The sequence below is a fragment of the Rhineura floridana genome, chromosome 5 (genome assembly GCF_030035675.1).
Source record: "Rhineura floridana isolate rRhiFlo1 chromosome 5, rRhiFlo1.hap2, whole genome shotgun sequence".
NCBI lineage: Eukaryota > Metazoa > Chordata > Lepidosauria > Squamata > Rhineuridae > Rhineura > Rhineura floridana.
In genome coordinates, this window is record NC_084484.1 from 153,773,540 (window position 1) to 153,845,628 (window position 72,089).

At 43.2% G+C, this 72,089-nt stretch overlaps 1 protein-coding gene across 1 annotated transcript; it reads right to left on the reverse strand.

The window, feature by feature from the left end:
- Window positions 1–1,638: 1,638 nt before the first annotated feature.
- PDX1 (pancreatic and duodenal homeobox 1) lies at window positions 1,639–21,258 on the reverse strand. The gene is made up of 2 exons (XM_061629573.1): window positions 20,829–21,258; window positions 1,639–2,781 (listed from the first exon to the last, which is right to left on the reverse strand). The coding sequence occupies exons 1-2, from the start codon at window positions 21,256–21,258 to the stop codon at window positions 2,381–2,383; spliced, it is 831 nt and encodes a 276-aa protein (XP_061485557.1). The 3' UTR covers window positions 1,639–2,380.
- Window positions 21,259–72,089: the final 50,831 nt, after the last annotated feature.

Consider the following 72,089-nt stretch of genomic DNA (forward strand, 5'->3'; position numbering starts at 1 on the left):
CCTCCCCTCTTAAGTAAAATACACAGATCTTTCAGTACAATCTTATGCTTATCTACTCAGAAGTAAGCCACTCAGCTAAGTGGGGCTTACTCCCAGGTACGAGGGCACAGGATTGCAGCCTGAACATAGTGCAGGGAACTAAACCTAGTGGGACTTCCTTTTGTGTAGGCATGTTTAGGATCCTGTACTACTTGGGACATCTGGTTTACTGCTGAATTAGAAATCCAGCCCATTCAATAAACAAAGCAGGAAGGGTCAAGCATCTGCATTAGATGTAGAAGATCCCAGGTTCAATTCCAGATATATCCAGAAAGGGCTGGGAATGGGAAAGATTCCTATTTGAAATCCTGGAAAGCTGCTGCCAACCAGTGTGGATGATACGGAGCTACATGGCCCAATGCTTTGACTTAGTATGCAGCTGCCTATGTTCAGACACCATTCACGCTGCAGTCTTAAACACAGCCTTGCAATCCCATAATAGTTACTCTAGAGCAGCCTTTCCCAACCAGTGTGCCCCCAGATGTTGCTGGACTACAGCTCCCATCATCCCTGACCATTAGCAATGCTGGCTGAGGCTGATGGGAGTTGTGGTCCAACAACATCTGGAGGCACACTGGTTGGGAAAAGCTGCTCTAGAGTCTAGCCCAGGGGTGGCAACTCCGTGGCTCTCCAGATGCTGCTGAACTACAGCTCCCATCAGTCTCAGCCAACACAGCTCATGGTCAGGGATGATGGGAGCTGTAGTCCAGCAGCATCTGGAGAGCCACAGAGTGGCCTCCCCTGGCCTGTAGAATGGGGAAAAAATCCCTTGGGTATATACTGTCCATTCAGGATATTTACCAGCCTCTTTCCTGCAACACCCCCTAGATCTTCCATGCTTTTAGGTCAAAACCTAAAAGCTGCAATCCAATACGCACTTACCTAGGAGTAAGTCCCACTTGTTGGAAGTGGGGCAAGAGCAACTCCTGTTTTGTTCTTTTGTTTAAGCTCCAGAGGGAAGATAGAGCTAGGATCCTCCAGATGGATAGGCTTGTTTACCTTTACCTGTGATGCTCTGACTGACTTCCTTCTGTCGCTAGACTGTTACGTCTTTAGGGAAGCTTACCTGCCCCTCCTCCTTCCGCCCTTTCCACTTCTTTGTCCTCCGACTGTCTGGGAGAGAGGAGACATCCCTTTGTCTCTGCTGTCTCCAAGCATGGGGCTAATTCTTGCACCTGGGTGTTATGCCTCCAACTTAGCTAGTTAGAACTAGGTATGTCTTTTCTATCTACTATGTATTTCTGTAAATAAAGTAGCTTTTCTTATTTTACTAAGTCTCAAGTCTCAGTGATGCTGATGCAGGGTAAAAGCCTGCTTTCTTAGGCAAACGCACGCACACGCTGGCACACTCACATTTCAACATCTGCTGTTACTCTGCTTCTGTTGTGTTGCTTTAAACAAAATTAAGCACACAAATTACACACAGCGCAACCCACTGAACCCAATAAAGCTTACTTCTGAGTACACATGTATTGGATTGCAGATTTCCTTAATTACCAAAGAGTGGTATTCCCAAGTCCATCCTACAACAAGTGGTCAAAAGGGGGTCCTTATAGTATGGTTTACACCCAACAAATATTTCCCCCCACTACGGCTCAATTTTCTCAGTGTCTGAATATTTATTACACAGAACAATCATTTAAATATGCATTCTTGAAAAACATTTAAAATAAACACATTTCTTTAAAAGGCTTCTTAACAGGGACTGCATCTTTTTTAAAAATGTACAAGAAACACGGAACAGAAAGATTTGGAAAGGGAAATACTTTTGTTTTCTCTCCTCCCTCCCCCCCCCCGTTTCCTGAGGTCTGGGGTGGGATGAGTAGAGGCTTTTGGTTCCGATGTCAGCGGGGCAGTGAATCTGCTTCAGATTTCAGCCTGAGCTTTCAAGGAACTATCCACCTTGGACAGCTCCTTGAAAGCTCAGACTAAAACCTGGAGCGGATTCACTGCCCCACTGACATCAGAGCCACCAGCCGCCACTGGGTGACACCGCTCAGGAGCTGTTGGACTCCACCTTAGCTCAACCCCAGGCAGCTATGGGCAGTGGTCATTAGGTGATTATGGGAGCTGTCCCATTGGTGGGACCATTAGCGAAAGTGGCTGGGGCTGATGGGGGTTGTAGCCCGCAACATCTCGAGGGCGTCAGGTCAGCTGGGGCTGATGGCAGTTGTAAACCTCTGGAGGGCGCCAGGTTGGCTGCCCCCGCTTTCGTCCATTTTCGGAGGAGATGGGACTAGAGACACTCGAGGACTTTTTCAGCCGAATCGCCGTTGCGACGGCGGTGCCAAACATCCCGGCGAGGGGCCAGACCAGCTCCTGAGTTTTTCACCGGCTCCTTTCACCGCGCGTCTTGCTGCCTCCTGGGGGAGGCGTTGGGGCTGGCGGGGAGCAGGTCCACGGAGGCCAGGCTCGCCGCCGGGCGCTCCTCTTCAGTCTCCTCCTTCGCCGGCACTTCTCCCGAAGACACCGCGCAGTCTTGCTCCGGCTCCTGGCCGCCGCCGCCGCCGCCGCCGGGGCCTCGCTTCTTATCCTCTTCCTTCTTCCACTTCATCCGCCGGTTCTGGAACCAGATCTTGATGTGCCTCTCGGTCAAGTTCAGCATGACGGCCAGCTCCACCCGGCGGGGCCGGGAGATGTACTTGTTGAAGAGAAACTCCTTTTCCAGCTCCAGGAGCTGCGCCCGCGTGTAGGCTGTCCTCGTCCGCTTGTTCTCCTCTCGCTCCACCGCGAAGGAGCCGCCTAAAGAAAAAGGAACGTTAGAGAAACGCCCCAGAAGCGAGGAGGGCATTGATGGCTCTTAAGGACTAGAACCTTGAGGAGACGAGGACCGCTTTTTTAGTGCTTACAAAACACCTGCGCTCTTTCGGAGCACCGGGCAGAGATTCAAAGCGGAGGTACCGAAGCTCTTCCGGTCCTCTGCCTCGGGAAAGGCCATTTTATTTTGTTGTATGAATTCAAGGTGGCTGTCCCTATGGTCGCAAGAAAATGTCTAGCCACCTGATCTATGTCACCCAGTTAAGCACAACCGTGTGGATTTGAATACAAGGGCAGGTTTGAACACATTTACATAAACACTTATTCAACAGAGACACGTCTAATCGCGCTCCCAGACTCTTTGTTGGAAGGGGGGCAAGAGCAACTCCTGTTTTGTTCTTTTGTTTATGTTCCAGAAGAGAGATAGAGTTAGGGTCCTCTAGATGGCTAGGCTTGATTACCTTTACCTGTGATGCTCTGACTGACTTCCTTCCATTGAAGCTTATCTGCCCCTCTTCCTTCCGCCCTCTTTTCTCTTCTCCGCCTGTCCGGGAGAGGGGAGAGAGGAGATACCTTTTGTCTCTGCTCTCTCTCTCCTAGCTGTATGGGCAATTCCCACGCCTGGGCGTTGCGCCTCCAACGTAGTTAGTTAGAACTAGGTATGCCTTTCTATCTACTATGTATTTCTATAAATAAAGTAGCTTTTCTTATTTTACTAAGTCTTAAGTCTCAGTGATCCTGATGCAGGGTAAAAGCCTGCTTCCTGAGGTAAACACACACACTCGCTGGCACACTGGCATTTCAGACCGCTGTTACTCTGCTTAACTAATTTAGCACCACAACACTATTTTGATGCAGAGCTGTCAGCAGATTCAAGTTCCCAGTGGATTTGGTTATTTACCTGCCTTTTAACCGACGAATCGCCCCAAATAATTACTACTGCTAACAGCGGCAACAACAACTGCATTTATACCCTGCCTGTCCTCCGAGGAGCCTGAGGCATACGATGAACGGGCGGGTTTCACGTGGAAGCTGCAACACGGGAACCTGCCTTACGCTGGGTCAGACCATCGAGCTCGGTATTCTCTACCCTAACTGGCAGCAGCTCGCCAGGGCTTCAGGAAGGCGCTCCTTCAAGCCTTACCTGGAGACGCCCTCAGGGACTGAACCTGGGGCTTACTCCCGTCCTATCCAAGCTGATCGCTAAAATGTCAGCGTATCTACACGCGCCTTTTTTGCCTTTAAAAAAACAAGATAGTAAGAAAGTATGAAATAATGTACAACAGTCCAATAAACAAGGGATAGTCATTCTCCCATATGCACCTGCTCAGGCCTTGGTGGGGACCCCCTTTTGAAGGTACCTTATTTACCTGGCATCCTGGATTCGGGCCCCCTGAGGACCGAGCCCCCGTCCGTTTCAGATACGATCGGCAGGACTCTGGGAGGGGGGGTTTGCCACTAGTTAAAAACTTGTTTTTTCACCCAGCCTTTGTATCTTTGTACACCAGTGTGGTGTAGTGGTTAAGGTGCTGGACTACGACCTGAGAGACCAGGGTTGGAATCCCCACACAGCCAGGAAGCTCATCTTGGGCCAGTCACTGCCTCTCAGCCTCAGAGGAAGGCAATAGTAAACCCCGTCTGAATACCGCTTACCATGAAAACCCTATTCATAGGGTCGCCATAAGTCGGAATCCACGTGAAGGCAGTCCATTTCCCTTTTTTGTATCTTGCACACTACAGATTTTAATTCTGAAGTATTTTGACCTGTTTGGGAATCTTTTAATTGCCACTTTAAGCCACTTTATTTATTCATTTGCCGCTTATTACAAAACCTTTTGTCTCAAAGTTTGCTGTGGCATATTGCCTGAGGTATATGAACCAAAGAAATAAACAAACAGCTAGAAAGCCGTTATTGTTCCTTTTCTGTTACACCAATGCCGTTTATAGGTGTTGTGTGTGTGTGTGTTACTTTTTTTAAAAAAGGAAGCCTTTGAGTTTCACCTTTAAAATTCGCCCTTGCGACAGATTAAAAAGGTCACTGAAAGTGGTGGGTTAAAGGGTGCCGAAATCAAACGGAGCAAAACTAGCAAGAGGGCAGGCGGCCGACGAGAATCCGGCATCTGAAAGACCAGAATGTCGGAGACTCGCGATGCTGGGAACGGAGAGTATTGAGTGAGCTTATGTGTGTGTGTTTGAATCTTTGCTAAGATTCTACCTTCCCTGCAAATTAGTCAGACAGAGACTTTAAGGTTTAAAATAAGAAAGAACTATTTTATTCTGGAAGTACATGCTTGATAGGAAAGAGTCCTATATCTAGCTAACTAGCTAAGTTGGAGCTGCAAACACTGAGCCCAGTGCTTGCCCTCATGCTTGGAGGAGAGGGAGAGACAAAAGGAATATGTCTGCTCCCCTCTCAAGAGAAAGAAAAAGACTAGGAAGGAGGAAAGGAACTGTGATCAACATCCTCTGCATATCATATTCCAACACAGAAAGGGTCAAACGACCTGAGATACATAAGAAAGAAACCATGAACCTGTTGGAAGAGACCTGTTAGCCCCTGGGGAAGGGCAATAGCTCAGTGACAGAACATCTGCTTTGCAGGCAGAAAGTGATCAACATGTAATAAAGAAAAATAAAGCTTCTGTTCCTCTAAACCGGGATGATGCAGTCAAAAGTGGTCATGGTGGTCCCTGGAAGACACACCTGTTTAGGCAAGCATTCCTGATCTCCTGACTTAATTGTTTTAATTGCTGTTCCAACTCTTTTAATTGTGATGTTTTAATGGGATTGTTTTCACTTTAAATATGTTTATTTTAATGTTTTGATGAAATTGTTTTAGTATGCATTTTAATTATATAAGTTTATATATATATATTGTAAAGGGTTCTATGATTGTAAACTGCTTAGAAGCCACCTTGGCAATTAAACAGTATATAAATTAATATAATACTAATTAGGGAACTTGGAGTAATTGACACTTCCCCATCAATGAAATCCATGAGACATAAAAATTAAGCATGTGCTCATTGAAATCAATGAACCTTAACAGTGATTAGCTTTTCCGGATGTTGCCATAGTTTACTTAGGTAGGGTAATTCCAAGTGCAGTCAGTTGCCATTTTTAGGCCTATTGGAAAATAACTTCTCAAAAGTCAATTGTTATGGAAATATCTACAAAGAATCTGCAGTTTCTTCCCCAACAGCATATTACAGCTTTTGCGTTACCTAAGCAAACCAACCATAGCTTATTCATAACATTGGAACCAGGACACTAAAGCTTCGATCTTAGATTGACTTACCTAGAAGTAGGTCCCATTGAACTCAGTAAGACTTACTTCTGAGGATTGCACTGTGTCCAAATTAGAGTAGACCCACTGGAATAATGAACCTAAGCTAGTAATGCCCATTAATTTAATGGGTCTGCACTGAGTAGGACTAGCGTTAGATGCAACCCTAATAGGGCATACTTAACCATGTCTTCTCAGTAGTAAGTCCTATAGAATTCAATGGGTTGTACTCCCAAGTAAATTGGATTAAGACTGTAGCTGATGTAAGTAAGTAACATTGATTCCATCCTTATCCTGACAATTAATTTTCCCTCCAGCATTTCTCAAATTCTTTAGTTTCACAGTTTGGGAATGAGATTTCATTTATTAATTTTAACAGATACGTTGTTTTATATGGGCATTAAAACAATCCATTTTCTCAAAACGAGTTTTGGGGGGAGGGTGGGATTGCATGCTCTTTTACTATAGTTAAACTCGATGTCGCATATAGATTTGGCTGTCAACATAATTAGCTTTACCCTGGCAAAGCGTCGTATAGATCCTGAGGGTTTTGCTTTTGCAAGAAACATTTTTAGTTACCTGTTCTTGGACTTTAAAAAAAAACCGTTGAACCTTGTGCCGAAGCACATATATGCAAAGCAAACAGGGTTAGATGGGATGCTAATCTATTGAATTTGAATATATAATAACCCTGACGGTTTTGAACTTTTTACAGTGCAAGCCTAACCGTGGCTACTCATAAGTAAGTAATATTGAATACAGTGTGGCTTACTTCCAGGTAAGTGGGGTTAGGATTGCAGCCTAGGAGAATTTCATATCAAACAAATGAGCATAGGATAGGGCTCCGTAATTCTGAGGTTCTGTACACACACTTACTTGGGAGTAAGCTCCACTAACTTCACTCTCTAAACTTAAAAGTAGGGGATTATACATATAGTGGAACTCATTTTCAAGTAAATAGACACCATTCAGGCAAACTTCTGCACTTATAAGGGTGTATTCCAATGGTGCACTTTAGTAACGTTAGATAGCATGCCCCCCGCCTGAATTTAGGCCTTACTTCCGAGTAAACATGCAAAGGCTCTGCCTACAGGAGCCAGGATCAGGCTGCACTTCTCAACAGGCATTGCGTGTACATGCCTAAGGCTGTACAGTTTTACACTTGCTTGAGAGTAAAATCCATTTAATTCACTGGTATTTATTTCCTGTTTAACTTGCATAGGATTAGACTTCTCATCTCCACCCTCAAGGCATGAGCGTACCTGTTTTTTAATAATAATAATTTACTAAACTTATATACCACCCTTCGTCCCAGAAGGAGCTGAGGACGGCAAACAACGTGATAACACAATTTAAACCATCTTAAAAACAAAAGATTTTGAAAATAATCCCAGTACCGATGTAGACTGCGATAAAAGCATCTACTGAAAAGGCTTGTTGAAAGGTGCTTCAGTGTGCCTGGATCTTGTCCTGGGTACTTGATAACACCGGACTGCTAAATTGGGCCTCCTAGAAATTAAGTAGGAATATTCTCCTTGGCTTCGAAGTCTACAAGAACCCAGTTATTAACCCTGGAGAAAATTGCAGTGCAATCCTAGACATGTCTGTTCAGACGTAAGCCACGTTGAATTTAAGGTCTCAGAATTACAGGACCCTCTCCTAACCTCATTTGTTTGATATTCAAGTCTCTTTAAAATCAGTGGGTTTTTAAACATCCAGATTCCGTATAGCACCCCATTTGTTTATCTGGGTGTAGTTGAACTGTTTGAAGGTACAAGAACAGGAAAATCAAGATGCTTCTCTTGCCGAATTTCCCCTCTCATATGGGGTTTTCTGCCGGGGTAAGGAGGCCGGGACTGGAGTGACAGTCAATTTATATGCAAGAAGTGCAGTTTAACCTGATCATGAAAGAGCATGCAAATTCATACGGGCTCGTTCACGTCCTCTCAGAACAACCCAAAACCATCGCAGAAGGAATCTCCAGTTGCGAGGTCCTCCCAATCATCAGACACAAACATTCACGGGTTATTTTAAGGTGCTAGGGTTCCCCCCCTTTTCTTTAGGCAAGATTTAGAATTCAGAGAAAAGTAACTCATGACTAAATGTCCCATACCATTAATTAAGTGTATCATTCCATTAATTGCAATGGAACGTCGATATTCACTTTTGCTGATGTTGCAATTTGCAATGGTGCAAAATTATTTTGTTCAGACAGTTGGTACTTCAGTAGTCCCTCCTACTTCTGAGTGGACTTTAAAAGGCTTGAACATGCTCCGACTATCGCTGAAAGTAGAAATTGAAAGTAAAACTCTCAAAAAGGTGAAAACTGAATTTCAAAAAGGCACGTTTCTGTGCAATTCAATGGACATATACTCAGAAGAAAATCCCAGTGTGTTCCATGAGGCTTACTCCGAAGTAAGTGAGTTTAGGATTACATAAATGTGCTTTACACAGCAGGGTCAATCAACAGCAAATTTTAATTTCAGATATTTATGGAGAACACTTCATTGGGACCTAAATGTAAATATACTGCCTTCAAGTCGATTCCGACTTATGGCGGCTCTGTGAATAGGATTTTCATGAGGCTGAGAGGCAGTGACTGGCCCAAGGTCACCCAGTGAGCTTCATGGCTACTTGGGGATTCGAATCCTGGTCTTCCAGGTCGTAGTCCAACACCTTAACAACTACACCACAAACGTATTGCTCGCAATTATGAGGCTTTGCTATCTTTTCCACCTACCTCTGCATTAAGCATGGGGAAGTCTAGCCTTCAACTTGTACCAACTTGTAAAATAATTTTTGGCTTAGCCTTTAATTGCTTTATTTTATTGAACCACCTGAAGTCTTTAGAAACAAAGTTTGCAATGTGTTAATTCAAAGTCACCCACCTATTTAGGTAAGGGTTAGCAGTACATCATTCAGCTGATTTAGGTCAAATGATTTCACCCTATTCATTCATTCAATTTGTATCCTGCCCTTCCACCTAAAGGAGCTCAGGGCTACAAACAAAAATGTTAGAACATAATTTTAAATAAAATAGTATGTATTTAAAACAATTAGAACCATATTCTAACACATTTAAAAACAATTTTAAAAGATAATTAAAAAAAACAGTCACATACCCTTACAGTTTCTAATTTCAAGGTTGCCATGGCCATCAAATGCCTGGGTAAACAGGGGTGTCTTTAAATTTCTCCTGTAAGTCAGTAGCGAGGGCAACAGACACACCTTACCAGGGAGAGCATTCTACAAACAGGGAACCACCAGTGAGGCCATTTTATCCATCAATACCAACCAGGCTGTAGCCAGAAGTGGCACCAAAACAGTAGTCTAAGTGCGAGTTCACCAGAACATGGACAACTGCAGCCAGATTTCTTAGATTCAAACTAATTCTTTTAGACAGCAGATTCTCTTGTCTCTAACAGTGCAATCCTATGTATGCCTAGTTCAAGGGGCTAATTGCCAGGTAAGCATTCATAGGATTTCATCCTTAATAACTGTCTCTTCCTTTTTGTCACTGGTGAAATTGAGAATTTATCTCTTTAATGTCCTGTAACTGTAGGTGCTCTGGATAAGTTGGCTCCCTGCTCATGTTAAAAGTCTGTAACTGTTGGTCCACATTAAAACAAAACTGTAAATTCTACAGACAGTGACTGTTAATTTCCAGGTACTTGACTGCTACCTGGATCGATGTGAAATAAGCTGATGGCGCTTAATGTGCTCTGTGATTATGCTAGATGTTTTCTTTTTTAAAGTTATGAGTCCTTTTTATTAATGATGTGTGAGAGCATGTGTCTGGGAATTTCATTTAATTTTATTTAAGGAATCTATATCCACCCCTCAAAAAAATATAAAACTTAAAAGCACAATAAAAATTTAAAAACAAACACGCAAACTAAAAATATACAACTATTAGAAACAGCAAAAATGGTTTGTATTGTTCATACTGGTTCTTTCACCAAAGTTTGCTATGGTTAATGGCTGAAACAAGGAGATCAAACTGATCTAAAATACTTTACATGTGTATGGCTGCATACATATATAATATGTACATTAGAATGTATATTGAGACAGTGTCTGTGTGTGTGAGAGAGACTTGTTTGGAAATAAGGAGTCCCCACTTTCTATGACATTCATATTTACTGTGAGTAAACCAGTACTGCAAACTTGTTTCTTGCAGCAAACATGTGAAATGTGAACAACAGATGTGGGTCTTTATACAATCATCTAAGTAATGTACCAGAAAGCTCAGAGTTGATTCTGATGATATACCAGCAGCCAATTTGTAGTAAACAATGAGACTTATGCATATGAACAGTATCAACGTTATGCTGCTCATGTGAACTGGCCACTTGTGAGAGCAGTTTTTACTACAAGTCAGCCACTGCAAATCATTGGAACAGGCTATTCAGTTTTGCCATGTATACATGGGAGTTTAAAGATCTGTCATCTATAATTTTTGTTTACTGTGATGAACACAGATGTAACACTGCTGTATCTCTGATTAACATGACTGCCATATAATGTGCAGCCACTCTGTATTCTTCTGCAGTTTCTTATAATCCTATTCCAAATATTTTCCTAGGCATATGAACCATTATTTTTGGTGGGTGGGTGGGTGGGTGGGGTGGATTTCAGATCTGCTTCACACATTACATGGCAGCTGGGCTACACCAGTGCATCTAGCCATGCATTTCACAGGAAACTGATGCATCACAATGCTTAGCCAGACTTCACTGAACTGGCTGGATGCGTCATTTCAGTTGTTGTCAATTGGAGAGTGTGCATCTTCATTAGTGCCCCTAGTTATTGTGCATGACCAGAGTTGGAAACGGGCCAGCAGTCTGACAGTGTTCCAAAACCACACTGGCTAACAGTGTGCTTCAGCACATCTTTCCAGATTTGCATGTATTCTCTGAACAGTTGCATTCCAATTTGAGACCTATTTTTCCTCTTCTTCCCAGAGACACACACATGAAGAGTAGCCATTGTGAACACAGGTAAAGCTTTATGAAGATAAATGCTGGAAAAGCGCAGCCTACTTAGTCATCTCATCCACCTACCCTTCCCTTGGACATTTCTTCCTCAGCTCTCAGCTCCTTTCTGTCAATCACTATGTCATCCCTGTTCTACTTTCTTCCTTCGGAGACTTCTGTGTCTACCTCCTAAGACTGCCAGACATTTTGCTTTGGAAAGCTTTGCCTCGTCACTTACTGATATGTTCCTGAACTTTCACTGACATTCATATCCACAGAATTATAAAATTGAAAAGGATATTGGAGGTCATCTAGTCCAGCCTTCACCAATCTAGTGCCCTCCAGATGTTTTGGACTACAACTCTCAGTGGTCTCAACCCATGGCTGATGAGAGTTGTACTCTAAAACATCTGGAAAGCACCAGGTTGGTGAAGGACAGTCACATCTACACAGTGCATTTAAAGTACATGGCTTCCTGCAAGAATCCTGGGAACTGTAGTTTACCCCTCAATACAGCTACAGTTTCCATCATCCTTGACAAACTATAGTTCCCAGGATTCTTTTGGAGAAGCCATGTGTTTTAAGTGTGCTTTAAATGTATGGTCTAGATGTAACCCTAGTTCTATGTTCTGCTCAGTGCAGGACCTGCAACATCGCATCAGTATCTGAGACTTCACCACAACATATGCATATATTTTTAAATTAACATTGCAACCCTAAGCACACTAATTTGGTGGTAAATTCTAGTCACTATAATCCATGTTATACTGCACATGTTGTATTGCAGTCCCTGGTACTTTATCTGATCTGGTATCAGTTAAACACCTGATCTTAAATACTGTAGGAAGACATCACTCCCATTGTTTTTCTTAAGCAAGGATCAGGTTCACAACCTGAAAGTAAAAAGACAAACTAAAATAGTGTTATATTTTTAGGAAAACTAATTAAAATGGTTGGAAAGCACCTAAACAGCCCTGCAGTCAAGTAGGATCCTAGAAGGATACTGTGTCAAACACTGAATTATAATAAAGGTAAATAAGAAAGTAACCAAACAGAAGTATTTAACTAAACTTTCTTAAAAGAATCTGTTTTATCATTCACTTATTTACATATAATACTTATTTTAAAGTATGAAATAAATCTTAGTTGATGGATGGAATGTTTTAATCAATTAACTGTTCAATCCTACATATGTCTATTCAGAAGTAAGCACAGCTGAGTTGTTTACTGTGAGCAAGTCTCATTGAATTTGATGGGGCTTATTTTTGAGTAGAGATGCATAGATTTGCACTGTAAATATGAGAAGTGCATTAATTTTGAAGGGGGAGGAAGGCATACTTTATTTTTAGATGTGCAATATGCCAACTATTTCATCTATTGATTTCAATGGGTCTACTCTGAGTATGACTAATGTTGGATATCATCTTACACATCCCAGTGGATGCCATCTTAGAAGAAGGTTTCAGTCCTGTGTGTGAGTAAAAGTAGAAGACTTCTTTCAAGATGGCACTTGCCACCTGTGTTTTTTTATGAATAAAATAATTAACTTTTCTAAACAAGAAAAATGTGTTACTCATTTAATATAGGATACTTTTTCATTTGGTTTAAAAGGTTGTGTGGATTAATCTTATTTTAAAAGGTAATCCTAAGCAAATTTACCTGGAAGTAGCTCCCACTGAACTCAGTGGGGCTTCCTTAACAGGACTGCACTACTAAGGTTGTAGGTAGCCCTATCTGTTTCCTAGGGAAGTATGCTTAAGATTGCTGTTGTATGTTGTCTGAATACTTTAATGCACATAGCTGAATGATCAGTATTTTTGGTTCTTTGGGACATTAAGAAATTGCTCATACTGTTTAATAGATTGACTTCCATCCTTAATAAATGTGCTACATTCTAATTTTTTAATAGATCTGGATTGCACCACACAACTTGCTGCTTTTATTAATGTAGTGTGCCTGCATCCTGATATAAATTGAAGCAAATCTTCAAGCCAGCAAAAGGTAGTTTGGGCTAGATCACTATGAATACCCAAAAATGTTCAAAAAATAGCTTCCATATAGACCAGGTTTGTCACTCATATTTTGAATGGAAATGTTTAGCTTTAAAATTCAAATTTCTGTTTGAAATGTGAGGTTTTGGGCTTTGAATTAATGTGCTTTTAGACTTGTTGGCATTGTTTTGATACGTCTTGAATAGGAAATACTTCATCAGCCATCAGATAGGAACTATGACTGCATGCCAAACTATCAAACACTGTTAAAGATGAAATGCCGACTGCATTTCAAATAAGGACAATTTTTTTAAGCAAATCCACATTCACAATATCCAGAGAATATTCTATGTTAACAATCCCAGGTAATTCATTTCAGCTATACCGGGACTATTGAAAAGGACAGATATTGTAGACAAAATATACTGTAAAATACCTCCTACTATGTAGGTTGATTGGTATATCAAGGGTAACATACAACAAATGGATTATACATTCCAACTTAATTTTCAGCTACCTTGAAGACCTTTAACTGGATCCAAAGACCCATATGGCTTGTTTCCCTTCCCCAAGGGAGATTTGAGCTTGGGTTCCTCCTCCAAAAGGCAATCCCATTTGACATATCTCTTTTGAAAATGAGGAAAGTTTGAAAAGCAGCTTATGATATGGCATAATGTGATGTGCCACACAGGAGAATTGTCCACAGTCTTCCAGAGCCTGCACCTTTAGATCCTGGCCCTTAGGTAGAAAGGTGAGATATAATAGTTTTTATATTATTTTATTGCATTTATATTCCACCTTCACTCCAAGGAGCACAAAATGGCATAATGGTTCTTTGCCTCCTCCCAATAATCCCCACAACAACCCTGTGAGGTAGGTTAGGCTGAGAGGCTGTGACTGACCCAAGGTCAGCAAGTCAGCTTTGTGGCTGAGTGGGCATTGGAACCTTGGCCTCCCACGCTGTAGTCTGACACTCTAACCAGTGCACCAAATTGGCTCTTTTTAAAATAACAAGTATATTATGAGAGACAGGGATATAGCAGCACACACTAGTGTGTGTATCTATTATATCCATGTTAAATGCATTGGGCACATCTAGCGGATTACCCAAATCCCATTGCAATAAATGGGAAGTGAGCTAGAACACTCAGTTTGTTATTTTACATATTATCCTAGACAGTAATGCACAGTGGTTAGAATAAGTACCGATGTACTCCCAGCTGAATCCAGCTTAGGCTGCAATCCTGATCCTACTTGCCTGGGAGTAAGTCCCATAGAATTCAGTAGGACTTACTTCTGAGTAGACATAGTTAGGGCTGCCGCCTCATGAAGGTTTTATATGCTGCTCTGAGTGCCGTTTCGGCAGAAAGCTCAGTCTGCAGACACTTGAAATTGATATGGAAGTCTCTCTTTGGAAATAAGGTCCATAGTTTGCGAGGGAAAATACTGCCCGAAAATGCCCCTTGGATTCAGCCCAATGCAGCGACAACTCCGTACTAGGTTCCCTCACACACCGCCAGGACTTTTAGTTGGAAAAAGTTTGACCAAAACCAAATGGTACTTTCGCATAGGAAACCTCTCGAGGATGAGGTTGTGTTAAGTATATGTTGTTGTTATGTGCCTTCAAGTCGATTACGACTTATGGCGACCCTATAAATCAGTGACCTCCAAGAGCATCTGTCGTGAACAGGATATGAGACACCATCTAAAGAGAACCGGTACAATTACGCACTGTGTGGGGCACACAGGAAGATCTACCAAAAGGTTAAGGTAGGAGGCAGAGCTAAAGGGGCCTTTCGCTTGCGCCCGAGTCTGTGTTATTGTTTGGATAAAAAAAAACACAGAGAGAGAGGATTTCCCCCTGAGCCCTTTGGGCTTTTTGCTCCCAGTGAGCGCTTACTCCGAAGTAAGTGAAGAGAGGCTTGCAGTTGACATTCAGAGGCTTCCTTGAAAAGTCTGCAAAGAGAAGCCTTCTGCTTCTTATTTCAATGCATTTTAAATTCATGCCGGCTAAACAGGAGAAGCGGTGGACTTGGGTTCTCTGAAAACTGTAGACGCAAATGTTATTTATCGATTTTAGAAGGGTGGCCGTCACAGAGGACGCCGCCGCTGTATGTACGCTCGGTGGTAAGTCCTTCTGAATTCAGTGAGACTTACTTCCAAGTACATGCTGGATGGCAGCCTCAGTCAGCAAGTCAATTCATACTTACCTGGGAATGAGCCACCCTCAACTCACTGGCGCTTATTTCTGAGTAAATACGCATAGGACTGCGCTCTTGCCCCGTTGAATTCACGGGGATTTTCTTTGGAGTAAAGGTGTATAGGCTTGGGCTTTTCATCCAGGAGAAGTTCCTTGGTGCAGACTCCGAATGATTTTATCAGCTTCATGCTAAGCTGAGCTCCCATTGCAGCCTCTAAGCAATTCCTCCAGAGGGAATGAAAGAGGGCCGATCAAGGAGGAGGGCCGTTTTCTTCCCGGTAGCGATCGAGCCACGCTCCAGGAAGGGCCGTCGGGGGAACTAGCTGTCTGGCTGCACAATGTTATCGAGCCCTGCGCCTTGCGCGCTCCAGGTCACGCCTTTCTGCAAATATTGCATTAAGGGCTTTGTTAGAAGAGATAGCAGAAACGAGGGATGGGGGGGTCCCTACAAAGTTCTTAGGAGGGGCAACAAATAGGCTTTCTCTTATGACCAGTGACTGGAAAACAGAAAAAAGATGGGGGGATGGGGGAAAAGACTCACGGCTAACAAAATGGATAAACATTGCTGTCTAATTCGTATATCGCTGTGAAATAGTATATGACACGTGGCATGAAAACAGTTTTAACTAAAATACAATAAAAGAGACGGTGACACCTTCAAGACCAAAAGAATTCTTGAGGCAGACTGTGGACTAGCGCTTATTTTATCAGATGGATGAAATGTTTTCTATTCAGAGAGGAAGGCCGAGAACTGTTACACGGAGAAAAAGTCCAGAAATCATGAACGCTACACTCAGTCTATTTGCGTCACAATTAAAGCACCATCCTCTGCATGTCTGCTCGGAAGGAGGCACCATGGAGCTCTATGGGGCCGACTCCGAGGCAAGTGTGTATAGGCCTGCTGTCCAAGGCGGCTTTAAAAACTGGGTTGAAAAACGATGCAAGGTCTGGAAATTGGCACCAGCAAGGGCGAACAATGAGAAATCTGTTAAGAGGAAAGGAGAGGCCCGTCTGGTCCTGACTCTGTTCGCACAGCGGCCAACCAAATGCCCGTGGGAAGCCCGCAAGCAGAACCAGGGGCGTCCTGCCTCAGACGAGGGAGGTGGGAGAAGCCTTTAAAGTATCGCAAGACAATGCGGTTGTTTTGAGGCTGCAAACACGCTAGTCGCCAGATCAAAGCGTTTCCATGAGCCACACCTGGAGGGGGAACGGGTTGATCTGCCCGTCAGTTGCAAAACCTCTTTGAGGCTGAATTTTAAAAAACACCCACTCAAGCTGCTCCAGAGAGCCAGTGTGGTGTAGTGGTTAAGGAGTTGGACTACGACCTGGGAGACCAGGGTTCGAATCGCCACACAGCCATGAAGCTCACTGGGTGACCTTGGGCCAGTCGCTGCCTCTCAGCCTCATGAAAACCCAGGGTCGCCATAAGTCGGAATCGACTTGAGGGCAGAACACAACAACAACAAAACAAGCTGCTCCCAGACGGTTTTACAGTAAAAGGGGGCGGGGCCTGACTGGTGTGGTGTGGCCCCGTTTTCAGAAGAGAGAGGTGGAGACGCACTGGAACGGGCAGAACAGTGAGCGAGTTTCTACCCCGAGTTATCCTCTGGGAGCTGTTAGCATCGAATTTGCTGCTAAACTGGGAAGCAAATCCCACTCAGTTCAACGGGCATTCACATTAAATTGCACAGGACTGCAATTTTCCTGGGGTTTGCATGGATCCTGACGCCACTGAAATGGGAGGGAGAAATCCCATGGATTGCAATGGAATTTATTTCAAATAAGGGGGTTCTTAGGGCATTATCTCTTAACGGATGTAGGTTGCAAATGTTAATGGCAACGGTTCATGGCACCATTCAAGGATCTCTTCTAAGGCGGAAAGCCAAAAACACCTGGGTCCTTTCCCAAATAAACTTGTTTAAGATCGAGGTGCCAGCTGTCTGTATGCTTACAATGTCTATATGGCTTTTGACATAATCCTGCTGTCGTCCGAGGCAACTAGACATAAGAAGAAACTCCAGATGGGAACGCGCATATCCATCCCTATCAAAAGCAGTCGGCTCACCTCTGACTCAAGACGTAGGATGGTCCCGTCTTTCCAGGTCGGCATCAGCTTAGGCTGCTAATGGAAGCCTGTTCCCTTTGGCTGATATCTCCTTCCAGATTCCTACTAATGTGTACCCTTTAAATATGTACACATTGTATTTTCTGTACCACGCTAAAATACAGGCAGGCTTAAAAACGCAGACATTTTAAACCATACTTTATGCACAACTGGGACTTACTTCCCAGTAAATAAGTTTAGGCTCAGAGTGTAAATTCTGCCATCCTTCTAAATGCTTTTGGAAGTGAATTCCATATGAAGACGGATCCTGTACATTTTGACTTGGAAATAAGCCCCGCTGAAATCAGTGGGATTCAGTGGAAGTCACTGAATATAGGACTGCAGTTTTAAATTATGCTGAATTTGCTCCAAAACATGTATTCCTGTGACTGTAATTTGTTTTCACTGTTTTTAATACTGTATTTTAAATGGTTGTAACCCACCCTGGGAATTACTGGTGAAGGGTGAGTGATAAATTATTATTATTATTATTATTATTATTATTATTATTATTATTATTATTATTATTATTATTATTATTATTATTATTAACTTAGAATCACTGTCCATAAAGTGTGAAGTGTCATTTCATAGTGCAGGCTAGTACTACAGCCTTCAAGGAGACCTATATGTGATAAGAGTCCTATCTTCAGGAATTCTGGACCAACGTGAACCGGATTTGACTCTGCAGTACGGTCTTGAAGCCAACTGAAGACTGACTGACCACTAAGATTAACAGCGCAAAAGTATGCCCGATTGCTAGAAAGTAAGTCCCGCTGCGTTCATTGGAGCTTCCTCCCTAGTAAATGTGTTGATACTAATCCAAGCAAAACAATCAATGAGATTTAGTTCCGTATCGATATGCATAAACTGCATGCAGCTCCTCTAATTAGTTTCAATAAGGCCAAGGGCCCTATCCACAACACTGTTTAAATCCATTTCGGTCCTATCGGCGTCACTGCGAATAAATCGGCTTAAACTGCAAATGCAATCTTATATACACACTCTCCTGGGAGTAAGCTCCATTGAACCCAGTCAGGGTTTTTTCCTGTTTGACCACACTCAGAGGATTGCACCGTAAAGGAAGCGAATTCTCTCAAGTAGCAGTCTAATCCTCAGCACATTCATGAAAAGGTAAGTCCCACCGAGTTCAACAGGCCTTTTGCATGCTGCTAGCATGGACTAGGGCAACATATAGCGCAGTCCTGCTGCTTAGCTGGAGCGCAGAATCAGCTTCCGCTTGGTTTAAGTCAAAACGCAACAGTGAACTTCTAGTGTGGCCTACACTGCCAGGTTCCCGCTTGTGTTTCTGCTTGGAAATGGCTTTTGACAAATGACCAATAAAGGCAGCTAAGTAAGTGGAGGAAATTAGCTTGCACGCTCTGGTTTCGATCCTGTTGCAACTGGAAAGAGAAATCGGGCGAGAAAGTCCCCCTCCCCTCCAAATATAGGGTTTCTGGCCTCCCCAACGCCAGTGAAACCAAGGCATTTGGATTCAAAATTATTTAAATGGTAAACTACTGAATTTACAGATGAAAATAATTCCCCCCTTTTCCCCACTTCTTTCTTGTATTTCCGTTTTGGAAAACACTCAGGGAAGTTTATAAAAGCAAGTTTACTAAAACTGCTAGATTATTTGAAGTCCATGTATAGTGATGTGGATATATTTGTTCATGAAGTATCCCGTTCACATCAGACAGGGATTAAAGTGGAATAATTTTCCCACCCACTACAACAGTATCTAAAAAAAAAAAAATTGAATCCTTTTAAATGTTTGCTAAATACTGTAATCAATTTCCAAGTAACAGTAAGGACTTGATTAAGGGAGGGGAGAATAACTCCAAATTATGCCTTAATAATATGGGATATTTTTACCACCTTTTCTGACGCTTGCTTTTTAACCACAGGGGTTATGTGAGCAAAAGCGTGAAGCAGCCTCAGGAAAGGTGAATACTTTTGAAAACCTATTCTGGAGTGACACCTTTGTGGACTACAATTGAAGGGAACTGAACTAGATACAGTAGTCATAGTGTACACTGGTACGCTGGTCATAGTAGGAGTTGGTCACCTTTTCTGGATCCACTTTTTTGGCCTCTGAACAGGTGGACTTTGAAGACAGCAGCAAACCAAATGTGGGTTTAGAATAAGGTCAAGTTCAGATTCCTACTGCCCGCTGATCAGTTGATTAAGAGTCTGCCTTCTTTGCCCCGTGGGGGCGAGGGCGCTACAGAAATCAATTCTTGCCCAGCGCATTAACTAGGGTTGATAAACTGCCCGGCAGCTCTAAGGCACAGCATGCTAAAGTCAGATTTATATCGTAGCAGTAGGAGGTAATGGGGCACTTTTGTTTTTTGTATTTTTTTTACAAGAGACCTTCATCTTAATGATACTCTTTTTGAGTCTGGAATTCGTTTAGCTCCTACACGTGTCTGCTCAAAACGAAGCCACACTAAGTCCAATGAAGTTTATTCCCCGGTAAGCGTATAATATAGGAGTACAATTTGCAGTCTTAGGCTGCAATCCAATACACACTTACCTAGGAATAAATCCCATTGAACCCAATAGAGCTTACTTCTGAGTAGACATGTATTGGATTGCAGCCTTAGTTCTCTCCCTTTCCTGGTCGCTTCCTAATTACATCAGAAAAGTGCACCAAGGGCGCCAACCTAATGACTTCCTATAGGCTGGCCGGCCCTCTAATTGAAAGAGGCAAAAGATCATTAGTATTAGTAGTTAGTATTATTATTACAATTCTCGGGTTTCCCATTAATAATAATAATAATAATAATATAGTTCAGTGCTGTACAAAGATCACTCTGTCCCCAGCCTCCCGAGACTGCGTCAGTTGTCATTAAAGTGACCCCAGCTCCAGTCAGGAAATGGAAGGGCTTCAACATCCAGAAGCCTTTCTCTTGTCTGTTAAGTCTGTTGTAGCAGTAACAACTAAGATTCTTGGGGCGCCTTCAAGACTAACAGAGCTATTGTAACGGAAGTGTGTTGTTAGTCCCGAGACTCTTTGAAGCTTTCACATCTGGACAAGGAAATCTCTCACGCCTGCCTTGAGCCTTACATTCCTCCCCAGCTGGTTTGGAGGAAGTACATTTCAGGAGCCCTTGGCTGCTTATACCTGCACACCGTTCATTCCATTTCAGTGGGGCCGCCTGATCGAGATTGGCTGCCATCAAATGAGTTTCCTTCCGTGTGAACACGCCTAGGGTTGTGCTGGGAATGCATTTAGAGGACTGAGATTTTTTTTAAAAGACTGTGGTGGTCCTTCCTTATCGGCATCCTTCGCCCCCTCCCTCCCTCCCTCCCTCCCTCACCCGTCCCCAAGAAAGACTGGAAATTCATTCCCCCAGACTTGGCGACCAGGCGCAAAGCGGTGGCCACGTCAAAGGCATCAGCCCGACAGAGAAACCGCGTTCTTCTTCAGCCGGAACCAAGACAGAAGGAGAGGAAGGCGTCTTACCCGTGCCAGCCCACTGTCCCTTCCAGGCGTGGGATTTGGTGGATTTCATCCAGGGGAACGGCAAGTGAACTCTCGGCTCCTCTAACACCCCAGCGTCCGTCCCATCTCCAAAGGGGAGCGCTTCCTGGTGCGGGTGAGGCAGCTGAGAGGGGTGGTGGTGGTGGTGGGGATGGTGATGGAGATGGGAAATACCTGGATCTTCGGTGATGGGGGGCACCTCGTAAGGGGAAATGTCTGCCGGGCTGCCTTGGTCCAAGGCCCCTAGCACATTCGGGTAAGGGGGCTGCTGCGGCGGCGGCTGCTGCTGCTGCGCTTGCCTGCCCATGTACAGGCAGGCTGGAGGGCTCTGGTTGTAATCCTGAGGTTGAGACCTCTGATAGGCGCAGGGCTCCTTGTAGAGCTGGCTGGAGACGTAATACTGGTCCTCGGTGTCCATGGCGAAAGGGCCCACCTGGGCCAGCCGCACATTCGTCGCGGGTTGGGCGAAGCCTTTGACAGGTTCGAGTCACCTGCGCCAGCGGCTGATGAACCCCGAGGACCGGGACGTCTCGGGAAGCTTTCCGATTGGCTCTGCGGCAGCCCGCGTGAGTCGACGGGCACCCCCATTGGGCGGCGCTTTCCCAATAAGAATGAGCGCTTCCTTCGGCTTGGAACCTCGCGGCCTCTTTCGCTTTCTTCGCAATAGGAGAGGGGGGTCTATAGGGTGGTAGCAGTCGGAACGAGCCAGCATCCCCTCCCCTCGAGCGTAACTTCGCTACATTTGCAAGGCGTCCGACGTCACGTGGTTATAGTCTAATCGCCGCGGAGCTGGAGCAACAGCAGAGGGGTTTGGAACGTGGGAAATAAAAATTGAACCGAGAGGCTCCCTGAGCATGTGCAAAATGAGAGCGCTGTCGTCTAAATAGCTAAAGTCCCTAGTTTGGATTAGAAAGAGGGGGTTTTCAGTTCGGAGGGGTGGTTTTCCTCAGTGACGCAGTTGGGTAATTTTAGAACCTGGACTTCGTAGCCTTAAGGGAGCAGAGAGCTCTTTAGATGGGGTGCGTTACTTCATTTAGTTCAAAACGTGCGGCACGCTAGCCTCGCTGCGCTTGGGCTCTTCTGCTAAGTAGGGCGCTGGCCCTGGCGCTAAAGGCCAGCCCTGGCACCAGTCGCTCTCCTCTACTCTTTCAGCTCCCTCTTTTTCGAGAAGAAACAAGAGGCTCGTTCCGCGAGGAAGGGCGGGATATAAATGTAATAAATAAATAAGCAAGCAAACAAACAAACCCTGAATATATGTGTGTGCGCGCGCGCGCCAGTGTCGGCTATGCAGCCAATCCTTTTCTTTAATGCCCGCATCACGGGCTCTTTATGCGGAACAAGTTGTCACGATTATTGTTGCATCCTGTTTTAAAACGAGCTTTCTGCGTGAGTTGTCAAGGCGCAGCGTGTAGCTGTAGTTGTTTTGACTCGACTGGAGCGCGGAAATCCAAGGTCTAGGTTTTCATGGCTTATTTCTTTATTCTTAATTATATTTCAAACATTTCTTCTTCTTCTTCTTCTTCTTCTTCTTCATTACAAATGCAATTCCACTGCGGGTTACCAATGAAAACAAATCCGGATCCAAAATCCTGGCTTGTGTGGTTGCGACTGAAAAAAAAGGGCTGATGTCTTTGCAAATGGCCACGTCGCCGATTGCGCAAACCACATCGCGCTGAAGGTCACATCTGCACCAGACAGCTTCTAGGAATCTTTGGGGGAAGCCGTGTGCTTTCAATGTGCTTTACATGGATGGGGTGGATGTGACCGAAGTCCATTGCAAAAGGTGCTCTGGGTGCTTCCTGAACGCATTTCGCATGGTAGGCTAACGAGGCCGCTGCTTGGCAGAGTCCAATGGGCCCATTTGGAAGGGCTCGCGTTTCAAAGCTCGCCTTCTGTATGTTCAGGAAAGCACCTGGGGCGGGGGGCGGGGCGGGGAGACGGCTTCAACGTGTGAGGGACCGTCTCCACGTTGTGGAACAGGGCAGGTGGCCAGGCCTCGCTTTCCCTCAGGTTTGTTTAAGCTCAATCAACAAGTGTCCAGGATTGTTGAATTTTAAACCTCTAGCCTGGGAAACCTGTCGACCTAAGTGAATTCTATCAGCCAGAGATTAGAAAAGGCCACTAGTCCCCTTATCACCTTTCTCAGTTCCTGCAGCAAGGAGGTTCAGCATGCAAACAGAAAAGAACCACTTCCTAACATACTTCATGCTCTAAGTCCTCCTCCAGTTCTTTGTTGGCATGCACACCAAATATCTGGGTTGTTGATGTTGTTATATACAGGACCTTGCTGCCATCTTGGACAGCATTAAAGGCTAGCAAATGATCAGATGATTGTAAAATTATCCTAAGTTGATTTCATTTATTATATTATTAAGGGATCATTTGGATTTTCCAGCCTCCAGCTTAAAAATGTCTCATCCTTGGGTTAACCTCTCTTATTTATTGTTACTTGTTACTTTTAGGACTGGTGTAATAGTGGATCGATTTGTTTTAGCAGAGAAGTGCTCTCTTGGCTCAATCTCCTTTCTGCAGTCCTATGCACAGTTACCTGGAACTGCAGTTTGATGCACAGTTTCCTGGGCATAGGCTCTGTAACATGCATAGGATTGAGTATTGCATTGTCTCAAAAGAAGTGTTCTCTCTGAGCCTCAATGCTCCCTTCCTTGCATCTGCAAAATGGGTATAACAAAACTGACCTAGCTTATAGGCTGCTTACAGATTCACTGGGGTATTACACGGTGGCATTCTGAATACTTTTTAAAAAAACAACCTGATACTTAAGTTACAAGGTTTAGCTTTTTAAAAGCCTATGGATTTCAATGGCAGAGTTGAGCATATGCTTAATTCTTTCATAAAGAAATTAATGAGACTTCAATGTGCTTAATTTTGGCTGGATTGTGCCCTGAGTATTATTGCCTTATAATGCTACGCAAAATCAAAGCTGATGTGAGCCCTGCGTGCAGGCTTATAATATTTATTTATTTATTTATTTATTTATTTATTTTATTTATATACCGCCCTAAGCCCGAAGGCACTCTGGGCGGTGTACAAAAAGATAAAAAACAAGCAATATATAAATACAATAAATACAATAAATCAAGAAAACAAAACAAACAAACAATAAAAGAACCAAACAACATCCAAAAATACAAATAATGATGAAAATACCATTAAAATACACATTAAAATGCCTGGGAGTATAAAAAGGTTTTCACCTGGCGCCGAAAAGATAGTAGCGTCGGCGCCAGGTGCACCTCATCGGGGAGGCTGTTCCACAGTTCGGAGGCCACCACAGAAAAGGCCCGAGCTTCTCGATGGGATGGCACTCGGAGGAGGGCCTTAGATGTTGAGCGCAGTGTCCGGGTAGGTTCATATTGGGAGAGGCGGTCCACCAGGTATTGCGGTCCCATGCCGTGTAGGGCTTTATAGGTCAAAACCAGCACTTTGAATCTAGCCCGGAAACAAACAGGAAGCCAGTGCAGACGGGCCAGAACAGGTGTTATATGAGCGGACCTTCTGGTCTGCGTCAGCAATCTGGCCGCTGCATTCTGGACTAGTTGTAGTTTCCGAACAGTCTTCAAGGGCAGCCCCACGTAGAGCGCATTGCAGTAGTCCAGTCTAGAAGTTACCAGAGCATGAACAACTGAGGCGAGGTCGTCACTGTCCAGATAGGGACGTAGCTGGGCTACCAGGCGAAGATGGTATAAAATATAAAATTGCAGTACAAGAGATGTTAAAGCAAGAGCATAGGTCAACAGGAGCATCACCCTACCTGGAACACTGATTTATCTCACCTAAGAATGTTTTGAAAATCATCCTTTTTCATATGTGAGATTATTGCTTCCATATAAATAATGGGAGAGTGTTTTTAGAATAACAAACTTTTGGAGAGAGGGAAAGCAGTGGTGACTGGTGCTGCCCTTCCACTGAGAGTGCTCCAAACTCCATCCAGCTGTCCCACCCAGCTCTACCTACCTACAATTCCCCTTGGCTCAGGGTGGGAATTTTCAAGTTCACAATCACCCTTAGCTTGCTTCACTCACCCTAAATCTCCCTTTAAAAAGGTAAAGGTGTCCCCGCGCTTGTAGAGCGAGTCGTTTACGACTCTTAGGGTGATGTCTTGCAACGTTTTACTAGGCAGACCGTATATATGGGGTGGGATTGCCAGTTCCTTCCTTTCTTTACCCCCCAGCATGTGCCAGGTACTCATTTTACCGACCACGGATGGATGGAAGGCTGAGTGGACCTCGACCCCTTTTACCGGAGATTCGACTTCCTCCTTCTGTTGGAATCAGACTCCGGCCATGAGCAGAGCTGGCTGCGTTACCACCGCTTACCACTCTGCACCACGGAGGATCTTAAATCTCCCTTTAGTGACTCTGAATACAAACATGGATGGCATGTTACTTAAAGGGTTAACTTAAGGAAATTACTGTGGGTGACATCCCATAGCCAGTGTGGTGTGGTGGTTAGAGTGTCAGACTGGGACCTGGGAGACCAGGGTTCAAATCCCCGCTCAGCCATGAAGCTCACTGGATTACCTTGGGCCAGTCATTGTCTTTCAGTCTAACCTATCTCACCGGGTTGTTGTGAGGATAAAATTGGGAGGGGGAGAACCATGTTTGTATGCCACCTTGAGCTCCATGGAGGAAAGATGGGGTATAAATGTAATAATAAATAAATAGTCTTATTCAGAGTAGATCCACTGAAATCAATGCACCTAAGTAACTTTAGTCCTTTTATTTCAGTGGATCTATGAGTATGACTTAGTACATATGTTATGTATTTAAGGAAGGTGTCCATTATAAAGTTGCTGGAATTAAAAAAGCCCTCTTCTTATTTGATATAAGTGTTTGACGCTAACATGTCTTAGAGGAAAAACCCACACTTTATTCAAAATGCACTTAAAATACACCACACTAAATTTCCATGTTGGCTGCTGCTAGTACAAATGGCAGATGGACAGCTCTAAGTACTGCCAACCCGCCCCTCTTACATGTACACTCCAAGCATGCTTCATTCTTGCATTGCCACTCATATCCCTCTTCCAGTTCACACTATACCTGTCCAGAAAGCTACCAGATAAGCTTTTACAGTGAATATGGCACTTTTTTCATGGAAGCCTCAAAAAGTATCTTCATTAAGGGTTTGTAACATGTATATTCATATTCATTCATTTAATTACCTGATTCAACTTCAGATAATCATTCAACTAATCAGCAGTAAGACTGAGCAGAACAGAGTGGGCAAACGTTTTTGATCTAGTAATTAGATCTCTTACGGATTTGCAATAGATAGATCAAATCAAATGCTTCTCCATACAACACATAGTTAAACTATGGAATTCGCTACCACAATGTTTAGCATTTTAGATACCTTATCACAGTCTGCATCTGTATTGGAATTGTTTTTAAAGGTGTTTTGTTTTAAATATGTTTTGAGTGCTCTGTCATTTGTTTCCTGCCCCGGGCTCCCTTTGGGAGGCTGTGTGGGATATAAATTTAATAATGTTTATTTATTGTTTGTTAAATTTATATCCCACCCCCTTCCATCCAAAGGACTTGCCCAGGGAGGCAACCACATTAGAGATAAACCAACACAATTCAAACATCTAAAAGCAATTCCAATACAGATGCAGGCTGAGGGCCCCCAACTTGAGCAGCTGTACAAGAGGATTCGACAAATCTATGGAGGATGAGGCTATCAATGGGTACTAGTCCTGATGGCTGTGTGTAGTGCACTACCTCCTTCATTGGAGGTGAATATGAATACCAATTATTGGAGAACATGAGTGAGGAGAGTGCTGTTGCATTCATGTCCTGATTGCAGGATTCCCATATGCATCTAGTTGGCCATTGTGGAAACAGGATGCTGGGACTAGATGAGCTTTTGGTCTGATCCTGCAGGGCTCTTCTTATGTTCTTATCACTGAGAGTTTTACAGAGCAACAGGCAGTCTCCCATCCCATCCAGGCACTGACCAGACCCAGATCAGCTTAGATTCAGCAAGGAGGTTGCATCATGTGCCCTGAGGGCATACACTTCTGACTTCTATAAGTTTATCAATAGTTTCATGTTTGTTTGTTTTAAGTTCTCCACCATGGATAGCCTTGGGCTAATTGCTTCCCCTTCAGCCTCATTTTTCCTCACCTGTAAAATAGGTGTTGTTGTTATTTACCCACCTGGCACCCAAAGATCCCAGGGTGGGTTACAATAATTTTAAAATATAGCATTAAAAAACCTAAAATCACAAAATAGGGTGGGTTCTAAAAATATATGTGTCAGGTGTCAAAGGGTAGGGTAAAGAGGTGTGTCTTCAGCATTTGCCTAAAACTGTACAATGAAGTTGCCAGATGCACCTTGGTGGGGTTCTACAACTTAAGAGCATTCCCTGCGGTAGACCCTTGCCAGACCATCACCTCCCCTGGTTCTTTTTGGCTAGGTTTTTGTGCAGATATTCTGGCCGGTTTTAGACATCTGTGTTGGAATGTCTGATCTGTAATAACTCAGATGTAGGTTTGAACTTGTACATGCAGACCATCCCAGTGTATGCTTCAGGGAGCACAAGAGATAATTAGTTTCACCCTGAGAACTATCCTGGCTTTGGTTGGTGGATCTCTGAGTTCTAGTATAAATAAATAAAGCAGTTCCCACACACCTGATGCCTGCCCCATGGATGTCCACAGTTGTTTTCCAGGGGATGGGGTGGCAAAGTAAAACACTGATGGGAAGAATAGTGCCTGTACATTTTACTAGTACATTTGTACCCTAGGTTCTACAACTGCTAGAAGCTTACTCTTTTTTTTAATGAAAGATGAGAATCTGGGGGTTATGGTTCATCCAGAGGAAGGGAGCAACTGGCCTCCCCTGTACACTCCTGGAATAGAGTATCCCAGTGTCTAAAGCATTCTCTTGTTATGCGTATGCAGACTAATTCACAGTTCTGAGCTGCCTGTGTGTGTATTTACGTAAGAAGCAGGCGTTTACTTGCATTTAAATCACTGAGACTTAAGACTTAGTAAAATAAGAAAAGCTACTTTTATCTATAGAAATACATACTAGATAGGAAAGGCATACCTAGTTCTAACCAACTAACTACATTGGAGGCACAATAACCAGACTTGGGTATTGCCCTCATGTTTCAGGTGAGAGAACAAAGACAAAGATGTCTTCTCTCTGCTCAGACTTTCAAAGAACATGAAAACAGGAAAGACGGTCAAAAGTGAGGTCAACTTACCTGAGAATATGAGTTTATAATGGAAGGAAGTTAGGTAGGCAAGTCTAGCCAGCTGGAGGACCATAACTCTACCTTCCTTCTGGAATGCAAAAAACAAAAACAAAACAAAACCCCAAACAGGAGTTGTTCTTGCCACACTTCCAACAACTCTAAGGCAGGGGTGGGCAGGAGATGGATCAGGTCCTATTACGAGATCGCTACAATAGATCACCAAAGTTTTTAACTCTCAATTTTGTTGGTGACAATAGCATCCACAAAAATGCACATTCATTCCAAATTAGGCACTTATAATCCCCAATCTACAGTGATTTAGATATACAGTAAATGTGTACTTCTGTAATGTAACATTCCAGTGTATGTAGATCATGAAGTACAGTGGGTAACTGATTCCACTCTTATCCCTGGTCACCATTTTGCATCTGGTTCCAGCTGATGGCCCTCTAGGGGGACAAAAACTCGAAAGTGGACCCCACAAGCCTGAAATCTGCTCTGAAGGATGGTTTGGACATCATTCACTCTTTGTACAGGGCACGGAAAGTCTGTACTTACAATGATAGTACATGTGGAAAGTAACATTTAAAAGATATGTAGTGGCTTCAGACCAGTTTTTCATCCCTATAGCAAAAGTGGCAGCACTTAGAATGAACTAATTCAGTTTAATAAAATTAACGGAATTAGTTCAAAAATTTCTGAACTATGCCTGAAAGTAGTTCCCATAATTGCCTGGTGAACTGAACATGAATTAAATTAGTTTTGGGGTAGAACTTTGAAAAAATTCTAGTTTATCTTCAAGTTCATTCTCTTACATGTGTTTTTAACTCTTTAGACTTTTTGGCCCTTTAAACTTAAAAGATCATAATTGCTGGGGAACAATAAATTAAACAATTCACATTCCACTGTTTGCATGTGTGTTTTGGCATTTTCTTAGTTTTTTTGAGTATATTTTATACTTCAGCACAACTGCTTGCAATATTTTGAAAGATGGAAAAAATGGCCAAGGATCATTTGGATAAACTTGAATTGAACTGTAATCTGAATGTGAACTAAACTAATTCTTTTTTTAAAGGATTGAATGCAAACTGGATTTGTTCCTTTTTGGACATGTTGAACTTGAAGCAGAAAGTTCATTTTCAAAATGAGTACTGGTATTGATGTGTTTCTGCTGTGCAGTTTGGGGAACTGCAGAACAAATTAGGGACCTTCCCAGTACTGCTGTTCCCCTCTTCACTGCCCTTCCTGCATGCATCTTCACCATTGGAAAGGACTTTTCCTACAGCCTGCTGCGTGCAAGGTGAACAAAGTCTAAACTGTCTCTACACATCCCCATACAAACGTATCACCCAGACAGAGAGATTTGCAAATAGATTTACAACAAATAGTGGTGCATTTGTGCATACTCAGACCCATCCAAAGGTGGGTGTCTATGGGATGGGTGCTCTTTCTCAGGGGAAAAAGCCACCTGGACAACAGCCCTGTGGCAGAGAGAGAGAGAGAATATACAACACAGTTAAGATTTGGCTGATCTGGTATTCCTCTGTCCCCAGCCCCCCGCCCGGAATCTGTATGCTGCTGCTGTGGGACCTGTGAATGAGCTCATTGTATAGTGGACGTGGTAGTACATCTAGATTGAGAGCATTGATTAGCTCAGGGCTAGTTTGGTAGCATGAAAGAGGTTGACCCCTGGAGATAAATAATCTGCTCCTTCCCAGCTGGGACTGGTTGACTTGGCGACGCAGCTACGAGGGGGCGGAAAGCTGCCCAAAGGACAAAGATCATTTCCCTTACCTGGTCTCTCTTGCTTGGGCACTCTCACTCATGCGCTACCCATATTGACTTTGCACTCTTTATCTAATTGCACCTTTCTCTCAAAATCAAACCCATCTCAACGATTCACGGGCTCCCACATCACATCTGGTTTCTTCTGACCCAGAAAGAGGAGAAATGAGGGGATTAGCTTTGGCCAGATTAGAAGAGCTAGAAGGAAGTTTACAGGGGGCAGGGGAGAGAAAACAATGAGCAGATTGCCCGTCTCCCACATCTCTTATTTGTTGTTCTGGAGCTGTCCAGCGGTTTCTGGCTTCTCCCACTATTCTAAGCCCAGTTCACACATGCATCTAATGTAGCTTGATTACGCAACAATAATTTACAGAGGAATGTGTGAACAGATGCTGTTGAAAAGCTTTGGTTTAAAGTCCTATGAAAGTTCTGTCTGCGGTGCGGGAGTCACCCAGAGGTGGTCCCCATTGGGAGTGGTAGGGCTTAAGGCAGGGAGGCCAACAGTATGTGGTACCAGAGCCAAGGCACAGTAATGGCCACCAGCTTGGATGCCTTTAAAAGAAGATTAGACAAATTCATGGAGGACAGGGCTATCAATGGCTACTAGCCGTGGTGGCTGGGCTCTGCCACCCTAGTCAGAGGCAGCATGCTTCTGAAAACCAGTTGCCGGAAGCCTCAGGAGGGGAGAGTGTTCTTGCACTCGGGTCCTGCTTGCAGGCTTCCCCCAGGCCACTGGCTGGCCACTGTGAGAACAGGATGCTGGACTAGATGGGCCACTGGCCTGATCCAGCAGGCTCTTCTTATGTTCTTAATGACAGGCAGAGCCAACTAGTTCTACTTTTGTTCCTATCTTCTTCCCTGCTAAGTTCTAACAAATGAGAGGAGGAAGCTGACAGTCAATGCCAGCCCCTGAATTAGCTGTGAGTAGGAAGGTGAACTTGCTGAGGTCAGCGGGGCAGTGACCTATTTACCCTAATGGACCAGCCTCTTCAGGTTGGCCCATCTCATGCATGGCATCCCTTGACGGTTTAGTAAGCAAGTATTGATGAACATGTGCATGTGAACCTATGTCTGTTAGTAAAATGAAATGACAGGTGTAGTATATTAGCTCGGCATTTCACAAGAAATCCAACCTTTGGCAAACTTCACCATTCAGATTTTGAAGCTTTAATAAGACAATTTTGGAGTTAAATAAATAAAGATCTATATCAAAACTTAACAGTTTTGACAGGCCCCTTCACAATGTGCCATGGGTGTCCAGAACAGGTGATATTTTCAGAGGATTTTGAGCCCACTGTAAAAAGCAATACCAGTTCCTCCTTATGTTTTGATGCTTGTACTTGTTTTGTTAATTATACATCCATGAGAGTGGCTCTATACTATAGTCAGCATGGATTTTTCGCATTCTGCAATGTTAAATTGAAAATATCCCCCATGCCATTCTGATGCTTCCCATAAGCTCATTTCAAAACAAAACCTTACAAAATGTATAGTCCTGAACTTAGAAACACTTGCTTAACAACCACTCTAAATTTTCATGATGATACACAAAACAGTCAGAGAGAATCAAGAGTTCAAAGTGTAAAAAGAGAGAGAGAGAAACCAGACCCTTTTTGGACTTTTTTCTGTCAGAGTTCTCATAATCTGTTGAAATTCATTAAAAATCAGCTATGTTCACAGAGTATCTGTAATCCTATTACTGACCTTGCCCTATACTCTGACCTTCATCTTCTGCAGTTTAAAGGTTTAAAAAAATGCCTGGGTGATTTTTAATTAATTTAAGACATTTTTCTTTGAACTGAATGATAATGTCGGGCATGCTCAGTAAGAACCAACTGTCAGTGTTCTAAATGTTGGAATATGTGGTTAAACTCCAACTTGTGGGTTGAGGCTGCATGGGGTTAAAAAGGGTAGCTAGAGAGGAGACCTTCTGGTTGCTAGGGTGTACCTGTCCTTTGATCTCCTGCTGTCTCTTCCTTCCTGCTAGACTTGTGAGGGAGAGCAGACATTTTTTCTTTGTCTCTCCCTCTCCTCCAAGCATGAGGGCAAACACTAGGCTTAGTGTTTGCATCTCCAACTTAGCTAGTTAGGACTCTTTCCTATCAAGTATGTACTTCCAGAATAAAGTAGTTGTTTCTTATTTTAAAGTTTAAAGTCTCTGTCTGACTAATTTGCAGGGAAGGTATAATCTTTAGCAAAGATTCAAACACACATATAGGCTCACTCAGAAATCTCCATTCCCATCATTGCCACTCTCCGACACTAAAAGCCAGACTCACAGCTGCTGGGCTTGCCTAATCAGGGGGCCACACCCACACCAGACTTTGATTTCACTTTAGACAGTCATGGCTTCCCCCAAAGAATCCTGGGAAGTATAGTTTGTGAAGGGTGCTGAGAGGAGACTCCTATTCCCCTGAGAGAGTTTCAATGGCTAGAGTGGTTTAACAGTCAGCTGCTCCGATTGAAGCTCTGTGAGGGGAACAGGGCATCTCTTAGCAACTCTCAGCACCCTTCACTAACTACACTTCCCAGGATTCTTTGGGAGAAGCCATGACTGTCTAAAGTGAAATAAAGGTCTGGTGCGGATGTGGCTAGGGACAGTTTTGGTTTAAATTTTTTTTGGGGGGAGGCTACATGTGCCTGCTGTAGAATAAAAAGTTGGGGGAAACCCTGAAAAAGAATGATAGTGTTCACAAATGTTTTCCTTTTGGAAAGGAAAGGGGCTTCCCCTCTGCCTAGTGTCCACCCACCCAATCTCCTCCCCTCCCTTCTCTTCCCCTCCCCTTCCACCCTCACCCTCCCCTTCCTGCCCTCCTCCCCCCACCCCTCCCCCAGGTCAGTTTCACCTATCCTAAGTATGATTGCACAGGAGTAAATCCCACTGAAGTCAAAAAGCATGCAAATGATCAAATCTGCCCTCCTATCCCCTTCTTCTTGCCCCTTCCCTCCCCCTTCCTTTCCCCTCCCTTCCCCTCCCTCATCCTCTTCCAATTCCCTCCTTTCCCGTCCCCCTCCTTCCCTCCTCCCTCCCCCTCCTCCTCCCCCATGGTCAGTTTTACCTATCCTAGGACTACGACCTGGGAGACCAGAGTTCAAATTGTTGTTGTGTAAATTTGTATATTTGTTAAGCAGAGAACGTCAAGGGTCTGAAATGTGTGTGTGTGCCAGTGTGTGCGTTTACTTAAGAAAGCAGGTTTTTACCCTGCACTGAGATCACTGAGACTTTAGTAAAATAAGAAAGGCTACTTTATTTATAGAAATACATGGTAGATAGAAAGGCATTCCTAGTTCTAACTAACTAACTAAGTTGGAGGCGCAATGCCCAGGTTTGGGAGTTGCCCTCATGACTAGGAGAGAGACAGCAGAGACAAAGGTGTCTCCTCTCTCCTGGACAGGACAGTCAGAGAAGAAAAAAGAGGACGGAAGGAGGAGGAGCAGATAAGCTTCCCTTAAGACATATCAGTCTAGCGACAGAAGGAAGTAAATCAGAGCATCACAGGTAAAGGTAATCAAGCCTATCCATCTGGAGGACCCTAACTCTATCTCCCTTCTGGAACATAAACAAAAGAACAAAACAGGAGTTGCTCTTGCCCCACTTCCAACACAAATCCCCACACAGCCATGAAGCTCACTAGGTGACCCTGGGCCAGTCACTGCCTCTTAGCCAGGGCCTTTTTGGTGGTGGCCCCCGAATTGTGGAATAGTCTCCCTGATGAGGTACGCCTGGCGCCGACGCTGCTATCTTTTCGGCGCCAGGTGAAAACCTTTTTTTACTTCCAGGCATTTTAAAAATTTTAAATATTCTATTTTGAAAAAATTGTTTTATAGTGTATTTTAAAACAGTATTTCATTACTGGTATATTCTGATGTTGTTTGGGTTTTTTTGTTCTTTGTTTGTTTTGCTTTTTGATTTTCTTATATTTGTTCTATTCATATATTTTCTTGTTTATCCTCTATGTACACCGCCCAGAGAGCCTTTTTGGCTTAGGGCGGTATATAAATTAAATAAAATAAATAAAATAAATAAATAAATAGCCTCAGAGGAAGGCAATAGTAAACTACCTCTGAATACTGTCTACCATGAAAACCCTATTCATAGGGTCGCTATAAGCTGGAATTGACCTGAAGGCAGTCCAATTCATTTTCAAGCATGATTGAATGGGATTGAACTCAATACGCATGCAAACGATCAAACTTGCCCTCCCCTCCTTCTCACTCCCATCTCCTCCCTTTTGCCCCTTCCCTCCCCCTCCGAATCCCCTCCTTCCCCCTCCCCCTCCTTCTGCTCCTTCTTCCTTCCCTCTATTCTCCCCTCCCCCTCCTCCTCCCCCATGGTCAGTTTTACATATCCTAGCCATGATTGCAGATGAGTAAATCCCATTGAACTCAATAAGAATGCAAATGATCAGACCTGCCTTTCGCCTCTCCTCTCCCTTCCTCCTCCCTTCTTCCTCTCTCCCCTCTTTCTTCTTTCTCATCCCCTGCCCACTCCAGGCCTCCCTCCCCATGGTCAGTTTTACCTATCCTAAACATGATTTCAGGGGAGTAAATCCCACTGAACTCAATAAGCATGCAAATGATCAATTCATTCTCAGCAAACTTGCACAGGATCCCATTTCTTTCCTCCCAGATTAAAAAGCAGAGAAATTCACTAACAGGCAAAAAGCCTTGCAATTTAAGAATGTACTTACAGCCAACAGATATTTCTATCAAACTTTAAAAATCAGGGCAATTGGGCAGCTATAGTGAATGCACCAGGGGAGCAGGAGACCTGACCTCCTCTCTGAGATATTGTACTGCCCTACACATTTGTAAAAATGCAAACACAATTTGGGTTGGTCTTTCACAGTCCAATCCACTTGCTGTCTAGTTTGGAAGAATTTGGTAACATGTGCCTATGAGCATATGGTGAGTGGTGGCAACACCTGCAATCAGCCCAAATAACAGAAATAAGACATGTGCTGTGCTGAACTTGTGTTAGTGGGAGGAAGCAACAATATCAAAACAGTTGATATAGTTCAGATAGTCACTTTAAATATGTTTGATTTACTTTGCAATTTTAGTGAAGTTTCCTATAGTAAATCATTCTCTTTTGTTTCTGTTTCTGTGAAGATGTGAAGTACAGCAACACCTTGCAACACTAAAAAAAAAGCTCCAAAAACAATTGTGGAATAATGGCACTAACTTCTGCAGAATAGTTCCCAATGGACATGAGGAGTGTCTCAGTTTGCACAAGATAAAACAGTGGGAGGTGAAATATATTCTAGCAAAATTCTAGATGTGCTCTATGTTTTTAATTGACCATGCCCACCTTTTCTTAAGTGGAGTAGTTTAAGCATAGCAGGCTGAAAACATGCATCCTGGGCAGGCCAAGTTTGTTTTTTTCCCAACAGCTAGAGTCATTGCTGAAGTAGCAACATATTGTAATCAGTCTGATTTTACATCAAACTGGAGTTTCAGATTCAACTGTTATTGCGCCCAAAATAGAAATAGAGCATTAACTCCAGTTTGAAACGCAAAAGGCTGTCTTCACCATCATATGACATTGACCAATAAAAAGGTTTTGAAATTAATAAAAATAAATTTGACAGATTTCTAGGATGAATAATGAGGGAAATAAGATTTTCTAGGTTAAATTCTCTGTAGAAACAGTAGTAACACAGAACAGAAGCAAACTAAGAAGAACATCAACAAACATACAAAAATGTAATTCTCCATCTTGGGAGATGGCAGGTGTTGCCAGTACTCACCATATGCTCAGAGGCACGTTACCCAATTCTTCCAAGCTACACAGGAAGTGGATTGGACTGTGAAAGACCAACCCAAATGGTGTTTGCATTTTGACCAATTTGTAGGGCAGTCCAATATCTCAGAGAGGAGTTCAGCTCTCCTGCTTCTCTTGGTGCATTCACTATAGCTGCCCAATTTCCCTGCTTTTTAAAGTTTGATAGAAAAATCTGTTGGCTATAGGTATGTTCTTAAACTGCAAGGCTTTTTGCCTATTAGTGGATAGATAAATGGACTCTGAGTTATTGGATAACAACTCTCTGTATTCCTTTATATATCTTGTTTTTGTTTTATTTTTGCATTTTAAACAATAAACGCACTTGTAAAAAAACCCTGACAGTTTTGATTTGTTAAATAAATGGAAAGAGCTATATAAAGTTTACTCATTTTCATTGCAACTTATTTACTAATAAACATCAAGTACTGATTGCTACTGCATGACTGCTATGACTGGCTGGCCGCTGCTGGGTGGACTATTTCATTGTCTGTCGCCGCGGTGGCTCGGGCCCTTGCTTGTTGCTGCTGCTCTGCGCTGTGCTTGTACTGCAGCTTGTACCTCGTGGCAGCTGCGGCTCTATCTCTCAGCTGCTGTTGGTGTTTCTGTGGCTGGGTTTGTATTCTTCCATCGCTGCTGCCGTGGTTGCTGCTCCTTATTGGTGGCCTATGCTTCTTGCAATTATTGTCATCTGGCCATCTCAAGGTGATATCCCCTGCAAAGAAGAGAGACTTTGGAGCCGGCTTATACGTGCACAGAGTGCGAGATTATGTTGTGTGTTGATGTGATTTGAGATGAATGGGTGGTTGGCTGTATGAATGTATGTGTGAGTGAGTGTGTATGCTTATATGTTGTATGTATGGCTGCTTTTATACATATAATTGCTGTATATTTTAGTTGTATTATGTGGTTCGGATAAAGTTTTATCCATCAGGCGTGGAGACTTGAAGGGGCCCCAATTACCGTAGTGACGGGCAAAGGAAGGTATGGCGATGTGAGAAGGACGTGCCAGGTAAGGGGAACGCGGCCCAGACATGTTGTGGCTGTGCCTTGTTCCGGTCCTTCCCACATCCGCAAGGTCGTTGGTAGTCCTATCAGCCAACTCTCAGATCTCCAGTTGCTGCTACTAAATGCCAGATCGGTATATAATAAAACCTACCTCGTCCATGATTTAATTGTGGACAAGGCAGCCGATCTGGCATGTATAACCGAGACCTGGGTGGGTGAGCAGGGAGGAGTTGGTCTCTCTCAGCTCTGCCCACCGGGGTACTTGGTTCAGCATCATGGTAGATCTGAGGGTTGGGGAGGTGGGGTTGCTGTCGTCTATAAGAGTTCCATCTCACTCACCAAGCACCATGTTCATGCAGTTACTGGTCTGGAGTGTCTGCACCTTGTGTTGGGCCAGAGGGACAGGCTGGGAATCCTCTTGGTGTACCGCCCACCTTGCTGCCCAATGGCTTCCCTAACTGAGCAGGTGGAAGTGGTCTCGGAGATATTGTTGAAATCCCCCAGACTATTAGTACTGGGGGATTTCAACATTCATGCCGAGACTACTTTGTCTGGCGCGGCTCAGGACTTCATGGCTTCCATGACAGCCATGGGGCTGTCTCAATTTGTTAGTGGTCCAACACATGTATCGGGGCACACTCTAGACCTTGTTTTTGCTACTCAGCATGGGGATAGTGATCTGGATGTGGGGAGTTTTACAACACTCCCTTTGTCATGGACAGACCACTGCTTGCTGAAGTTTAGACTTTCAGTAGCCTCTTTCCTCTGCAAGGGTGGGGGACCTATTAAATTGGTCCGCCCTCGGAGACTAATGGATCCTGAAGGTTTTCAAAGGGCTCTGGGGGATTTTCCGGCTGATAGGACTGGCGCTCCTGCTGAAGCCCTGGTCGCTCTGTGGAATACGGAGATGACCCGGGCTGTAAACACGATAGCTCCTGCATGCCCTCTCCTGTGTAGAGCTCATACAGCTCCATGGTATACTCCGGAGCTGAGAGCGATGAAGCAAGATAGGAGGCGGCTTCAGCGGAAATGGAGACGAACTCCCGACGGATACAATCATGCGCTGGTTAGTGCTTTGACTAAGCTCTATGTAGGAGCGGTTAAGGCAGCTAAAAAACATCATTTTGCTGCCATTATTAAATAATCTCTTTGCCGCCCAGCGGAGCTATTTCGAGTTGTCTGGGGGCTTCTTCATTCAAACCCTCCGGACACGGTGGAATCATCGGAGGCCCGCTGTAATCAGTTTGCCAATCACTTCCAGAATAAGATCTCATGTATCCGCCGGGACCTAGACTCTCAAGTTATAGTAGTTGATCCTAGTGAGATGTCCGGAGCACGGTCTTGTCCTTTTTTGTTGGATGAGCTCCAGTTGGTTCAACTTGAGGATGTGGACAAGGTGCTTGGACAGGTACGTGCAACCACTTCGGTACTGGATCCTTGTCCCTCCTGGCTGATAAAAACTAGCAGGAATGGAACAGGTAGCTGGGCCAAGGAAGTGATAAATGCCTCTTTACGAGAGGGAGTGGTCCCTGGCTGTCTGAAAGAGGCAGTGGTGAGACCACTCCTGAAAAAGCCTTCCTTGGACCCAGACAATTTTAACAGCTACAGGCCAGTGGCGAATGTTCCATTCCTGGGCAAGGTCTTAGAATGAGTGGTTGCTGGCCAGCTGCAGGCGCTATTGGATGAAACTGATTATCTAGATCCATTTCAATCGGGTTTTAGGCCTGGTTTTGGCACTGAGACGGCCTTGGTCGCCCTGTACGATGACCTGTGTCGGGAGAGAGACAGAGGGAGTGTAACTCTGTTGATTCTCCTTGATCTCTCAGCAGCTTTTGATACCATCGACCATGGTATCCTTCTGGAGAGGCTTGCGGAGTTGGGAGTTGGAGGTACTGCTTGGCAGTGGTTCCGCTCCTATTTGGCGGCTCGTCTCCAGAAGGTAGTGCCCGGGGAACATTGCTCGACACCGCGGGTTCTCCAATATGGGGTCCCGCAGGGGTCAGTCTTGTCCCCCTTGCTTTTCAATATCTACATGAAGCCGTTGGGAGAGGTCATCTGGAGTTTTGGAGTGCATTGTCATCAGTATGCTGATGACACGCAGCTCTACTTCTCCTTTTCATCTTCTTCAGGTGAGGCTGTTGATGTGCTGAACCGTTGCCTGGCCACGACAATGGACTGGATGAGAGTTAACAAACTGAAGCTCAATCCAGACAAGACTGAGATGCTGTTGGTGGACGGGTTCTCTGATCGGATGGTGGATATATACCCTATCCTGGATGGGGTTACACTCCCCCTAAAGGACCGGGTTCGTAGTCTGGGAGTCTCTTTAGACTCTTCCCTCTCACTTGAGGCTCAAGTAGCCTCGGTGGTTAGGAATGCGTTCTACCAACTTCAGTTGGTGGCCCAGCTACGTCCCTATTTGAGTAGAGAGGTCCTTACAGCAGTGGTACATGCTCTGGTAACCTCACGTTTGGATTACTGTAATGCGCTTTACGTAGGGCTACCTCTGAAGACAGTTCGGAAGCTACAGCTAGTGCAAAATGCAGCAGCCAGATTGCTGACAAGGACCAAGCGGTCCGAGCATATAACACCTGTTCTGGCCCGCTTGCACTGGTTGCCAATATGTTTCCGAGCCAGATTCAAAGTGTTGGTATTGACCTATAAAGCCTTATACGGTGCGGGACCATGATACCTTGCGGAACGCCTCTTCCGATATGAACCGGCCCATACATTACGTTCTGCTATGAAGGCCCTCCACCGGGTTCCAACTCATAGGGAGGCCCGTAGGGTAGTGACGAGATCTAGGGCCTTCTCAGTGGTGACCCCTGAACTATGGAACAGTCTCCCCGAGGAAGTACGCCTGGCGCCGACTCTGCTCTCTTTTCGGTGCCAGGTCAAAACTTTCCTATTCTCTGAAGCATTTTAAGTTAAATTGATTTACTTTTAAAAATGTTATTGTATTGGATTTTTGATTGTATTATTTAGCATTATTTTGTTATTTATTGTATTTTTATGCTATTTTATGTTCACCGCCCAGAGAGCTATTGCTAGTCGGGCGGTATATAAATCTAATAAATAAATAAATAAATAAATAAATAAATAAATCTAGTCTTTCCCTCCATTTCCAGTGTGGAGGGTTAAAGAGCCTTATCTCCAACCTGAGTCTCACCTTTTAATCAATGTGCTGTTTTAATGGGATTATTTTATTGTACATATTCATTATGGGTGCTTATATTTTAATGTTTTATGGGAATATTTTATTGAGTATTTTAATTATAAAGTATTGCTAATTATTTTCTATTTTAGCAATGTTGTGTAATGGTTTTTTTAATATTTCATAAACCACTTTGAAGCCTATTTTGGCATTAAGTGATATATAAATTATTTATTATCACTGACATTCTGCAAAATCTTTGGATGTCAAATATTGATACTGTGTATTAATTGTTCACTGAATATTTGCACAACCATAGTATATTTGAAGATTATTCACTATCCACATTTGCAGAGGAGAATTTTGAGGACAGTTCTTTGGTCCAATTCATTACAGCTCTCGAGCTGTAAAATGAGAAATGCCCTGTTCAAATCCCCCCATGTGCAATGAACTCACAATTTTTTAAAAAAGCTGCTCTTCTCTTGGCCTCTGCCCCCTATATACAGTATGCGGATAACAGTACTGGACTGTATGTTGCATGGATGGTTACAATCATCGCTTGCAATGCTCTTGAACCATTGAATGTGCAATACTCCTTGTCATTAATTGACAATAAATGACAAGTGTATGTTAAGCACTCTGTGGTAGAGCTGTATCACTTCTGTGTCCTATGCAGTGGGCAGCATGATTCTGGTAGTATATATGGTAAAGAGTATGGTTTTAATTATGTTTAATTCTCAAGTTGTCAAAATGGGGTTATCATTTGGCCTGTGTGTTTATTGTTGATTTCTTGGTGCCATCAGTTGTCCATTAGTATCCACTGTCTCCCATCACTGTCCTAATTATATCAGCCATAAAACAGAGCATATCTGAGAACAATTGACTACCACCACTTTTGCTGCCAACTCTGCTGACGTGGGCTATTCACTCATTTCAGTTTTATTTGCTGAATTCATATCCTTCAACTATCAAGTGAACAAATCAGCTTACGTACCCTCAAACACACACCCCCAGGCACTCCCAAACACACACCCAGGAACTCTTCTCACAGACATTGTTGTTGTTATGTGCCTTCAAGTTGATTATGAATCAGCGACCTCCAATAGCATCTGTCATGAACCATCCTGTTCAGATCTTGTAAGTTGAGGTCTGTGGCTTCCTTTATGGAATCAGTCCATCTCTTGTTTGGCCTTCCTCTTTTTCTACTCCCTGCTGTTTTCCCCAGCATTATTATCTTTTCTAGTGAATCATGTCTTCTCATTATGTGTCCAAAGTATGATAACCTCAGTTTCATCATTTTAGCTTCTAGTGATAGTTCTGGTTTAATTTCTTCTAACACCCAATTATTGGTCTTTTTTGCAGTCCATGGTATGTGCAAGGCTCTTCTCCAACACCGCATTTCATTTTTTTTTTTTTCAATAATTTTTTTATTCAGATTTTCATAAAACATACAAGACGAAATCATAAAACATTCAAAGACAAAAAACAAAATCAAAAATAGTTAAACAAAAAGAAAAAAAGAAAAAAAAAAGAAAAATAAAAAATAAAGAGTAAAATATTGACTTCCCATTTGTCAAAGATCAAATCAGTTATAAGTCTATAATATATAACAATCCTGTCTCTTAAGTCATATTATAAAATCACTTTCCTCCAGTAGTTATCTTACTTAATCATCAAATCTCATAAACATTACTTTATTCTTTCCACAAAAAGTCAAAGAGAGGTTTCAATTCTTTAAGAAATATATCTATCAATTTTTTTTTCCAGATAAGCATATCGATTAATCCATCTCATTACTAATTATGATAATCTTATTGTCATAACCATAGTCAAAATAAACATTTCAATTAATCCATCACATCAGAATCTGTTAGGTTCAGTAATTTCAGTAGCCATTGTTCTATTATCCCTATTAGTTCCATTTTCCATCTTCCATCTTCAGTAGTCTTGTTAAGTCCAGTAATTTCAGTATCCAATCTTCCATTATCAGTATTCCATAATAATCTTGCTGTCAAAGCCATAGTCATATAGTAAGAGTCTGATGGGAATTACCTCTATCCCAAATATTTTCTTGCCATCCATTCTGAATAGGTTGCTGAAATACTGCTGTAAAATCATATCTCTGTTCTTTTTTTCAAAATACACTGGGTCATCTCTTGAAAGTTTTTCCATTGTCACATGGCTGCAGTTAATTCCATAGATTTTCTCTATATTGGGCTCCATCACATCATTCCAGTCCAGAAGATTATCCATGCCATTGATAACTTTATCTCTAGAATCTTCATTAATTTCTTCAGAGATAACATTGAGTTCCAAACAATAGATTTTATTTCTAAAGTCCATAGACTCCAAATCTTGTTCCTGTTCCACGTTTGTTCCAATCTCCGGGATCTCCTCTCTCACAGGGACCCCTGTTCCAGTCTCCAGGGTCTCCTCTCTCACAGGGACCCCTGTTCCAGTCTCCAGGGTCTCCTCTCTCACAAGGACCCCTATGTCTTTAATCTCCTGTGTCTCCAAACAATAGATTTTGTTTCTAAAGTCCATAGACTCCAAATCTTTTTCCTGTTCCACGTTTGTTCCAATCTCCAGGGTCACCTCTCTCACAGGGACCCCTATATCTTTAATCTCCTGCTTCATTTTACTCAATTCAATTTTCAACTCCTTACAACCCTGTCGCAGGTTTTGTTTCGTTATCTCAATCTCATCCATTATTTTCTGAAACATAGTTATTTCCAGATTCTCAGCCACTTTCTTAATTGCCATTTTAAAAGAAAAATATAGGAAAACCACTTCTTATTTCAGCAACAATTGGGTTAATACTCCAAACTTGGTGACATCACAGTATAAACAGAGCAGACAGCCTTATCTCTCCATGCTTAAGTAAACAAAATGCAGTTCCCAGGATCGAAACAATTAATGGCGGTCGTCAGGAAACAGATTCGTCAAAATAAAATAGACCAAAAAGAGAGTAGTCTCAGACAATATAATATTCTTCAAAATAAAAATCTGGAATAGAAATCCCTCTTCTGTGTATATCTTTAGAATGCAAATCCAGGACAGCTTTTTGCAACAAAAACAGAGATAAGCTATTAATTAGTGAGTAGCAGAGAGAAGTTATGGCTCCCCAGTGAGATGTCAAAAACCGATCAATCTGGCAAATCTCTTTTAAACAGCAACAATTTAAGTCAAGTAAAAGAAAAATATAGAAAGAAGGGTGCTTGCCTGTTAGTGCGTTCTCTCTTAGAAGATAAGATGAACGTTCGCTTTATCAGATAGAGCTTGTTGTTGAAAATCCGTCCCACCTTCGTCGGCTGGACCTCGTCCCATAAATTAATGAGATCTGGTCGTCCCAACAAAAATAGGCTTTGAGGTTAATCTCTTCGTTTCTCCCTACCCGGGAGAAGTTTAATCAGTCAAAAAAAAAAAAATCTGACTGATATATCTGAATAAGCTTCTTTTGAGGCAGGAGCCCGTCTCAAAAGCAGGCACAGGCTAAGTCACCCTTCCCGGAAGTCCTCCAACACCGCATTTCAAATGAGTCGGTTTTTCTCTTATCCACTTTTTTCACTGTCCAACTTTCACATCCATACATAGAGATCAGGAATACCATGGTCTGAATGGTCCTGGACTTTAGTGTTCAGTGATACATCTTTGCATTTGAGGACCTTTTCTAGTTCTCTCATAGCTGCCCTCCCCAGTCCTAGCCTTCTTCTGATTTCTTGACTATTGTCTCCATTTTGGTTAATGACTGTGCCGAGGTATTGATAATCCTTAACAATTTCAATGTCCTCATTGTCAACTTTAAAATTACATAAATCTTCTGTTATTACTTTGGTCTTTTTGACGTTCAGCTGTAGTCCTGCTTTTGTGCTTTCTTCTTTAACTTCCATCAGCATTCGTTTCTAATCATTACTGGTTTCTGCTGGTAGTATGGTATCATCTGCATATCTTAAATTATCTCTCACACATAGGCACTCACAAACTGCTCCCCTCTCAAAGGCACTCACAAACCTCACTGGCCTCCCACCTGCCCAGCCAGCTGCCACCGCCGCTGCCCTGTCCTTACCACTTACTGGCCTTCCACCTGCCCTCCCCCAGCCTGGAGCAAAGCCACTGCACCACCTAAGCCAATTACCAGCCTCTTGCTGAGGCTGCTGTTGCTGCCATGAAGGCCAGTGCTGCCATTGCCACCTCTGTGTGAGCTCCTTACCGGCCTCCATCCCTACCCCCAGCCTTGAGCACAGCATGGCTTGGCTATGCTTTCTTCCCTCCTGCCCCCAGCCTTCAGCTCAGTGCGGCTGCAGTTTGCCTCCCATCCCCCCTTGCCTGTTGCCACCGCCACCACCACTGAGGCAGGCAGCTGAGGTATTCCCACCACAGTTCGCTCACTTCAGCTGCCCACCTCACTTGACCACTCTGCTTGCCATAAACACTGCAGCAGCAGCCGCTGCGCATCTGCTGTGAAGCGTTCATAGTGAGCATGATGCTTACAAAAATATAATATAGTTAGATATATGCTTGTTATGTTGTCCTGTGGCCAGGGTGTTTGAGCTGGCTACCCTGTTTTGGGGCGTGTGTATCGAAGGCTAATGTGTTCAGTAGTGCAAACAGAAAAAAGCACTGAACTCTCTACAGATGTGGTACATTAAAACAAAAACAGCAACACAAATTGCAATCTAATACTACTGTCAATTTAATATCCACTTTGCTTTATACATCGGTGACTAACTGGAGGACTAGGGTGGTTGTAAGGAGAGGTGGAGATCTTCTTTTCCAGCACAGTGAGCTGCCCAATGCCTTCATAAGAGCCTCTGCAGTCATGTCTTCTGTTGGACGATACTCCATCTTGAGTAGTCCTCTGCAGTAGGTATCTCTAATGAAATGGTGCTTCATGTCTATGTGCTTGGTTTGTGAATTCACCCCATCAGATGCATCCTTGGTTGTCTTCATGCATCACGACAGGCATGGGTATAGAGATGCCTAAATCTTTGAACAGTTCAAGTAGCCATGTCAACTGTCTGCTAGCTTCAAAAGCTGACACATACACTGCTTCTGTGCAAGAGAGTGCTACAGTCTCATTTCTTACTTGCCCAGCTGATCACAGCATCTCCATAGTAGAAGATGTTTCCACTGGTGGATTTTCAATCTGTAGTGTCTTCAGCCCAATCAGCATCTGCATATCCCACTTGTCTGGGATCTTGGATAGCTGCTAACTTCAGTTTCATGGTTGCAGTGCCCTTCAGATATCTCACCACTCTCTTGATTGCTTCCCAGTCCTTCTTGGTTGGTGTGCTAGTTTTACTGCACAGGTATCCCATTGCTACTGCCACATCTGGTCTGGTAACAGTGCTGATATACAGAAGTTTCCCGATGGCTTGTCTGTAGCTCCCATGGTCTTCCCATGGTTGTTTGTTGTGGTCTGGTTTCAGGTATCCTACATCCATTGGAGTAGGTGCTGGATGTGCATCCTTCAGTCCTAGACTCTCAAGAAGATCTTGGATCTTTTGTCTTTGACTCAGCAAGAAGGATCCATAATCTTCTCTTTCAATTTGTATTTCGAGGTAGTGAGTGACATCACCTAGGCACTTCAACCTCCTTGTTGAGATGATTCACTAGTTGTTGCTTCTCCAGTGGGTCTTGATAAGCCAACAGTAGACCATCAACATAAATCAGTAAGTAACTCCATCTGTTGTTCCTGAATCTGCTGTACAGGCATGGCTCGGCTCTGCCTTGTACAAAGCCTTACTTCAAGGGCATTTAGCTCAGTTTTTCATTCCAGGCTCTGGCAGCCTGTTTAAGTACATAGATGGATTTTTGAAGTTTACACACTAGGGCAGCCTTTCCCAACCAGTGTGCCTCCAGATGTTGTTGGACCACAACTCCCATCAGCCTTAGCCAGCATTGCCAATGGTCAGGAAAGATGGGAATTGTGGTCCAACAACATCTGGAGGCACACTGGTTGGGAAAGGCTGCACTAGGGTTTCTTTTCCTGGAACTTCAAACCCTGGTGGCCGTTGCATGTAGATTTCCTCTTCTATTTCTCCATGCAAGAATGCTGTTTTTATATCCATGTGCTCCACCTGCATTTTCTTGTTAGCAGCAACACTCAGAAGAGTTCTAATGGTTGTGTGTTTGACCACATGAGCAAATGTTTGATAGTAGTCTTGTCCATACTTTTGAGACTATCCTTTGGCTACTAGTCTTGCCTTGTATCTCTCAACATTTCCAACATCTGGCTTTTTCTTGAATATCCACTTGCAGCCTACAGCTTTCCTTCCTTGAGGAAGCTTGGTCAGTGTCCAAGTTTGTATAGAGCTTCCAGCTCTTCCTTAGTGGACAGCCTCCACCTCTCAGCTTCAGCTTTGGGTAAGGCTTCAATCTCTTTCCAGGTCTCTGGCTCTGGAAGTTCATCCCTCATGAGATAAGCAACTCTGTCTGGTGGTACAGACTCTGGTGTCTGTTAGTGTGTTCAGAGTGTCTGGGTGCTGGTGCTCCGGCTGCCCCTTCTGGCTCTGATGCCTCTTTTGGCTCAGGTTCCTCGCCTTCCTCTGCTGGTGTACTATTGTGATCCCTTCTGTTGTGGAAAAATAGCTCAGTTTCTTCTTCTATTTCACTGTCAACTGTTTGGTGTGGCGCCCCTTCTGGTTGGTGTGCAGTTTCCTTCATCAAAACGTACAGCTCTGTATACTCCGCCAGTTTTAAGATCTATGATTCGGTAACCCTTCTGTGTTGAAGAATATCCAATGAATATTCCTTCCTTGGCAATGTTGTCAAATTTTGACCCTTTTGTTTTGGGATGTGTACAAAGGCCTTGCAGCTGAATACATGAAGATGAGACACATCTGGTGTCTGATCATGCCATAGCTTGAAAGTTGTTTTGTTGGTTGCAGCTGCCGAAAGCAGTTCTGCAGATAGGTGGCAGTAACCGCTGCTTCCCTCCAGTACTTCTGTGGTAACTGCATCTTCCAATAAGGAATGAATCATCTGTCCAAGAGTCCGGTTCATGCATTCCACGGCCCCATTGTCCTCATGGCTCAGGGGAGAGAGCAAAGACAAAGATGTCTCTTCTCTTCTCAGACAGTCAAAGAAGGAAGGAGGGGCAGGTCAGCTTCCCTGAGCATATCAGTTTACAACAGAAGGAAGTTAGGTAGAGAGCAGCACAGGTAAAGTTAGGCAAGCCTAACTGTATCTTCCTTCTCGAATACAAACAAAAGAACCGAAATAGGAGTTGTTCTTGTCTCACTCCCAACATTTTTGTGGCAGTACTCCAGGTACAAAAGACCAGAACCTCTTTTTTTTGCTGCCCATGGTAGCCATTTTGTGCTGGCACCCACAACACATTTATCATATAGGAGTACCAGCACTTCATTTTTAACCCCCAAAGAACTGGTTACATATATACAGAAAAGTGCATTATCTTTCATCATTCATATTCACCACTCACACTACTGGTTGGCTAAACTACAGGTGAGTTTGAAGATTTGGAGACGCTGGGAACCCACAGAAGTGGGGTGGCTGTAAGGAGTGATGAAGCTGACCTAGTTGTATGGGAGAGCCAGACATAAATAGTGTTGTGCACACCCCAATCTCTGAGCAGCGAGAGACTTCCAGGGGCTCCTGCCCTTCCACAGGGTTTGGTTTCCTTGGAACGAAAGACAGTAGAGACTGTGGCTTCTTTAGGCTATATGTTTTATTTACACATATATACAACCTGAGTGTAATATGGAGGGGTTCTCATAATTAACTTTTTTCTTTTTTTTATTAACTTTTTAATACAGAATTACACATTAATTACAGCCTCCAAACATGAGTGCTGCTTCACATAAAAAGAAAAATTATATAACCAGAATAAACCTGAACACTCCAACAAATCTTGTTTCCCCATTAGGTTTCTAGGGGAGTCCCCACAGCCACAGCTTTGGCTTCAGCACACAGAGCAAACCTATCTGTGTTTTTCCACCTCCCAGCTCCACATCAGTCAGTCAGTCAGTCAGTCTCTCCCTCTCCCCATCCCCCTCCCCCTCCCTCCCTAGGTGGTGGTGGGGAATCACTTTGCTGCAAGAGTTCCTATAGCAACAGGACTGCTCTGGACCAAATCTTTACACTTGTAAATCAGGTCCATCAATCAAACAAAGAAATTGACTTGACCATGTTGGAATGTATGAGCGTCGTGTCCAGGACTGGACTCAGGAATCAGACCAGTGGGTGAAAGCAATTCAGTCTTTATTAAAGTAATATCCAAACAGAAACTATGTCTTCTCATGAATCAACAATAACACGTGTCCAGTGACATGCAAGAGAGTTGACAGAACAAGGAATCCCTGCTCCCCCTGACTCTTATAAAGGGGGCTTTCTGGCGTGAATTCTCTCACTCCGCCTCAAGGTGCTCTCTTCTACACCCCTCCTCTCTCTCCCCCTTGTTCTTTTTTGTTTTCTTCTGGTTCGTGGTGAAGGGGAAAGCGCTGCCCCCTCCCCTTCTGATGATTCTGTCTCTGGTATTGGAGAAAGAGGGGGGTGAATGTCATGCCCATCAGGCGGGCCTTTCTCTGACTGCGGAGGGAGTTGAATTCCCCCTCTTTCCGTTTGTAACTGCTCTGGCCTGGGAAGGGGGGTGAGCGTGGGAAGTTCCTGGGAAGAGTCTGTGTCGGCTAGAGTTTCAAGGTCTTCACTGCTGGGCAAAGCTAACTCTGGAATTCCTCCTCCCCCCTCTGGTTCTTCTGCACACAACTCTGGGAAAATGATCTCCTCCCCCTCCTCATCCTCTGAAGTGCCAGGACCCCAATCCTGCATCCTGACAATGAGGTTCAACTCCAACGTGGTGGGTTGAGGCTGCATGGGGTTAATAAGTGTAGCTAGGGAGCTAGACCTCTTGCTGGTTGAGGCTATACCTATCCCTTTGATCCTCTGCCATCTCTCCCCTTCCTGCTAGGCTGATAAGCAAAGGAATGATGATCCCAGTTCCTTCCCGCCTTTCTCAGTGTTCTCTTGACAGGGGAGCAGACATCTTCTCTTTGTCTCTCCTCTTAACCAGGATGAGGGCCAGCACTGGGACCAGTGCAGGCTGCTCCAGCATAGCCAGTTAGCTAGATATACAACTCTTTCCTATCAAGCATGTACTTCCAGAATAAAGTAGTTGTTTCTTATTTTAAAGCTTAAAGTCTCTGTCTGACTAATTTGCAGGGAGGGTTGAATCTTAGCAAAGATTCAAACACACACACACTAAGCTCGCTCAATACTCTCTGCTCCGCAGCGCATACGCAACTCTGCTACGCATCTCAATAGAGAATTCCGACAGACCAGACTGTTAACTTATGAAAGGAATTGGTTTGACCATTCAAGAGGTGTCTCTAATACAGACTGCATCTCTACAGATAACAAAAGCACAGGCTGGAAGGGGACCCAAATACATCATCCAGACCAATCCCCCCAATCCTATAAGAATACCTATCCAACTTGCTCCAGTAATTTGTCAAAAGTAAGAAGATATTTAACAGTGTAATCCTAATAAAGTCTACTTAGAAATAAATCCCATCAAATCCAATGGGGTTTGGTCCTAGGTAAAAAGGGTTAGGATTACTGCCTAGAAATCTAAGCTACCCAGGTCCAAACCCAGCAGTATCAAGGGCCTGGTTTGCAAGTCACAGCAAGCCGGTATATGGTTTACCATGACCACATAAATGTGCTGGCTCTTGGAGAGCAGCTTGCACTCATCTTGCTCCTCTCTGGGCTTTTTAAGACAGCACAGGACAGTAGCTAAGCTATGGTTTGGTTCAGCATGTCATCTGAACCTGGAACCATAGTTAAAGTCTCTTCTCCATAACCATGACTTGTAACCATAGGAAAAATCTTTTCTACAGATTATGGTCAAAGAGGAGAGACCTTAATCACAATTGCGGGCTTGGACAACATGCTAAGCTAAACCTCAGCTTAATTGCTGCACTGACTTGAAAGCTGCTGTGATCTCCTCAGAAGCCAGCACATATGTGCTATTCCCTGGTTTGGCTTAATGTGATGTGCAAATGTGGCCACTGACTCTCCCCAAGAATGGATTAGGGCAGGTGTTTGTTATTAGATTATTTAGACCAACTAAATAAGGCAAAAATTAATTTTTTAACTTATTTTTTAAATTTTAATTTTATTTATATAAAATATTTGTTAACTGCCCATACTCAAAAGATTCCAGGGCAGCATATAAAATATGAATACAAACTAATTCTCACCCAACATATAAATACAGGTTAAAATCAACAAATAAACATAGCAAAACACGAGAAAAAGTCGGGGGACTACTGCAGAAAAGGCCCTGTCCCTTGTAAAAACATAATGCATCTTGACAAAAGATACTTAGAGCAGGACCTCCACAGAACGTCTTAAAACAGATTTTTATCTGGTTTCAGTTTTTTTAATTTTTTTTTTTTTTGTATGCTACTTTTGGAAACTGTTTAAAGGGGAATATACATCCTGGAAATAAATAACTCCAAACAGCAGAGTTAATCATTCAGCACTGAATGTGAGAATGGGTGTCTTCCCATAAAGATAGTTCTATATTATTGGAATTAAAAATCCACAAAGTCCATTTCAATGGACAGAAGTTTCCTTTAAGTACCCATTTGGGCCTCCCCCGCTCTCTATATCATCCAAAGGCCACTGAGCATTTCATTCAATATTGAGCCATTAAGCAATTGCTCTCCCAAGCCATTTAACAGCAGCCCTTATGGATAAATAAACAAAAGGGGCAGTAAAACAATTATAGTAAGGACAGTGAAAATGCATTCTATTAGCAGGAATGAGATAGATGTTGCAGCTTCTTCTGAGTCTTTCTGTTTTCCATTCACAGAGAAAGTCCCGAAGAAAGACTTTTCAGAATATAGTCTAAAATCCAAATCTCAGCTATTATCTCCATGACAGCAATTAATATAATCACCAACCAGACTGTTGAGCTCCACTGATATGCCACAGAGCATCTCTGATAGTCCTATGACTAGGATACCTGTCTGAAGATTACAGAGCTGAGCTTGCAGAGAATTGTGCTGCCCTCATTGAAAGCACGAGTGTTTGTGGTAACTGATCTATCTGTTGTGTTCTCCACTGGCTAGTAGACCGATTAGAGTTTTAGTAAATTAGAGTTTAGCTTAGTGTAGCTTGCTCAGTGCTCTGTGCTCCATGGGTGTGATTTACCTTGCTTTAAATCACTCAGACTTAGACTTGGTTTCAAAATAAGAAAAGACTACTTCATTAATAAAAATACATACTGATAAGAAAGGTGCTACTTCTGTCTAGCTAACTAAGTTGGAGGCTGCAATGGCCATGCCTAGACATTACCCCTCATGTCAGAGGTGAGGAGACAAAGAGAACATGGCTCCTTCTCCTCCGGTGGTCAGCAGAGAAGAGAGAAACCGGAAGGTGAGTCAGAGGTGTGAATAGCTCTCTGAGACATATCAGTTTACATGGAAGGCAGACAGACAGAAAAGGTGAGCACAGGTCAGTGGCAGCCTAGCCAGCTATGAGAACAATCTCTCTATCTTTCTCCCCATGCAAAAAGGACCAAATGGTAGTTGCTCTTGTCAAACTTCTAACACTATCATCCTCTGATGTAACCTCCCACAAACTGCTGCCTACTGGGAACTACTCAGTCCCCACTGAGACTGGTGGAGCAGAAGGCAGAGATAGAGCCAGAACCAATGACAGGCAGAGTCAACTGCATTCTTCAAGTACTTGAAAGATTGTTACACAGAGGGGGACAGGATCTCTTCTCAATCATCCCAGAGTGCAGGACCCAGAATAATAGGCTCAAGTTACAGGAAGCCAGAACATCAGGAAAATCTTTTATTGATTGATTGATTGATTGATTGCATTTGTATACTGCCCCATATCCAAAGTTCTCTGGGTGGTTTACAACAATTAAAAACATTAAAAACAAATATACAAATTTAAAAACACATTTTTAAAAAGCAATTTAAAAACACATGCTAAAATGCCTGGGAGAAAAGGAAAGTCTTGACCTGGTGCCAAAAAGATAACAGTGTTTGTGCTAGGCACACCTCATCAGGGAGATCATTCCATAATTTGGGGGCCACCACTGAGAAGGCCCTCTCCCTTGTTGACAGACTCCCAGCTTCCCGTGGAGTAGGTACCCCGAGGAGGGCCTTGGATGTGGAGCGTAGTGTACGGGTGGGTTCGTGTTGGGAGAGGCATTCCATCAGGTATTGTGGTCTTAAGCCATGTAAGGCTTTATAGGTTAAAAACAACACCTTGAATCAAGCTCGGAAACATACAGGCAGCCAATGCAAGTGGCCCAGAATCGGTTTTATATGTTCGAACCGTCTGGTCCCTGTTACCAATCTGGCTGCTGCATTTTGCACAACTTGCAGTTTCCGAACAATCTTCAAAGGCAGCCCCACGTAGAGCACATTGCAGTAATCTAACTTGGAGGTTACCAGAGCATGGACAACTGAAGCCAGGTTATTCCTGTCCAGATAGGGGCATAGCTGGGCCACCACCTGAAGTTAGTAGAAGGCACTCCGTGCTACCGAGGCTACCTGAGCCTCAAGTGACAGAGATGGTTCTAGGAGAACCCTCAAGCTATGAACCTGCTCCTTCACGGGGAGTGCAACTCCATCCAGGACAGGTTGGACATCCATCATCTGCTCAGAAGTACCACCCACTTGTCTGGATTGTCAGTCTTGTCTGGATTGAGCCTCAGTTTATTAGCCCTCATCCAGTCCATTGTCGCAGCCAGGCACCAGTTCAGCACATTGACAGCCTCACCTGAAGAAGACGAAAAGGAGAAATAGAGCTGCATGTCATCAGCATACTGATGGCAATGCACTCAAAAGCTCCAGATGACTGCACCCAACGGTTTCATGTAGATGTTGAATAGCATGGGGGACAGAACTGACCTCTGTGGAACCCCATACTGGAGAGTCCAGGGTGCCGAGCAATGTTCCCCAAGCACCACCTTCTGGAGCCAACCCACCAAGTAGGAGCAGAACCACCACCATGCAGTCCCTCCCACTCCCAACTCAGCCAGTCTTCCCAGAAGGATACCATGGTCGATGGTGTCGAAAGCCGCTGAGAGATCAAGGAGAATCAACAGAGTCACACTTCCCCTGTCTCTCTCCCAACAGAGGTCACCATACAGGGCAACCAAGGCTGTTTCCATGCCAAAACCAGGCCTGAAACCCGACTGAAATGGATCCAGATTATTATTTATTATTATTTATTAGACTTTTATACCGCCCAACTAGCAATAGCTCTCTGGGCGGTGAACACAAAGAATACAATAAAATACACAATATAATACAATAAAAACATATACAATAAGAACAATCTAAAATCAGTACAACAAATATGAAAATCAGGTTAACTTAAATTAAAATGCTTTGGAAAAGAGGAAGGTTTTAACCTGGCACCGAAAGGATAACAATGTCGGCACCAGGCGCACCTCCTCAGGGAGACTGTTCCACAGTTCGGGGACCACCACTGAGAAGGCCCTAGATCTTGTCACCACCCTCCAGGCCTCTCTATGAGTTGGAACCCAGAGGAGGGCCTTCATAGCAGAATGTAGTGTACGGGCCGGTTCGTATCGGGAGAGGCGTTCCAACAGGTATCGTGGTCCCGTGCCGTATAAGGCTTTATAGGTTAATACCAACACTTTGAATCTGGCCCGGAAGCATATTGGTAGCCAGTGCAAGCGGGCCAGAACAGGTGTTATGTGCTCGGACCGCTTGGTCCTTGTTAACAATCTGGCAGCTGCATTTTGCACTAGCTGTAGCTTCCGAACTGTCTTCAAAGGCAGCCCTACGTAGAGCGCATTGCAGTAATCCAAACGCGAGGTTACCAGAGCATGTACAACTGATGTGAGGTCCTCCTTACTCAGATAGGGACGTAGCTGGGCTACCAACCAAAGTTGGTAGAACGCATTCCGTGCCACCGAGGCTACTTGAGCCTCAAGTGAAAGGGAAGAGTCTAGAGCGACTCCCAAGCTACGAACCCGCTCCTTTAGGGGGAGTGTAACCCCATCCAGGATAGGGTATGAATCCACCATCCGATCAGAGAAACCATCCACCAACAGCATCTCAGTCTTGTCAGGATTGAGCCTCAGTTTATTAGCTCTCATCCAGTCCATTGTCGCGGCCAGGCAACGGTTCAGCACATCAACAGCCTCACCTGAAGAGGATGAAAAGGAGAAGTAGAGCTGCGTGTCACCAGCATACTGATGACAGCGCACTCCAAAGCTCCTGATGACTGCACCCAACGGCTTCATGTAGATGTTAAAAAGCATGGGAGACAGAACCGACCCCTGCGGAACTCCACATTGGAGAGCCCACGGTGTCGAGCAATGTTCCCCAAGCACTACCTTCTGGAGACGGCCGGCCAAGTAGGAGCGGAACCACTGCCAAGCAGTACCTAAAACTCCCAACTCTGCGAGCCTCCCCAGAAGGATACCATGGTCGATGGTATCAAAAGCCGCTGAGAGATCAAGGAGAATCAACAGAGTTACACTGCCTCCGTCCCTCTCCCGACATAGGTCATCATACAGGGCGACCAAGGCCGTCTCAGTGCCAAAACCAGGCCTAAAACCCGATTGAAATGGATCTAGATAATCAGTTTCATCCAATAGCGCCTGCAGCTGGCTAGCAACCACTCGTTCCAGGATCTTGCCCAGGAATGGAACATTTGCTACTGGTCTGTAGCTGTTGAAATTTTCTGGGTCCAAGGAAGGTTTTTTCAGAAGTGGTCTCACCACCGCCTCTTTCAGACGGCCAGGGACCACTCCCTCTCGTAAAGAGGCGTTTATCACTTCCTTGGCCCAGTCAACTGTTCCATCCCTGCTGGTTTTTATTAGCCAAGAGGGGCACGGATCCAGTACCAAAGTGGTTGCGCGTACCTGTCCAAGCACCTTGTCCACGTCCTCGAGCTGAACCAACTGAAACTCATCCAACAAAACATGACAAGACTGTGCTCCGAACACCTCATAAGGATCAGCTGCTATAAATTGGGAGTCTAAGTCCCGGCGGATGCATAAGATCTTATGCTGGAAGTGCTCAGCAAACTCATTACAGCGGGCCACCGATGATTCTACCGTGTCCTGAAGGTCTAGATGGAGTAGCCCTCAGACCACTCTGAAAAGCTCCGCTGGGTGGCAAAGAGATGACTTAATAGTGGCAGCAAAATGTTTTTTTTTTGCCGCCCTCACCGCTCCTACATACAGCTTGGTAGAAGCACTAACCAGTGCATAATTGCATCCGTCGGGAGTTCGCCTCCATCTCCGCTCAAGCCGCCTCCTATCTTGTTTCATCGCTCTCAGCTCTGGAGTATACCAAGGAGCTGTATGAGCTCTACACAGGAGAGGGCGCGCAGGAGCGATCATGTCAACAGCCCGGGTCATCTCCGCATTCCACAGATCAACCAGGGCTTCAACAGGAGCTCCAGTCCTATCAGCCGGAAAAACCCCCAGAGCCCTTAATTAGTCCCTTCAGGAGTACATGCACTGGTTCTGTCTTGGTTGGGTTACTGTAATGCTTTATATGTGGGTCTTCCTTGGAAAACGGTCCGTAAGCTTCAGTTAGTGCAGAATGCAGCATCTCGCCTGATTAAAGGCAGCCGCCGGTGGGATCATATCACCCCAGTCCTCAAGGAACTGCACTGGTTACCGGTGGTTGCCCAGGCCAAATTCAAGGCCCTAGCCTTAACCTTTAAGGCCCTTTTTGAAGCCGGCCCACTCCACCTAAAGGGTCACCTCCATTTTCATCAGGGGCGCTGGCTAACAAGATCCTCCTTGAACGGTTCACTTCTTATTCCCCCATTAAGAGCAGTGAGACTGGTGAGGACCAGGTCGAGAGCCTTTTCAGTAGTGGCTCCCTCACTATGGAACTCGCTGCCAACCAACCTTCTCCAGGCCCCCTCCTTGCTCTGGTTCTGTCGGGCCTTGAAGACCTGGCTCTTTAACCAGGCGTGGGAGGGGGGTTAGGTTGGAAGTGTGCAGCTTTGGGGTGTTTTAACATTTAATTTTTAATGCTCTCTGTTTATGTTTTTATATGAACTGTATTTGTGTTTTGCTGTATGTTGCCCAGAGTGGCAGACTAACCTCTGCCAGATGGGTGTCTAATCAAATCTAATAAATCTAATAAATAACAGGATGTGAAGGGCCCAAGGCAGATCCCACTTGGATCATGAAGGCTTTGTACCAGATCTGAGGCACCTCTGGGCAATGTTATTATTTATCTACATCATGAATTGTATGCCATCCAATTAACAATGTCCTCTGGACGGCTAATAAAAGTTTAAAAACATAAAAGCAAATAAGAATATCTAAAACTCAAAACAGAATAAAACCATCCACGGTAGAAAACTAGTTAAAGAAAAAAGGCTGCTATCCAAACTTCCTATCCAGCAAGTTCACTAGGGGATGTTGGGTGGAGTGGAGACCTCTCTCTTCCCAGACCAAAACACTTCCACTGGCCTCTGGAGTGGGGCTCCCTGTTCTGCCTGCTGAAAGTGTGGGTGGGTGGATGTCTCAACATGGGATTCTCCCAGTGGAATACCCAAAAACAAAATGTTCCGGGGGTGGGAAGGGGCTGAGCTGGCCCAGGATCTGCTGGATCCTGAGCAGGCCCCACTGCTGTCACTTGATGGCTTCAGGTCTGATTGCTATGCCAGCTCCAGGCATGAGAGTCAAGGCTGCAGATGCAGCAGTGGCTATGCTACTCTCACATGTCCTACTGCTGCCCATCCAGTATTAGGATTGCTGTGCCCAGCCAGCATAGCACAACATATTAACACAGTAGAGCTAAAAATACTAAATACCTTAAAATGATCTAACATCCCTTAGCCTTGATTTGGATTCATCTGGGACCAGAGAAGGTCTTCAGAAGACTTTGAGCCCACCATGAAATGCACCTGAAGGGACTGTCAAAGCCCAGCGGAAAATCAAACTCAAGTAATCCCAAGGTCTGCCAGCACTCCTAGTATGAATGTTTTGTGATGGTAGCATTGTCCTGCATCAACAGCAATAAGCACATGACATTGCTATTATACCTTTCCTCTGGGCACATCATGCAACATATTGCACAGCACAACTACATTAATATAGTTGCATTTTGCTGAGTTCTGTTATTACCAGTACTGCACTGATGCCTTTTCGAAGAAAATTGTCTACTTTTTTGCCTTGTTAAGCAGAATCGACCATAGCTTGTACTGAGCCACTGGTTCCCAAATCCACACACACACACACACACACACACACGATCACTTGAAAATTGCAGAGGGCCCTGGCAGACCACTGAATAATTTATTTATTTATTTGCCACATGTAGCGATTGTAATGTACTGTGCTAGGTGCTGTATGATTTTTAATTGTCTTTTATTGTTTTTTTTTACTTCTTACATATTATATATTATTTATTCAATGTAATTCAAAGTATACTACAATAAAATGCAATATGACAAATAAAAGAAGTAATTAAAACACACATAAGAACATAAGAAGAGCCTGCTGGATCAGGCCAGTGGCCCATCTAGTCCAGCATCCTGTTCTCACAGTGGCCAGCCAGTGGCCCGGGGGAAGCCCGCAAGCAGGACCCGAGTGCAAGAACACTCTCCCCTCCTGAGGCTTCCGGCAACTGGTTTTCAGAAGCATGCTGCCTCTGACTAGGGTGGCACAGCACAGCCATCATGGCTAGTAGCCATTGATAGCCCTGTCCTCCATGAATTGGTCTAATCTTCTTTTAAAGCCATCCAAGCTGGTGGCCATTACTGCATCTTGTGAGAGCAAATTCCATAGTTTAACGATGCGCTGAGTAAAGAAGTACTTCCTTTTGTCTGTCCTGAATCTTCCAACATTCAGCTTCTTTGAATGTCCACGAGTTCTAGTATTATGAGAGAGGGAGAAGAACTTTTCTCTATCCACTTTCTCAATGCCATGCATAATTTTATACACTTCTATCATGTCTCCTCTGACCCGCCTTTTCTCTAAACTAAAAAGCCCCAAATGCTGCAACCTTTCCTCGTAAGGGAGTCGCTCCATCCCCTTGATCATTCTGGTTGCTCTCTTCTGAACCTTTTCCAACTCTAGAATATCCTTTTTGAGATGAGGCGACCAGAACTGTACACAGTATTCCAAATGCAGCCGCACCATTGATTTATACAACGGCATTATGATATCGGCTGTTTTATTTTCAATACCTTTCCTAATTATCCCTAGCATGGAATTTGCCTTTTTCACAGCTGCCGCACATTGGGTCGACATTTTCATCGTGCTGTCCTCTACAACCCCGAGGTCTCTCTCCTGGTCGGTCACCGCCAGTTCAGACCCCATGAGCGTATATGTGAAATTCAGATTTTTTGCTCCAATATGCATAATTTTACACTTGTTTATATTGAATTGCATTTGCCATTTTTCTACCCATTCACTCAGTTTGGAGAGGTCTTTTTGGAGCTCTTCGCAATCCCTTTTTGTTTTAACAGCCCTGAACAATTTAGTGTCGTCAGCAAACTTGGCCACTTCAGTGCTCACTCCTAATTCTAGGTCACTAATGAACAAGTTGAAAAGTACAGGTCCCAATACCGATCCTTGATGGACTCCACTTTCTACAGCCCTCCATTGGGAGAACTGTCCGTTTATTCCTACTCTCTGCTTTCTGCTTCTTAACCAATTTCTTATCCACAAGAGGACCTCTCCTCTTATTCCATGACTGCTAAGCTTCCTCAGAAGTCTTTGGTGAGGTACCTTGTCAAACGCTTTTTGAAAGTCTAAGTACACTATGTCCACTGGATCACCTCTATATGCTTGCTGACACTCTCAAAGAATTCTAATAGGTTACTGAGACAGGACTTTCCCTTGCAGAAGCCATGCTGGCTCTGCCTCAGCAAGGCTTGTTCTTCTATGTGCTTAGTTAATCTAGCTTTAATAATACTTTCTACCGAGGGAAGGGTGACTTCGCTTGTGCCTGCTTCTGAGACGGGCTCCCGCCTCAGAAGAAGCTTATTCAGATATAAATCAGTCAGAACATTTTTTTTTTGACTGATGAAATTTCTCCCGGGCAGGGAGAAACGTAGAGATTAACCTCAAAAGCCTGTTTTTGTTGGGAGGACTGGATTTCATTAATTTATGAGAAAAGGTCCAGCCAGTAATGCCGGACGGACTTCCGAACAAGCTCTATCTGATTAATGCGACACGTTTATCTTTTCTTCAAAGAGAAAACGGACTAACAGGCAAGCACCCTTCTTTCTACTCTTTTTTTTACTTGGTTTAAATTGTTGCAGCAAAAAGAGATTTGTCAAATGAATCAGCTTTAAAGAACTTCTGGGTGAGCTATAACTCTTCTCTGTTATTCACGAAATTAACAGCTTATCTCTGTTTCTATTGCAAAAAGCTGTCCTGGAAGTGCATTCTAAAGATATAAACAGAAGACGGATTTCTATTCCGAGGAGAAAAAAATAAAAAAATATGAACTTTGGAACATTATATTGTCTGGGACTATTCTCTTTTTGGTCTATTTTATTTTGACGAATCTGCTTCTTCACGACGCCACTAACTGTTTTGATGCTGGGAACTAAATTTGTTTTGTATTCTTGAACATAGAGAGATAAGGCAGGCTGCTCTGTTTATACTGTGATGTCATCAAGCCTGGAATATTAACCCAATTGTTGCTGAAATAAGAAGTGGTTCTTCTTTATTTTTGTTTTGTTTTGTTTTCGTGGTTTTAAAAATGGCAATCAAGAAAGTGGCTGAGAATCTGGAAGTAATTATGTTTCAGAAAATAATGGATGAGATTGAGATAACGAAACAAACCCTGCGACAGGGCAGTAAGGAGCTGAAAATTGAACTGAGCAAAATGACGCAGGAGCTTAAAGAAATAGGGGATCCTGTGAGAGAGGAGAATGAGATCAGAGATGAGAAAAGAAAAAATAAAGGGAAGATACAAGCCCTGGAGATTGGAACAAATGTGGAATTGGAAAAAGATCTGGAGTTTATGGATATTAGAAATAAAATCTACTGTTTGGAATTTAATGTTATCTCTGAAGAAATTAATGAAGATATTAGAGATAAAGTTATCAATGGCTTGGATAATCTTCTGGACTGGAATGACGTGATGGAGCTTGATATAGAGAAAATCTATGGAATTAACTGCAGCCATGTGACAATGGAAAAACTTTCAAGAGATGAGCCAGTGCATTTTGTAAAAAAGAACAGAGATATGACTTTACAACAATATTTCAGCAACTTATTCAGAATCGATGGCAAGAAAATATTTGGGATAGAGGAAATTCCCATCAGACTCTTATTATATGACTATGGCTATGACAGCAAGATTATTATGGAATACTGATAATGGAAGATTGGACACTGAAATTACTGGACAACAGGACTATTGAAGATGGAAGATGGAATTAATATGGATAATGGAATAATGGCTATTGAAATTATTGGACCTAACAGATTTTGATGAGATGGATTAATCGATATGTTTATTTGGACTATGGTTATGACAATAAGATTATTATTATTATTAACGAGATGGATTAATCGACATGTTTATTTGGAGAAAAATTGATAGATATATTTCTTAAAGAATTGAAACCTCTCTTTGACTTTTTGTGGAAAGAATAAAGTAATGTTTATGAGATTTGATGATTAATTAAGATAACTACTGGAGGAAAGTGATTTTATAATATAATTTAAGAGACAGGATTGTTATATATTGTAGACCTATAACTGATTTGATCTGCGACAAATGGGAAGTCAACATTTTATTTTTTTGTTTAATCATTTTTGTTTTGTTTTGTTTTTTGTCTTTGAATGTTTTATGATTTTGTTTTGTTTGTTTTATGAAAATTTGAATAAAAATAATTGTAAAAAAAAAAATAATACTTTCTACCAGTTTTCCAGGGACAGAAGTTAAGCTAACTGGCCTGTCAATTCCAGGATCCCCCCTGGATCCCTTTTTGAATATTGGTGTTACATCTGCCACTTTCCAGTCCTCAGGCATGGAGGAGGACCTGAGGGACAAGTTACATATTTTAGTTAGCAGATCAGCAATTTCACATTTGAGTTCTTTGAGAACTCTCGGGTGGATGCCATCCGGGCCCGGTGATTTGTCAGTTTTTATATTGTCCATTAAGCCTAGAACTTCCTCTCTCGTTACCACTATTTGTCTCAGTTCCTCAGAATCCCTGCTTGCAAATGTTAGTTCAGGTTCAGGGATCTGCCCTTTATCTTCCACTGTGAAGACAGATGCAAAGAATTCATTTAGCTTCTCTGCAATCTCCTTATCGTTCTTTAGTACACCTTTGACTCCCTTATCATCCAAGGGTCCAATCGCCTCCCTAGATGGTCTCCTGCTTTGAATGTATTTATATGAATATTAATTGCAATATGCTGCCTCCCATTTTCAGCCACAAATCCACAGAACTGCCACAGACCACATGAATGAAGCTTGCAGACCACTGGTGGTCTGTAGACCACAGTTTGGAAACACCTGTGCGAAGCTCTAAGGAATTTATAATTTGGGGGTTGGGATACCTACTGAGAGAAAGGATTGACATCACCAAGAAGTATCTGTTGAATGCTGTAGTACCTTTCTCTTCAGCACTTGATGAAAGATAAACATGGTAGCAAATGGAAGGCACCTGCAGCTCAAATTGAGGCAATTTATGTTGTGGTTACCATCTCTTTTCTCACACATGGCCTAGCTGCACTATATTTTAAAACAGAGGTGGGGAACCTTTTTCAGCCCAAGGGCTGCACTCCCTCATGAGGAACCATCCCACAATGCCAGTGCTGAATGTGGCAAGAGGGAGAAGTGGGCAGGACCTGAAGAGAAAGTAGGTGGAACAATATACATGGGTCTTACTTTTGTCCAGTAGGCTACATTCAAACTACACAAGAGTTGCACGTTTCCATCCAGGCAATCAAGAGGCATTATCATGAGGCTAGGACCCATTCTGGCCAGGAGAAAGCACTCAAGGGGGGTGCAGAAAAAGGCCAGTGAGGGGTGTGGCCTAGGGAGAGGGGTGTGGCCTGGGGTTGTCGCCTAGCAAGAGTCCTGAGGGCCAGATAGGCCTGGATGCCCTTGGACCTGAGGTTCTCCACCTCTGTGGTAGGCTGCGTACACTTTACCAGCTTAATTCGGATTGAAGGTAGTTTGGGGGGAAACAGAAAAACAACAACATAGATAAGGATTGCGGCTAATGTGTGTACACCACTTCCCAAACCAGTGATGGAAACACACAGGATACAGAGGAAATTGGAGTGCGTACACAGTCTTAAAGCAAAGGAGTTAAACAATAGTAAAAGTCACTTATAAAGTATACACTAGGGCCCCACTCATATGGCGGGTTACGTTCTGGACTCCCGCTGTAAAGCGAAAACCACTGTAAAGTGGAACCCATTGAATAGAATGGTATGTGATGCCTGAAAACTTCCATAAAAGTGGAACAAGCACCGTATGAGTGGGGCTTTAGTCTAATTGCGTCTAATTGAGACTGCTGTATTAGCGAATCACTGTAAAGCGGGGCCCTACTGTACATCATTTATGGGGCAACATTTTAGCTTCCGAGTTCTGTGGAACTGGAATACTATCATTAAAGAGAAGAGAACAAAACTCCATGAAATCCTCATTATAATGCCAAAGAAGAAGGCCCTTGGGAGTAAAAAAGAGGCCAGCCAGTTCACTTTCTTTACCTCCAAGAATAAGATTTGTTTCCCCCCTTGCAATCACCAATCACCATGGTATAGCTACCCTGGATATTGTAAACAGGTGATCATGGCTGTGAAGTTCTTGTAAACACTGCTTACTCCATAAAATGCAATGTCATTTTCACTTAAGCTGTTCTCTCTGAAAGGTAATCCACACAGAGCTGACGGTGACACATTTACTGGCAACAATGACTATCACACAGAGCAAAGCCGGACAAACAGAGGGAAGGCAATAAAAAGCAGTGTAAATTGATTCTTCTCCAGGGAGTACCATTAGCTGGTGTCCTAATGTGAGACACTCTCTCTAACGAGCATTTCTAAGTAGAACAAACAGTTTCCTTTAAAAGTACATGAATTTTATATGATTTACAGCTCATTGTCTTTAATTCTGCCTGCATGAACAGGCGATAAGGGAATGTTAAGTCAGTTAACAGTGACACAAGCTGTTAGGAGGTAAAAGGTGTTGTGTGTTATTTTCAAGCCCAGTATCTAGGCACTGGGTAAATCAAAATGGCACGATCTTCTGGAAGTCAGAAATAACTGCTACTTCACAGTGGCCATTGGTGGTGTTTCTTCTCTCCACATCTTTTGTCAGAATACAGATTTAAAGAAAAGGGGGGGGGGAAGAATACAGATTTTCCAAGTATTTCAAAAATGCAAGAGAGAAACTCACTGGAGTGCAGTCATGGTACTTTGGACTAGGGATGGAAAGATCTGTCAATTTCTGTTCTCTCAGTTTCTAATTTTTCCAATCTTAAATTCAGTTCTTTACATTTCTGCAGGAAAAAAAATCCTCATGAAAATTCTCCAATATTTTAGTGCAAATTTCTCCTAATAAACTCATTTTTGTAAACAGTTTTAACAAAGGTACACTTTTTTTGCGAACCATTTCTTGTTATCTAATGCATTTTTGCATGTTATTTTCACTCATATATTCATTTTATGCACACTTTTCCCTCATACAATATATGAATTTTTGTAAATATTATTTAGTTGGCGAACTGCATCACAAAATTCTAATAAATGCACATTTCTAAGGATGGCTGTGTTTCAGTTCTCATACTGATTCAGAAAGTGCAAATTTGATAAATTCTGCTTAAAATGTAAACTTACAGAAATTCTCACCCATCCCTACTTGGTCTTACAAATGTATCACTTGATGACTACATCATGAAATGATGATTGTCATGTATGGATGAGCCATTGCAGGTCTAACAGAGTAGGTCGGAGTAGAACAGGAGTGCTTCTTCTTTTTTAACCGGCATAGACTAGTATTCCAGCTGTGACTCTATGTATTTTTTAAAGGATGTTTATAACCCACTTGATATTAAAGAAGGATCTCTAAGGGTGCAATCCAACTCACCTTTCTGCCAGGCTGGGGTGAGTTGGATGCTGTGGAGTGCTGGCTGTGCCAGGAGGCTCCCAGCTATGCCCAGCTCCGCTGGCAGCAGCCTTCTGCCACAGCAGAGGTGTGGCTCCATTAGGAGCCTGCTGGCACCACTGGGAATCTGCCTGTTGGGATAAGCAAGGTTTCATGCTTTTAATAGGGAGATGTCCCTTCTAACCAGAATTTGGGGACACCTCTATGCTTGTTTACTGTAATGTAACTTCCTATTGATAGGGGTTTTCCCCCTTCTTCTCTTCCTCTTCTTTGTTAAGAGATGTTGTTCTCTTATTAGCACAATTCTCCATTAAGCCACAGGAGAGAGAAGCCTCCAGATGATCCCAGTCATGGACTAAAATCTATTACCTACTTCTATCTTTTGTCTCCAAGCTAGAGCCTATGTTTCCTGAACATATGAAAGGTTGTGAGTAAACATTCTTAATACTTTTTACCAAAGAAGACTGCCTCTGTTGTTTTTATTCACCTAGTCAATATGAGGGGAAGGGTGGGCTGGTTAATTCTCATTCCGCTTTGCAAAATATATACTCTGCTAAGAAATAGAACTACTAAACTGTTTCTATTTCATTTTAAACCAAATACTGCTGGGGACAGCCAGCCTGGTGGACAGAGGGCTGGTGGAAACCCCCAAAATTAGGCATTCCGGAGGCATGGGGGCAGCCGCAGGGATGGGGACTTACACAAGATCCTTCTTACATTCAGACCTCTCCCCCTTGAAACTCCGCCAGCCAAAAGTTTTTTTAAAAAATCCCATTCAGGGCTACAGGGAGTAAGCACTCCCCAGGAGGCCTGTTTGCTGGAGCCGGCGCTTCCCAGCCGGCTCATGTTCGTAGCTCCCAACGTAACTGGCATTCAGCTGGGCCAGTGACTCCTGAGTGGGAGGAGTATCCTGCATAGCTTTCAGCCAGCCCCCCCTCCACCAGCCCCCCCTCCGCTGGCTTCCCAGCAGTTGGATTGCTCTGTAAGCAGCTTACAAAACTTAATATATAAAAATAATGATATAAAACCATTAATCCCCATGTAATTGTAATCTACTATATATTTTAGAAAGTTGTTCGTTTGCTATGCATTTGAACACTTCTTCAGATATCACAACCAAATTTTGCATGCTGGTTCCTGAGGTCAAGGAGCAGGTTTTGGTCTATGTTTGGACACAACCGGCCACTATTTTGAATCAAGATGGTGGACTGAACCTTTCAAAACTGTAATGATTTTAACCACTGATTTCAAAACTGCACTGATTTCTTTTTATTTCTTAGCATTTCCGAGCAACGCCAGGAGTGATGGTGCTAGTAATAGACAAAAGACTAGTCAAAATTTATTTATTTATTTATTTATTACATTGATACCCCGCCTTTCTTTTCATGATAGAAACCCAAGGGGCTTACATATGGTTCCCAACTGCCAAAACCAGGGTCAAACGCCAACAACCAAACTCAGTGATCAGTGAAAGCCTGAGCAAATAAATACGCCTTTAAAAGATGTCTAAGGAGAAGACAGACCTTCCCTCAGTTACACACTAGTGACATCCAGGCTAGGTTACTGTAATGCACTCTATAATGGGCCTGCCTTTACAGATGGGTTCAGAACTTCAACTGCTGCAAAATGTGACTGCAGTTTGGTACCATTGGGGGCCAGGCAGTTGGAACATGTGGCACCTATCTTGTATCAGTTGTAATTGTTGCCAATATGTTTCTGGGCCCAATTTTAAGTGGTGATCTTGACCTTTACAGTCCTAAAATGTTTAGGGCCAGGTTAACTGGAGGATTGCCTTCACTCATATCAGCCTGCCCGCACTTTCATCTGCTTCAGAGGAGAAATTCAATTCAGTTTGCATTTAAGGTGAACTTACCTAATTTGTACTTTCCGAAATAATACACAAACCAAAACAGCCATCCTTCAACATTTGCAGTTCAGCGAATTTTGCAGTGCAGTTCTCCAGCCAAGTCATGTGTACAGAAATGCATGTTTGTGAAAATATCACACAAAATGCATGATATAAGAGGAAATTGCTTTGCAAAAATGTGCAAGACAAAATTGGATACAAAAACAGATATGTTAGGAGAAAGTTGCACTAAAATGCTGAAGAATTTTCATGAGGACTTTTTTAGAAAATAATATCACAAACTGATGTGGAAATGTGGAGAACTGAAATGAAGATTGGAATAATGAAAAACTGAGAGAAAACAAAACCCACCCATTCCTATTTGTGAGGTAATTAGATTGGCAGGCACACAGGAGAAGGCCTTTTTGGTGGGGGCTCCAACTTGTGGACCTCCTGTTCTGCTTGTGATATGCCAGGCTCCATCATGACAGGGTTTTAAGTGGGCCCTGAACGTCTATTTGTTCACTACTGCTTTACTGTAATAAATAATTTTAAATAAATAATTGACCGCCAACAAGATCTGGGCCTATCCTCCAACTATGCCTCAATTGATAGAGCATTACAACCCAACAAACCTGCAAACTATCTTTTCACCAGGTTCAAAAACATTGTAGAGCCTTCACAATGGCACATTTTAATGCCCTTCCCTCTGCAGTTCTGGAGGGTAGATACCAAAAAACCCCTTACCAAGATCGTAAGTGCCCTTGTGATGCTGGAGAGGTGGAAACAGTGACCCATGTCCTTTTATACTGTACATTTTATCATGATCTAAGAAGAACTCTAATTTAACCACTCCTATCGGAAACCTTAGGACAATCAGATGCATATTACGTCCTTCTACTCCTTTCTGATCAAAATACTGACACTACTCGCAGTGTTGCCAAATTTTGTGCTGCAGCGATTAAAATTCACCACGAATTGACTCTACCCATCTCGTAACTCCTGTCCTTTGCTGGGATCTCATAATTATGTCTTTGACAATTCTGTATTATAATACCATGTTTTAATATAACAACATAATTTTATTCTATAATGTTTATGTTTTTAACAACGTTATTTGATTTTATTCTATCCCTTTTATTGTATTCTACCTTTGTATATACTGGGATAATCCCCCCCCAATTGTTTTATGTTTTATACGTTTTCCTTCCCTTTTCCTTTTCCCTTATGCTGGTCACTGACCGTAACAATAAAGATAGATAGATAGATATATTTCTGGTGTTGTTTTACTTATTTGTTGTGATTTTATGGTTTTACTGAGCTGGGTGTTTAAAACTTAGTGTGGGTTCCTGTTATTTATTATTTTTTATTGTTATTGTGTTTTTCTTGTTTAAAATGTATTATAGATTACATATTTTAAAACATTGCCTTGGGAGGGTTTAAGTCAAAAAGGCAGCTTATAAATATTAATAATTATTGGGTACAGGAAGTCAAGTGGTGAGCAAATGGGCAGGCCTGTTTGCTTTATAAGATTTAGATTCCACCTTTCCACTGTTAAAAACAGCACCCAAGGCAATTCACATCAAATTGTAAAACAAAATATACAATATCTTGTTACAAACATCAATAAAACAGAGACAATTACAGCATATAAAACCATTAAAAGCAACAACAGGATAAGCATTACATATTCCCGCCCTTTTTAGTTTTTAGCTCTGTAGTCCCTTTTAATATCACTCCCCTATAGTTCTTAATAGTATTTTATGTATTTTCATCTGTTTTGTTTTTGTGATTTTATTGTGTATGATTTTATTGTGAACCACCCTGAGTGCCCTATTGTAGGGTAGAAGGGTGGGATATAAATATTTCAAATAAATAAATAAATAAATATTTCTAAGCAGGCAAACCAAAGGTCTTAACAAGATAGCAGAAGATAGGCAGAATAGGAACCAGTGAAGTTTCCCTGAGAGGAGAATTTCAAAATTTTGGTGGAGCCACACAAGAGGCTTTCTCATGCATCTAAGATAAGGCAATAAGAACTGACTTTTTAAAAAAGAGTGTGTGTTTGAGTTTTCTGCCAGAAGATATCTAGCTGTTTTCAACAAAAAAAGCTTGAAGAGTTCACTAACAGCAGCTGATTCAAAAATGAGATCATTTTACCTGCTTACAGCTAAGCAGGTGCTTGGGACAGGGCCTTTTTAGTGATGGCCCCTTACCTTTTGACCTTCCTTCCCGAGTATGTATGGCTGCATCATTGCTGGTTTTCAAGCAAGCAAGCAAGCAAGCTCTGAATATGTTTTATTTCAGTCTGAGTTTGGTTGATCGACTCAGTAAAAGAATTGCTAGCAGCTTCTGCTTTTGATTTTAATTTAATTATTTTTTCACTTAACACATTGCTTGTAATTATTGTATTTGATGTGTTCTTGTAACCCAACTTGAGAGGACACTGTTCCATAAAAAGTGTGCTAGCATTTTTTAAAAAATTAAAATACATTTGAGCAGTTTTTTTCTTTCAATAAATGGACTCTCAGTTAAGCCAGAAGTCTCATATTTGAATTGACTTGTGGCCTGCAGAGTTGGACTTCTAAGTTTAAAATGCTGTCAGGTCTCAGAATGTCAATGTTCTATACCATGAAATCAGGCTGGGCTGCAGAAGGACATCATGAAGCCTAATCCAGAGTGCTCATTATTTCTGTCTGCAACTGCAGCTTGATAGGACTGGACAGAGCCTTTGAACATATGTGAATGTACTGCCTTCAAGTCGATTCCGACTTATAGTGACCCTATGAATAGGGTTTTCATGAGGCTGAGAGGCAGTGACTGGCCCAAGGTCACCCAGTGAGCTTCATGGCTATGTGAGGATTTGAACCCTGGTCTCTCAGGTCATAGTCCAACACCTTAACCACTACACCACACAGAGAGTGTTTTTTCTTCTTCTCTGCTGAGTAATCACAGCCAGCCCCTGACTTTCAAGTTCCCACTCATCTGGGATTTAGGAGGAAAGAGCTCCTTAAAGATTTTTATTCCAGTGCTTCTTATTTGACAATTGAGCTCTATAAGATGCTCCATATTTTTTGAGCTTTTCTTAAATACTGCTCCTTTTTGTTGTTGTTGTTGCTTGAACTACAAAATCAGAAGTTCTGTTGGCTGGAGTGAAAAGATGCTATGGCAGGTTATGGAATTTTCCCTCACCGGGATATGTGTGGTGTGGCACCTTCACTATACAGTTTTTGTTGTATGCTGATGCACCTCTTTACCCTGGCCGTTGACACTGGAGATGCATATTTTTAGGACCCACCCTATTCTTGTGATTGTAGTTTGATTTAAATTGTTTTTAATGTTGCATTTTAAATTGTTGTGACCTGCCCTGTGAACCTTAGAGACCTTAGAGTGAATGGCAGGTAATAAATGAAGACAGCAGCAACAGCAGGTAGGAGGGGGAGAGAGACTGAAAGAATTTAAATTCAGCCATTGGAATGATTTGAACATCTCAATATCAAGTTATCTTCAGATAAATTAGGCATGACTGTATAACAGTGCAAGGCTAGGGGAGAACAGCATTGGCTTCAAGATTGAAAGAGGCAAGAAAGGATTAGCCATACTTGCAGCTAGGCTTCTATTTCACTAATGGTGGAGGTATTGGTAAAATTAGCAGAGTTTAGCTGAATGTAGCTTGCTCAGTGTTTCTGTGCAGCAGAGTGAGTGTGTATGGTTTACCAGAAAGAAAGAAAGAAAGAAAGAAAGAAAGAAAGAAAGAAAGAAAGAAAGAAAGAAAGAAAGAAAGAAAGAAAGAAAGAAAGAAAGAAAGAAAGAAAGAAGAAGAAAGCTTTTACCTGAGACTTTAGACTTAGTAAAATAAGAAAAGCCAACTTTATTAATATATATATATATATATATTTACATACTTGATAGGAAAGGCTCTAGTTCTAGTTAACTAACTAAGGCTGCAATGCGGTACATACTTACCTGGGAGAAGGTCCCATTGAACCTGATGGAGCTTACTTCTGAGTAGACATGTATTGGATTGCAGCCTAAGTTGAAGATGCAATAGCCAGGCTTGGTCTTTGCTCCCATGTTAGATGGAAGATGTCTGCTCTCCCTTGGCTGGTCCAAGAAAGTTGGAGGAAGGAGAGGGTTGAGGTCAGCTCCCTGAGAGTATCAGTTTACGATGGAAGGAAGACAGATAAAGGAACACAGATAAGCTTAGGCAGCCTAGCCACCTGGAGGACGTTCTCTCTATCTCCCCTTAGGTACACAAAGGGAACCAAAGAGGAATTGTTCTTGCCACACTTCCAACAAGTACTACATAAAATATTGCCATGACTTCACTGTTCCTCTTTTCACTTCAGATCAAAGTGAGGAGAACAGTATTTCTTAAAGGGTAGGAGGAAGAGAAGACAAGCAGGAAAGGGAATTTTCCCAGAGATTGATTTCTACCTCACCCCTGAAGTCCCCACAGTGATATATCAGGAAGAAATGTAACCATTCACAAAGCTAGTTAATAATCAATAACCATGTGAAAACAAAGCTGTCTTGCCTTTTTAGAAGCAGAGATAAAGGCAAGAATATAACAGACCCTTGTGTTACCTACAAGGATTACAGCATAACAGACAAAATTTGTGGGATACAGTAAGTTCAGAGTACTAAACTAGTAGGTCTGATTCAGGATGAGGTACCTTCCTCTGTTACTTTTTCTTACTCATTTTGTTTATGAATCACTTCCCATAAAATATCCGGAAGCGATTTAACAGAATCAGCCACAGAAACATACAAAACAGATACAGACTGGAAACTCCATTTAAAAGGCTCATTGGAAAAGAAGTTAACTTGGTAAAGGAGTGGTCTTTTTGAACATGACATGTTATATAATGTGTGAAAGGGATTAGCCAGTCTTTATATTTTGAGTGTGTGTGTGTGTGTGGGGGGGGTACTCTGCTAGCACTTTGCAACAAGATTTGTTTCAGTTGACTATCATGACACTGGGGGCGGGGGAACCTATGTTCTTAACCTCTGTTATTCCACTGCTTCAGAGCATCACATGGCCTGTATAGAGGCCCAGGCAAGATTTCTTAAGGGCCAAATTAGATGTTGCACAAGAGAGGGATGCTACATGAGAGATGTTGCTTTATGTTGTTATGAGGAGGGAACAGCCTCTTGGCTTTATTGTTTTTAGGGAAATGTCGCCATAGGGAGTTTTCACATCTGATCAGAGCAATGTTCACATCTTGTCTAGGCTGGCCTCAATACAGGAGCAAAATGGATTTGTTGTTGCAAAAGCCAAGCCAAGTTCAGCTCCAAGAAAGCAAGCAGGATACGATGGAGACAGGGCCATCCCTTGGAGGAGGAGGAGGGGGCAAATAGGGGACCACCCTGACCGCTGCACTTTCAGGGGCACCGTACCTGACCAGCTCTACCTCCTCTGCCTAGCTAGTGAAGCCCTCCACTTTCTCTCTTCCTAGAGCAAGACAGGAAGGGAGGAGATGGAAGACCTTGCTGGCAGTGCTACCGCTAAAGCAGCAACAAATGAAGAATAAATAAGGTGGGGGAGAAGCCATTGCTGCCACCACAGTGGCATCAAAACAACCACAGAAAGAAACAGGGGGAGGGGCTGCTACTACTACCATCACCACGAAGAGGAGGCGGGACAACAGAAGCAGCATGGAGATGAAGGCAAGGGAGGTGGCTGCAGCAAGGTATTTGTCCTGGGTCCCACAGGGATGGCCGTGGGTGGAGAGGGGTAGGTAGAAAGTCTGGTAGGCCTGAAGAGCAGGAAATATTACAGGTAAGAAGCAAAGCAGGGATAGGCAGTGGTGCCATCAAAGTAGGACTTTGGGGTAGATATCCAGGGCCTCACTCAACAGACAGAGAAGGAGGGCCTCTATACGCAGCAGGGCTGGCTTATCATTATTTTGAACTGAAGTTAGTAAAATAATATGTATTCTTTCTTTTATGTCTCATCTATTGTACTTCTGTATTTTAATCATTTTGATGTCATGTTGATTATGCATTTTATCTATTTTAATGAGTCTGTGACCGTACAACAATAAAGAATATATATTACCATCTTAAGAGCCCTCCCCTCTAAGACCCGATAAATCCAGAGTGTAAAAGTACCCATCTGCACCACTGGGAACAAAGGGAGGTTCAGAGCCTGTCAGCTGCAACCCAGAAGCACTTCTTTACGCAGTCTGTGGGAGTGTCTACACGAGGGTAGAAGGACCAATCAGAAGGGTGGCAGAGCTAGGCCAAGGGCTGATGATGGAGCTGCAGGGCTCCCAGGCTGTCTAAGGGGGAGATGTTCTTGGTAAATGGACAATGTTATAAAGCTTTCACATAAAATTATACATCTAGGCAAATACTATAA

Coding starts and splice junctions, on each gene's coding strand:
- PDX1 (XM_061629573.1), bottom strand. CDS start 21,258: ATGGACACCGAGGACCAGTATTACGTCTCCAGCCAGCTCTACAAGGAG. Junction 2,782..20,828: donor CTGGAAGGGACAGTGGGCTG/GCACGGGTAAGA, acceptor CTTTTTCTTTAG/GCGGCTCCTTCGCGGTGGAG.